At 38.0% G+C, this 72,089-nt stretch overlaps 3 long non-coding RNA genes across 3 annotated transcripts; all 3 read left to right on the top strand.

The window, feature by feature from the left end:
* Positions 1-11,969: 11,969 nt before the first annotated feature.
* On the top strand, positions 11,970-17,126 carry LOC137848277 (uncharacterized). Its single transcript, XR_011091247.1, has 4 exons — positions 11,970-12,123; positions 14,743-14,835; positions 15,807-15,878; positions 15,992-17,126. It is a non-coding gene; the product is annotated as an uncharacterized lncRNA (long non-coding RNA).
* Positions 17,127-22,223: 5,097 nt separating this feature from the next.
* LOC137848645 (uncharacterized) lies at positions 22,224-27,855 on the top strand. The gene is made up of 3 exons (XR_011091458.1): positions 22,224-22,560; positions 23,434-23,492; positions 27,781-27,855. It is a non-coding gene; the product is annotated as an uncharacterized lncRNA (long non-coding RNA).
* A 1,713-nt stretch (positions 27,856-29,568) lies between these two features.
* Positions 29,569-36,726, top strand: LOC137848368 (uncharacterized). Its single transcript, XR_011091314.1, has 3 exons — positions 29,569-29,704; positions 33,594-33,778; positions 35,591-36,726. It is a non-coding gene; the product is annotated as an uncharacterized lncRNA (long non-coding RNA).
* The last annotated feature ends 35,363 nt before the right edge of the window (positions 36,727-72,089 follow it).

The raw sequence follows: 72,089 nt of genomic DNA on the forward strand, positions 1-72,089 counted from the left end.
TAATGTGTGATGATCATTTAGCATTTGACAGGATTAGATCCTTATTTCTAAATCTGTTGGAGCTACATGACGACCAGGGTATGATATTACGACAAAACAAAACAAAACAAAACAAAACAAAACAAAACAAAACAAAACAAACAATGGACAGACTATTATGTGCAGATTCAAGATCCACATGGTTCTCTGAGGCATAATGTTTAACTTTATTCTGTGAATCATTTCCAAACTGTGAACAATTTTTTTTTTCTAAATGCAGTTACCCACACTCAGAGGAAATTATGAATCCCTTTAGGTCATGATTTTGAGAGATGAATGCACACAAGAACAAGTGAACATAACTGGTTACCTGTATTCAAACTTAAACTCCTTCATCTTCCTCTGATGATTTTAAAGATTTCAAGATATTCTGGACTCAGTTATAAAAACTTTATTTTTGTTTGTTTGTTTCTTTTTTTCCTCTCTCATTAGGGACTACAACAAATCTAGATTTCTGTTTCAAAAATGCAGTATCAGCATATGTAGTTTGCTTCTTAATCTAAAATATGGACAGGAAACTTCTCTTCTGCTGTTCTGATCATTCTGATTTTCAGAGACAGTCTCACGTGACAGAATAACAGGAGCCAGGGATAGTAATGGGCAAAAGGCCTCCTATAAAAAAAAACACAATATGTCCATCCTTACAATTATTCTAGAAAGAAAATAACATACATAATGAAGAGAGAATATGTGATCACTGTGCAGGCAAGGAAAAATGGGCTAAAGCAGGAGTTGGGATGCAAGTATAAACAAGGACTTCTGAGTACAGACCAATGTGCTAAATTAGAAGAAGGGAAGGCCACCTCCTTGCCACAGGCTGTACCAGTCATGGGAGCAGCCAGCTTGTAACTGGGGGAGGTTCATGGCAATGAGAGCTTCACACTCTTGCATGAAAAAACTGCCTTGGTGGCACAAACTACAGCCAAAATTCCAACCATTGCAAATACCTGATCTTTCTCTCTCTCTCTCTCTCTCTCTCTCTCTCTCTCTCACTCTCTTTATTTATATATTTATCACGATAAAAAGCGAAGCTCAGCAATTTGCCAGCATGGAATCAATGCAAGTAGTGTTTTTGCCACTTCAGGACAGACAGACTACAGGAATGTAGAAATCAAAATGCAGTAGAGGATATCACTCTTGGGCTGGCCATCTCTTTAACTTCTATTTGTTTTCAGTGGGATGGATATTGGTTTAAGAATCTGCTGGGATATGGGAAGGACAGGGGGAACACCAGATCTACTCCAATACCTTCTTGTCAAAGACTTAAAATTTCTTCCTTATTAAAATAAAAAAATAATAGTGCTAGGTCCACAGAACATAAGCTGAATGAGAAACAAAGAAGAAAGGAGCAACTAACAATTAGCAAGGTAGCTATATTAGATCCATTGTTCTGTAGACTGCTATACTTACAATGCCTGTGCAGGGGTATCATTGGCAGAAGGACAGTTATGAAGTACCCTGAAACTTCATATCATTTGTAAAACTGGACTAATAGTTCATCCTGATCTCACAGGAGTGAAATGAAAATATAGGTGGATAGCATTCAGGCGGTAATGAAGACTAAAGAGGAGTTCATCTGTGTTCATGTGTTCATCAGATCAGTACATGCTGTCACCTTGACCAGTTAGCCCTTTTTGCTGTTTTGCTGAGGGTGTATTACAAGAGATCTGATCTCTTGTATCAGACTTTTTTTTTTTTTTTTTTTTTTTCACTGAATTGTATACTTAGCCAGCAAAGATTGTTGTTTCTTACAACACTTAGTGCTATTGATTCCTGTTGACACTTAATTCACAGGAGGTGTCTGGCATCTGCTGGGATGGAGTCTGAAGGAATTAGAGCTCATTGCTGCAGTTTCTCTTAATTAGAGTATTTTCATTTGAAGAAGCTAGCACTGGCAGTCAGACATTACCCATTTGACAGGCATATGATCCAAGCTGACTTTTGTTCTCCCAAAGGGTCAAATGAACATCACAATTCAACAGAGCCAAGTTTAGCCTACATTGCAGCACTATAATGAAGAGGGATAAACTCTTCTCAAGCTGCTGTCTCTGTGTCAGCTGGGCAGCATGTCTTTCTTCTACCCCCTGCCTTGAAATTGGGCTAATTGAGAAAGAATGACTTAAAAAGAAACTATCCCCATGTTATGTTCCTGCTTTGTAATTTTTTAAGCCAAAATTGTCATTCTGACTGACCTTTACAATTGTTATATTTTAAGAAGCTAAAAAATGAAAGAAAAAAGAAAAAAAAAAGCCAGATGGTATGGTCAGAATGGAAGCCTCCCTCGAATATTACTTTTATTATCATTATTTTAAAATCCAGTTGGTATGGAAGTCAGTCCTGCATCACTTATCCTCTGACCAAGCATTACAGGGACAGACTGCTGCCAGGCTGCTATTGCACACATCCATTACAGCACAAACAGCAGCTGCCGTGCTGGGCCTCCAGACGGCATATGGCAGGCACCAGCCACAGGAGGCCGATCGAGCCCTTAACAGCTGCAGGCAAACGGGGCTTTTTTTTTTTTTTTTCCTTTTTTTTTCCTTTTTTTTTCCTTTTTTTTTTTTTTTTTTTTTTTTCTCCCAGATCTCACTTTTAGTGAAGGCCTCTTCAAGAAGCTACACTAAGCGATAGTTTTAATGGGTTTGGACTGAGTCTGGAATGTTGCAAATGAAGCTCATGCAAATTGTGGTGAAGAAGGAAAGAGTAATTTTTTTCTTTTAAATTATTATTATTTTGCACAAATAATTTTTAGCTATTGATTTCTTTGCAAAACATCACCGTGTCAGAAGGCACAGTGATTTTTACAGTGCCACTGGAAAAAGGGAAACCTCCTGAGACATAGCAATAGGAGGTTCCAATGAATGTTGGGGAAAGCTGTTTTATTGGAAAACAGCCATGAGCTGACTCCATGCCTGTGAACGGGGAGGCTAAAGGTACTGCTGTCCTAGAAGGAGATGAGGAAAGGGACCACCTAGGGAGCATGGATGAGATCTGCCAGGCTCCAGGGGAGATGAAGGGAGCAAGCACTGACAGGACAAGTAGACTCTCCCAGCCTCTCCCAGAAGTGGGGAATTAACTCAGTGAGATAAACATACAGGTTCTTTTAACAAAAGATTAAGGCTTATATAATACAGAAACCTGAGAGCAAACCTGTGCTCTCAGTGTTGCATGCCTGGGTGAGAAGTGCCTTTTCTGGATTCACTTGGTTAAGCTTGCAAAAGAGATAGGTTCTGCTGCACCCAGGTATGAGGTTGCAGGGACAGAGCAGTTTCAAATGGGAAGAGCTGCAAGCCAGTCCTGTCCTTACAGCAGGTTTACAGAGCTGCGTGGCAGGAGTGGGCTGCTCTGCACAGGAGGGCAGCTGGAGCTGAAGGTGACACCATACTGACCTATCCCTGGTGGCCAAGCCAGCAGAGCAGGGCAGGGCAGACACAGGGTCCTGACAAGCTGGAACTCCAATGATTTTGCAATACTTCCTTTCCTTTGATACAGATCCTCTCCTATAACCAGGGCAAAGTGGTTAAATGGAATTAACATAAATTCTCTACCAGCCTTTATAGGTCTTGCAGTAGATAAAAATGGTCAGCTGTATGTATACGATGTCAACGTTAGACAGGAGGAAAAGAAATATCCATTCTTGCAGCAAGACTAGAGAAAGAGAACTCTGTCTTGTAGGGATTCAGGCTGTCAATTTTTCCTGATAGGGAAAAGAAACCAACCGATAGAAAGATATTCCAATACAATTGCTAACTACACATTTGTAGTTCTGAATCCAATTCTGACATTTTCCTGAATTTTACACATAACGAACTGGAAAAGTATCAAAGGAGAACATAATTTTTAAATTATTTATTTAATTTTTTAATGAATCAGGAAGGGGAAAAAGAGGAAACATCTTTCCTTTATTATTGATTCAGGGAGAACACACAGTGAAAAACTGGACTGAATGGCAGGAAGACAGAGTCATACCAAAGATCTCTGTCCTCTCTAATATCCTTCTTTTCTTTCTCTTGGTATAGAATTCTTTAGTGACACTTTTCTCCATGTATCGTGAAAGTTAGTTTTATTTTTTCAGACTTTTTTTTTTTTTTTTAAATTTGTGATTATATTTCAACACAGGTATGTTTAATCCTGTCATTCTTGCCTCCTGTGAAAGACATCACATGCAGAAAGAGTGATGAAAAATGAAAAACCAGGCATTCTTGTTCTGATGAAAAGAAAGCCATTCTGTCCTATATAATGAAAGTCTGTTTACATACGTGCGTGGGTGCACATACAGACTGTGCGTGCACACACATAGGCAGGGATGGCTGTCTCACCACCTTCCTCAGGACTGGATGGTCCTGGTCCAGGATGTGAGCCATTCTTTTCCCTTATGTGGTGCATCAGAAATGATTTACTACTTCCTGCCAAAGTCCTTCAACTCAAAAATTACTTTTACATATGCTACTCTTTCTTCAAATGTGCAGGCAATTCTTTCTTCTGTGGTCAGAAACCCATCAACCCAGGTTCTAGATTATTTTCTGCTTTATGTTAGTGTAATCCCTCTGACACCAGAATACACGTTCAATCCCCGTGCATGGGTATACTTCAGTTACATCAATATAAGAGCATGTAGGGGACTAGATTTTCTTTTACACCTGGATTTTTAAGTCAGGGAGGGGGTGCAACAAGGAACAGAAGTGGAAACACATTTATTGTGTGGGCTGATTAGAATATTTGGTGGTGTAAGGTAACCAGTCGTGTCTTCTTGATTGATGAGATTTTTTTTTTATTGCATGGGGATATAGACTGTAGACAACAATTTAAGTCTTCTTTGTGCATGTGTTTCTCTGATAGTTTTCTCCAGCATCATGCTCATCTTCTACAGTTGTTGGGATGGATCCTGTTGTGTTCAGCAGGTACTGGGCTAACAGAGATGGCCCTTGCTCCTGTGGTGCCCCTTATCTCCAGCAGGTAATACAATGAGCCATTGAACAGATCATGGATAAAGCAATGTCTGACAATGGAAGTAGTACCCTGAGGTCCCATCTTCCACTTCAGAGTGACATTGTACTTGTTTTTCAGAGAGGGTGGCCATCCAAAGCAGGAGAAGGTACAGGTAAAAATACCTAATAATTTCTGAGCCTTTTAGCAAAGGGGTGATATGGGGTCATTTAAACTAAAGAAGGGGAAAAAGAAAACAAACAAACAAAACTCTTCCTTCTGTATTACAGAGAACAAAAAGAATTAATCCCTTTGGAAGCAGAGCTGTACCAACACAAGATTAATCTGCTATTTCAAATGTCAGATGCAGACTTGATTGAAAGCCAAGTAGTAATTGGTATCTGGGCTGAACATGGTGCTTGCAGTAGGACCTTAGCCTGGATGGAACCTGTAGACAGGCAGTTTTCCTCGTAAAGGAAAATCATAGCATGAATTAGTTGTTGTTTTCCTTTCACAAAGGAATTTTTAAGAAATCAGTGTGTTCATAGATATGGCTCACTAAAGAACTCTATAGTTATGATGTCAAAGAAAGATTTACAGTAACTTCAGAGACATATAGAGCAAATCTTGATTGTGGATCCAGAGACAGAGTTGGAGACCCTAAACTTTTCTGGAGTAGGATTTGCTCAATGCAAGCACTTCAGAAATTGACTGAGAGCCATGGTAATCAGGTAATACCAGTGTGTGCAAAACTCTTGGTGTAACCCTTCTGCCAGGACATGGCTGACAGGGATAGGGGCTGCCTGCAGTCACCACCACATTTAGGACCTAGTCAATAGGCCTGGTGAAAAAAAAATCAAACAATCTATATGTTGATTGAGATATACTTCCCTTCAAAGTGTAAAGGTGAGCAGATTACTCCCGAAAGAAGAATCCTTCACCTCTGTGATGATATATATACGTCTTCTCAAATTTTCAATAAGAGCACTTCTTATGCCCTGTTTACAATCTGTGTTGTCATATACAGCACAAACAGTAAAACCATAATGCCAGTTAAACTTGTTTTATTACTTCTTCTCCTCTCCTCACATTTCAGACGTCTGGAGTGATCTGGAAAGAAGTGGTGTTGTCTTCCAGGCATTAACCACCAATCTTAAATATGAAAAAGGGAAGGAACATGAGGTCAGAGAAGCATGTGAGGATCTTGGCTAACAACAAATCAAGACGAAAAACAGAGAAACCTATTCAGGTTGCTCTCTTTGCTCCATGTGGACTTGTGCTGTAGTTGTTGCCTAGTCTGTCAGAGGCCAGAGGTGGTATAAAATAAGTTTTAGAAAAGGCAAGATAACATGCACTAAATAGTGAAAAGAAATATAGTCAGTTCTGTATGCTTTTTCTCTTTGATCACAATCTCTGCCAAACTCTTTCTCCTAGAAGTGCTATGGGTTCAATGTTTTGGCTTGAAGTCAATATTTTGATGTGTTCCAGTCCTGGTCCAAGAGTTGCACACAGCAACTCACACAGTCCTTGTAGGATTTTAATGCACAGCGCCTCAGTATTACCAGTCTGTGCTGCATTTCACAAATGGAACATTTAAATTAGACAACTTCCAAGATGTTAAAGAGTTTGAAAGGGGTTCTTTGAATATAGGTTAATGCTAGGAAGCAATCTTTCCTATGGGATAAGAGGTTAAAACTTTTTTATGTATGTATATATTTATTTAAAATCATCTGCAGATATGACACCTTCTACAAAGGTAATATAGTATTTGATAAGGTTCTGTGTTGAATGACAAGTCATGTGTTGTTTCTTGGGCATTGGATGTATGTGGGAAATATTTGTTCATTTTCAAATAAACTTTGTAGAGATTTCTCTCTAGTCCATAGTGACATTGCAGAAGGCAAGAATTTAATTTAAAACTAGCAATTTGAGTGCCTTTCCTCCAAAAGTCTTTAAAGTCAGTGGAACAATTTCCACTCCCCACAAGATAAAGAACCTGATGAGTGCTCTGTTTTCACCAGGTTGTTTCAGACTTTAACATTCTACAAAGATATATTTGGAAAAAGGTAAACATAGATATTTGCAATTATCTCTGTGCATGTGTGTGTGCTAGGTTTAAATACTTAAAGAAAGTTCAGTGGGGATGAGAACAAGGAAAAAAAAAGACATTCATTTCATCTAATTATTCTTTTTCTTCCACTAACTTTATACAATAGCAGAAGAATTATTTTAATATGATAGTTATTTAAAGAACAGATACTCACAGGTCATGTTGATTACCTTAAGCTCTTCAGGCTAAGACATCTGATTACACTGCTCTGTAGAAGTCACATGTTTTTGCTACTTTGATCACACTACTCTGCAGAAGTCAAGTGTCATCACAGTTTCAAAAATATAACCTCAAATAGCAAAAGCTTGATCTCAAAAAACAGTTTAATCCAATCATGAAAATCATGAACAAAAGGCTGTTTAGAAACAGTTATTAAAATAATTTCTTTTTCACTTTGAGAAAGCAACTGTTGCAAAATTTCAGCACATCTGTGCCGTAAATAACTCTTACTCAATTCTTTAAGTCTTTGTAATTTATATATTCACAGTTAACACTAGAGAGACCATTAATTCATCCGGTTCGTCCAAAGGCCAGGGAATTCCATGCAGTTACTCTTACACTAAATCCAATAGCATGTGCTGTGGGCTTACTCTTACCTCAGGAACAGTATCCTGACTTGCCTGGACAACATTAGGAGGTGGAGAACGTGCCCCTTTCTGGACTGATTCTTTCAGTGATTAATCTTCCGCAGTGTTCAATACAAATATCTTATTTCTAATTTGAATGTGTCTACCTTTATTTGGCAGCTTTCTGTTTTCACCCTCTGGAAGGCTCGCACAACCCAAAATGCATACAGTTTTAGGAAGAGAAGATGTCCATGACCTCTGCAGAACCATCAGTAAATCATAATTCCATCTGAAAACAGGCAATATTTTTAATGAGCAACAAGGGATTAGCTGATGTATCTATACATTTATTTTTATGAGACTGACCCTTGATCTAAAATCATGGTCTGTTCCATCACTGGCTTCTTTACATTCAGGCTTCAGAGTGCTGGGAAAGAGATATGATTCAGTTATTATTACTACTGTCATTTTATATATGTTTGGATACTGGGGCACAGAGGTCTCTGCTTTGTAAATATTGATGTAAAATAAGATTTTTTTTTTCATTAAAAATGAACAACACAGAGAAAGTGAAATAATACTGTCATTGGAAGTTGCTTTTACAGAGATGGAAAAAAAAAAAAGAAAAAAGAAAGAAATGAAAAATTAGTGTCACTCCTTTAATCTTTCTTGTAGGAGAGAGAAAAGAATCCAGGGATCCTGGAGTGTCACACAAAATCAGAGTTGTGCATCTCTCAGAATTAAGATCCTTCATCGAGTAACTGGTCCTTGTTGCATCTAATTCATTGTCAGGATTAGAGCCTGTGATACATGGCCAGTGGACGTGGGTACTTGAGAAAAGTGATGGAACAAATGCAGCACGACCAGGCACAGCTAATTCAGTGCAGGCATTTATGATCCCACTAGGGAGAGCTCACGCACTGTATTCACACCACAAAAAACTTGCAATATGCTCCTGCCTTCCTTTTCTTACACCAGCCCGCAGCATTACAGCAGATGCACGAAGCCTAAAGTGTGTGTATATAATGTTTAAAAAGGCAGAATACAACAGGAAATGGTTTGGATGTTTCTGCCTATATCCTTCTTTTTGTAATCAGGTTTCCCACTTTGTTCCTGAGGTGTTAGCTATGATAACAAAACCAGAACAGAGGCATCTGTTGCATATATACATATATTTTTTTTTTCCATAGGTCTTGAAGAACAGATCACCGCCCCACTCATCTCTGTTCCTTGTATACACAACTCAGGTTGTGAACCAATTTTTCTGCACCTTGTTTCCTTATCTATAAAATAGGGATAACGATACTTCCTGCACCTGTATTCACTAGCTGGTTGGCAGAGCCTTCAAAGCAGGGGCCAGATGCGGCCTCACTTTCAATTGCAGCCCCCTGTTTTTACTGTATCCTGAGCAAGACATTATCTGAAACATATTCTGAGCATAAAAAGAAAATATTAGGTATTTTTCAGGGAAGAGGTCATCTCTTTACAGTAAAGTTGGGCGTAAGAGAAAAGAGAGGGATCATTTTCTAATCTTGGAAAGTTGGCTCACATTAAAGTACAATTTCCATCTGGAAACAGACACTGATGTTTCTAACACAAGTGCTTCTGTAGCAAGCTGCTATTCGCAATAGAACTGTAAGGGTTGCTATAAACCACCAGAGGTTGCTGTTACCAAATTAAAACAAAACAAAAACAACAAACAAAAAAACAAACACCCACACAACAACCAACTAAACACTCAGATTCATTATAGGACAAGTAGATCTTCTTCCTTCCCACACAAGTCTCCCTCCCACTTTTTTGTGCACATCTTCCAGTCCTTACTGCCAGGTCAGTTTGGAAAGAAGAATAGAAGGACTAGGAAAATCAGGAATATTTGGTCCTCTGACTTTTAACAAGTATGAAGAGAAAAGTTTCCCTTTCAGACTGAGGTCTTGTGGGGAAAAATATTGCCTGCATCCTTTGTTTCTTTTCTGTCTTCACACAGACCTTGGTCTTTCAGTATACTCTTGGCACAGTGACCATAGTCACAGGCCTGGGGAAGCAAAGCCACCAGAGCAGTGCTAAAGCAAACTCTGCCTTGGATCAGGCATTAACAACACTTCCCAAGGCACAAATCTGAAGGAGGTGTTGCCAGGATCCCAGGACTACTTCCATACAAGACCTCTGCAGCCCCAGCCCAATTCACAGCAGCTCCTGGGGTCTGCCATGCCTGAAGCAGCTGTAGCCTAGCAGTTTTGTAGTTTATAGCCTCCCTAAGCAGGTGTCAACACCTGTGAAGGTGAAGCAAGTAACCTCTGTCACCCAGAGATGAAGACGTGCATTGCCCCCCTGTGCCTGCCCTGAAGCACTGAGAGGATTTTTCAGTTACCTTGAAGAAGGGACCAGGACCTGCTAGTCTGATGTAGTGTTGGTGCCCTACTTACACTTTTATAAACCTATTCTCAGTAAAGGCTGGTCCTCGTCAAAGGTCTGTCTCTTGCCTGTTCTTCATTCATACAAATAGGAATGAAACCTCCACGTAACAGTTTTGATTTCTGATACTCAGCAAAGTCCTAGGTGGTTGTCTTTCCTTGTGAGAATGGTAATATTTGTAGCATTTATTGCTCACTGTTTCTAAAGGATTAGGTGAGGAGGTCCAAAGTGTCCTGTAGCACCTACAGGATTAAGAAACATTAGACTCAATCTTCCCCTGTACTCAATGTGTCAACCCCTCTTACTTGTAGTCAGCCATTCTTACTTGATTACACATATTCAATTGGCAGATTCAGCAACCTTCTCACTAATGAAAATAGGTTAAACTTACTTGCAGAAACCAAGGAGAAACCCATGCTTGCAAGTATGAATCAAATATGAAAAAAAAAAACAAAAACACAACAAAACACCAATAACCCCTCTGCTTTTCAGAGAGGAGGAAAGGAAAAGAGCCAGTGTAATGTGTGTCATGAGAAGTTATTCCTTCATCAAAGTAGAATATTAAGTGTTTGAAGTCCTCCTGAGTTCCTGCTGTCAAAACACAGGAGCTTCTAAGTGCTTCTTCTAACATGTCGTGGCTTCCTCATATTAGATTTTGTGGTACTGTCAGAACCCCGCTGGATAGTAAAGACTCATTTAAACTACATGTGATCAATTGCTACCAGCTCCTAAAAAGTTGCCATAGTTTCTACAGCTTGTTGTTCTTGACTAACAGTTGACAAATCCCTTTTACAATACCTCTTTCATTTCAGAGATACATGGTTCTGCATTAGATAAGGATGACAGCCTGCCCAGCACAATTAGTCAGAAGTATGCTTGCTCAGACTTACAGATGTTAGTCTGTTTATATTATTTTTACTCCTTTAAAATGTAACCACTCTTTAAAATGGAAATGCAATGAAATTACATCCATTCCTGTCCATTTGTCCTTTTCTTTTCTCCCCTTCTCTTCACTAGACTGTTTTTCTTCTGATCTTCTCATGATCAGAATTTCAAGGGAAGAAAGAGAGGAGGGAGGATGAGGAACGTTTTCTTCTTTTTCAAGGCTCATCAATTTTATATGTTGCATAAAATGTAGTTTCTTTTGATTTAAAAATCTGGTGTCTGACACCTAAAAGAGAAATTACCTCCCCAAAAGAGAAAGCAAACAAAGAAAACAGATTCCCAAAAGATTACATACCAAAGCAAAGTACCCTGTAGGCATCCAGTGGAAAGAAGAGAAAATAAGTAGAAAGGGCTAACAGACAGATCAGAACATTTTACATATGTTGTTTTATTGTGTATGGGAGGCATTTCTGTTAAAAATAAAAGGAGAAGGCATTCCACAAAGTGGAAAAAATAGTAATGGTTTACAATGGTAATGGAAATGAAAATCTGGCTTACATAACAAGGCTTAAGAGAGCCTGTTCCTGTCATATCTCAGAGAACAGCTTCCAGCCTTGTGTTGAAAAAGATAGAACTGAAGAGGTGAAAGTCTTTGCTTACAAGTTTCCTATTAATGGAAGGAGAAGACTGTTTTAATATTAAGAGTTACATGGGGGCTAAGAAATTGAAGTCTGCTTTAGAGTGATCTGCATGTATAAAAAGAAAATATATTTCTAAATATTGTTTGTTATCTGACTGTGGAGCTGATTCAACACCAAGCCCTGGGGAAGCTGTAATAGGTAGCAGAGCAGCTGAAGAGAAGCATCTTTGATCTGGGGAACTCATGGAGGGGAAGTGGCTCACATGGCCACATCAGCATTGCATTGATTTGGACTTTTCTGCTGTGCAGGATAATTGACACTACCCTGTGGCTAGATGGTCCTCAGCTGAAAGTAGTTTTCCAGGAGGAAAAAAAAAAAAGAAAAAAAGAAAGGAAAGAAGAAAGAAAAAAAGAGAAGAAGAGAAGAGAAGAGAAGAGAAGAGAAGAGAAGAGAAGAGAAGAGAAGAGAAGAGAAGAGAAGAGAAGAGAAGAGAAGAGAAGAGAAGAGGACTGTAAGATGGCTAGTTATCATCAAGTACCAGGTGTTACTGCAAATTCTTGATGACCTTACTTTTTGTTTGAGAAAACATTTCAACAATATTTTCATAATTTATTTTATTAACTAATTAATTAATTTCTGTAAGTGCAGAAAATTGCACTTCTTGAACACCTGAAAGTTGAGCTCAAATTTTCGCGGGCTTCTGACTGTGGACTCGTGGCAGCACTTTGTTAGAAACCCCTTCTGAATTTGAACAAGACCTGGTTAAGTCTGCTACACACAGGGGAAGAGAGAATGCATATTGTTGGTAAGAAAAGGAGGAGGTTGCTGAGATTTTGCCTTTGTTTTTAGAGAAAAACAACTTTAAATCATTAAAAAATTAGAATGTCTGTATTTTTCCTCCCTTCAGTTTATCTTAGGCAGTCTGTTACACAGATAAAGCTCTTCATCCCAACTTACAGAACAACGTCTGTTTTAATGTCCTGGCCATGGATTGCATAAAAGAACTTTCCAACAACACTGCTTCAGGATCAGAATGAATGTTATGAATATTAACCTAGAAGGACATTTTCAAAAGCTGCTATCAGATGAAAGCTATCAGTCAACAGAACTATGAACACAATGTCTTAAGAAACTATTTTCTCTCAGAACTTCTACCTCTAAAGTGCTTTGGAAACTCCTCTCCCAGTGCGTAAAACACATTTTCAAAATAAGTTGGCCATGTGACAGGGAGAACCACCTGGTGCTCTCTCTACTTACAGGAATAAAAAGGAGTTGCTTAAGTCTCTGGTTTTATGGAGGTGAAATGTTCTGTGGTTTTGGAGAAGAATAAGAACAAGTTTTATGACTGATAACCTTTATTATATTTTGTTTTGTTTAATATGAATCATGGAAGCCTTCGTTAACTGGAACCAATTTTCTCTATGTCAGAATGAAGCAAGCCTGATAAATGCAAATTTCCTCATACTGATCTCTCCAGATGACTCCCTTTAGTGGTGCAAAGTTAATCCATCTGCTTCTGTTTCAGTCTTGAGCACAACACAACTGTCACAATATTTTTCAAGAGGCACCTCTGACAGAAGCTGACCTCACATAATGAGTTACTTTCAAATAACCATGTAAGTCATAATGGTCGTAAACTTCCAGTTAACACTAGGAAGCATGTATAGCAGAGCCAAAGATGGGAACATCTCTAATGCTTACCACTGCTGGGCTTGAGGAGGAAATTCTTTTGTACATATCTATCTTTTAACATGCCCGGACTTGAGTGAAAATTACATGATATGTTTCCATACAGAGCTGGTATCTGATAAGCAAGGTGGAACTCAAACATGTGGGGTGAATGGCAGAATGTGCTGAAGTTCCTGTATTGGCCACACTCTGTGTTACAGGAAAAGAACTCACAAAATGTGTAATGACACATGCATTACCAGATTTTGATCTGAAAATCATCACTAGTTTATGATCTGGCATAAAGTTCCACTACAGCTTTCGGTCTCTCTGAATATTCCTTGAAATCCTCGTACTATTGCACAAGTTTGCATACTTATAGCAATTATTTTTATAGAGCTAATTTAGAGAATTCTTATTTTATGCAGTCAGTTCCAAAGAATTTTAAACCTTCCTGTGGTCAGCATAATTCTACGGAACTACAGCTAATAGATTTTTTTTTTCTCTGTTTAATTTGGACACTAACTAACAAATATGAATATTCATTTGTATTACTATAAAAAAGGTAGAATGTCTGTTCTACATATACTCAGTAGAGATAACATGTCTATCTCTAAGATTTATTTTTTTCCCCTTGATCATATCTACTGCTTCACAGTGCAAGTAAATGGAAAAAAAATAATTCATTGGGAGATGCGGACTCAGATTTTAGAGCACAGTTTGGAAGAAAGAAAAGATATTTGATCAAAATAGCAATCTCTGAATGTAAAACCAAAATTAAAGCTGGCACACTCAGCAGACCTGAGACAAATAAAGAGCTGGCAGAAGTGCACTCAGCTGCTGGTTCACACTGATAGAGTATGGTGTTCTCACCCTGTTTAAATTTCCTCACCTCTTGGACAGTCTAGTTCTCTGTCATTTCACAGGTGCTGTCTTTGCTTCCTGCAAGAACCAAAGATCCCTGTCCCTACTTGTCACACGCCAGTTGACTCCAAGTAACGTTTCGCTCTGCACATCTGTGGACATGTGTTGCATTGCTATGTGCAGTTAATGTAGGCCACGGGAACACTTTTCTGAGTAGAGTACATTTTGTTCTCGTATATGAAAAGTAGAGTTTGTCTTGATCTGGCCTGTACTTTCAAAGTATTTCAGTGCGTTGCTTTGCCGTAATCCCCATAAAATTATACAGACCAAGGTAGAACAATTTATTTTAATTGGTAGCTCAGCCCATTGACTTAAAAAGGGAATTTAGAGATTGAACTTGAATTTGGAAAAAATACAAGTGGAAATATCACTGCATCTTAGATAAAGGCAGGGCAAGCAACTAAACAGAAATTTTCCTGCCAGGTGATCTCAGAAATGTAATCTCTGCCTCTGTTTCTTCAGTCAGTAATGAGGGAATCCCCTTTTCCAGCACTGGAAGATTTGCAAGGAAAGCTTTATTAGTGTAAAATATATCAATCTGTTTTCATATAATATTTTTCATTCACAGTGTTAGACAGCAGAATGTCATTTGACGTTGTGATGGGGACTGGTTTTAAGAATCTCAGATGTCATCCTTTGCAAATTGGCAAATAAACATAAGGTACAAGTTTTTTCCAGTCATCTTCTAAATCAGATTATAGTTTACTCTGAGTGGGCATAAAGTACTAAATTACATTGTATTTCTGTTCTTTCCCAAACAGAGTATGTATTTGATAACAGGAATCTATGCAAAAGTGAGAAAACTCTAAACAGTGAAAACACCACTGGTTTTGGTAATATTTATACTAGGGAGATTTTGTGAATAAACTCCTCTGTGTCTGGTTAATCACAGTCAGAGAATATTTTATTTTATTTTATTTTATTTTATTTTATTTTATTTTATTTTATTTTATTTTATTTTATTTTATTTTATTTTATTTTATTTTATTTTATTTTATTTTATTTTATTTTATTATTTTATTTTATTTTATTTTATTTTATTTTATTTTATTTTATTTTATTTTATTTTTAACGAAGTACCTATCTGACACATCTTCTGCAAATTAAGGATTTTCTAGACTTGAGCAGCATTCCAATCTTTTTGTGATTGCCATTTCCCAGATCTTTGTGCTGTGATTATGGAATGGCATGGCTTTTTCTTGTGTTCAGTGTTGACTCTGCCAAAGAACAGAAACAGGTGATAAACTGTTTAGGGTAAGTATTTAGTGCTTTAAAGTATCATCTTTGTTACAGAAATTCACTGTCCTTTGCTCCCTGCACCTCCTTGTCTGTTATGGGGATCTGGAGAAAGTCATTTACCAAAAAAAGTAAAACAAAACAGATAAACAAAAAAAGTAAGCCAAGAGAACCCCATTGCTATGCTTGAATTTCCACTTTCTTAGTATCATGCCCTGATTCCTAGAAACAAAGTTTCCTTGCAGACTAGTATACATGTATACTGTGCATATAATTAATTGCATACAGGAATTTTACAAGCATAAATCCTAAGCACAGTTTAAATTCTGCACAACGTCAATTCCCTTTGCCTGTTCTGGCAATAAATACACATATGCTTTGCTGTTTTCCTTCAAGGCCTGAAGGCAGCCTGAATGGACTACTCAGAGATGACCAAGGGAAAAACATGTAGAAAAAAGAGGGAGAATGGTAGGTCTTTGTCTGTGGAAGGAGTAAAATTAGAAGCCAAAACGCATGTTTACAGGTCACCAATCTCCACACCTATTCACCACCTCATTTATTAACCTTTTTCTTGGTTGCAGGGATATGGTCTCAAGATGAAGACGTGGGGGATCACATGTTTCGAGAACTTGGTTACAATCTGAAGTAAGGAAATGTTGCTCCTTGGGGGCCTGGCTGACAAATAAACACACAACCTTGAAACATAATATTCAGTCAATGAACACCAGCAAATAAATTGTGACATACCAGGCACTGTAATGCCCTATAATAGGGATTATTACAGGGATTCATACATTATTATAAATAGGGATTTTTTTATTATGTAAACTTAATAGAAAATTTAATTGCAAAATATCTATCACTATGAAAATTTTCTAAAGAAACACTGGTTTGCTTCTCTTAAATGAAAGAAGAATATTTTTTTCATGTAATAATTTGTCTTCTGTTCCCCTCTTCTCTTTTTACATTTGTTTCTAGAACTGTGCATTGGCTATTTTGCATGCTTTCCTTTATTCAGGCATGAAGCCTTACATGATAGTAAATTGTTTTGCTAGATTAATATTCTGTCAAGTATATTTGGTATGATTTGAATTTTAAAGCAATTCATATTATTGCATATTTATGCTTAAGGAACTATAACAAAATAAAACTTACACTTCTGAAATTGAAAGTTGTTAAAATCAAGCTCTGCTGATTTTGGGTTTGGCTGTCCACATATTTTATTAATTTCTACACATTAAATGCAGTTTTTTTTTTTTTTTTTTTTTTTTCTCAGTATTTATACCTGGCTTTGAATAATTACCCTGACTAGCGTTTAATAAACATGAGTGAAAAACAACCTCTTGATGACAAAAAAAAAAAAAAAACACTTTCATGAAGAATTTTTCATATGGGCAATAGTTCGCAGTACCAAGACTCTAAGCCTTGGCTTTGGCTAAATGTATTATCACACCTTGAGTGAATTTCAGTGGAATAAACCATAAATAAAGAGAACTGATATTTCACATAAGATAGATTTCTGGTATTGCTGTTTTGGGGAGACAGGTACCATTCCTGAAAGAATCTGTATGCTAAACTGCATTTAAAATTTCTTAAAGAGAAAATTCATAGGTAAACATATATTTGATGAACATTGTAAGTTAAAGCTTAGCACTTTCATAATTGCTTTCCACTGCTACTCTACAATTACTCTTCCAGGAAGAAAATTGTGTAGAAGAGGAAATACACAACCAGTTTTATGTAATTATAAGTAAAATTTATTTACAGTTATTGTGAAAATAAGCCAAATGATTACCAACTCCTGATCAACCCACCCTCTTTCTACTGAAACCAAGCATGTGTAATAAGACAGTGTGCAAAATAAAAGAAAAATATAAGCATGTATCCTTGACTTTTTATTTTTTATGTTAAGATCAACTGTGAAGCTTAGATAATATCATGAGGAGCCTGGAGCAGCTCAAAAGAAAGATGTAGAAGAAAATGCACAGGCAGATTTTTGTTAGCTCTGACATGATCTGGAATAAGAAGCAGTATGTAATTTCATTGCCTTGAAGAGAAAAATGGCTGTTGCCTTCTCTGCTTTTGCTCAGATGAGTTCTGCTAGCAGGCTAGGATAGGAAGGGTGAGGGACTAAAGCTACTTCTTGGTCTCTTCTGTCTAGTTTTCTCCACTGTCAAGGGAAGCCATATTACCCATGGAAGAGAAGAAATGTTGGCCACTTACAATGTAGAGTGCTCATACTTGAAGTAATGCCTGCAAATTAATTAAACAAGATGACTTCATTAGCTTTTACTACAGAAGTATTTTTGTTAAATGAAGACACTTGCTTTATTGTGACGGCTTTTTACTTGTGATCTTACAGATCACGAGGTTGAAACTCAAAGTCCTGTCTTACCTGTTTGGTTTCATTCTTCAAACTTCAACCTTCTGGAGACTGGTGCATGTATGACAGTCACAGTTTTTATAGTATGTAAAAATAAAGGTTAGTTAGTTGTGAGACGAAATAAAAAAGAAGCATGACTGCATCTTGCAGCTTCAGAAATCATGACAAACACAAAGAATTCAAATGGCCTTTTTGAAGCAATGCTTGTTTTCTAGGTATCTCAGGAAACAACATTCCTGATTCACGATATCTTAACACTTGGAGGGTTGCAATGTTTTTTGATTACTCCACCTTGGTAAACTCAGAAGAATGCTCATCTGGAATCTGGAATCTGTAGACATTAGCATCATGACTGTGATAATAAAAAACTCCCAGCCAAACCTGAACTTGTGTTCAATTTGCTGCTCCAGCTGAATACAAGTCTATTGGGCTTGATGGCATTCATCCCAAAGTACTTACAGAGTTGGCTGATGTCATTGCAAGACCTCTCTCAATTATTTTTGAATTAACAACAACAACAAACAAAAAAAAAAAAGCAAAAAACAAACCCCAACATTTCTGGGGATGTGAAGAATTCTCCATTGACTGGAAGCTGGCAAATATTGTTCCAGATTTTAAGAAGGGTAAGAAAGAAGACCCTGGCCTGTCAGTCTCACTTCAGTGCCTAGCAAAATCATGGAGAAAATTATTCAGGGAGTTATTGAAAAACACTTGAAAGACAATGAGGTCATTGGTCACAGCCAAGACAGGTTCATGAGGGGAAGTGCTGCTTAACAAACTTTATTTCATTTTATGACAAGGTTACTCGTCTAGTTGGCCAAGTGAAGCCTATTGATGTAATCTTCTTTGATTTCAGAAAAACTTTTGATACTGTTTCTCATAGGATCCTTCTGGACAAAATGTCCAGCATACAGCTAGATAAAAACATAATACAATGAATGAATAACTGACTGACAGGTCAAGCTCAAAGGGTTATAGTAAATGGGGTTGCATGAGGCTGGTGGCCAGTCACTAGTGGGGTTCCCCAGGGCTCCCTTTTAGGGCTAGTTCTCTTCAATGTTTTCATAAATTACTTGGACATAGGACTAAAATGTGTTTTGAGTAAGTTTGCTGGTTTGCTGATGGTACTAAATTGGGAGGAGCTGTTGACTCTGTCAAGGGTGGAGAGGCTGTACAGAGAGATCTTGACAAATTGGAGGGCTGGGCAATCTGCAACCACATGAAGCTTAACAAGAGCAAGCACTGGATTCTGAACCTGGTATGAGACAACCCTGCCTGTACATACAGACTGGCAGATGAGAGGCTGGAGAGCAGCCCAGCAGAAAGCTGTTTGGGGGCTCTGATGGCAAGTTGAACATGAGCCAGCAGTGTGCCCTGGCAGACAGAAAGGCCAACCATATCCTGGGGAGCATCAGGCACAGCACTGCCAGCTGGTTGAGGGAAGAGATTGTCCAGCTCTGCTCTGCACTGGTGCAGCCTCACATTGAACACTGTGTGCAGCTTTGGATACCACAATATAAAGAGGACATAAAACTATCAGAGACAATAGGAGGTCAACAAAGATGGTCAAGGGTGTACAGGGCAAGACATACGAAGAGTGGCTGGGGTGCCTTGGTTTGCTCAGCCCCGAGCAGAGCAGGCTGAGGGGAGGCCTCACGGCGGCCTGCAGCTCCCTCACCAGGGGAGCGGAGGGGCAGGCGCTGAGCTCTGCTCTCTGGGGACAGCGACAGGACCCGAGGGAATGGCATGGAGCTGGGACAGGGGAGGGTTAGGCTGGGGATTAGGGAAAGGTTCTGCACCCAGAGGGTGGTCGGGCACCGGGACAGGCTGCCCAGGGCAGTGGTCATGGCACCGAGCCTGCCAGAGTTCAAGAAGCATTTGGACAATGCTCTCAGACATATGATCTGATTTTCAGGTGGTCCTGTGTGGAGACAGGAGTTGGACTCAGTGATCCTTGTGAGTCCCTTCTGACTTGGGTCGGGATATTCTATGATTCTATTTGGACCACACCAGAGAGCGTTGAAAGTCTTCCAACTTCTCTGTAACTCCTGACATTCATACCAAGATTACCACAAGCTCACAACAGTTATTTCTCAAAGCTGAAAAGTTGGTTTTCTCTCTGGTTACGAATATTTTCCAGAGGAGGGAGGGAAATTCAGATATCATGCCACTATGTGGTTTTGTGTGCTCAAATCCAAAGTTACCATGTGTCACAGGATGTTGCTGAGTCTCCCCTGAACTGGGAAGTGAGTTCCAGTCACTGCTGTGTTTTCTGTGGAACCTGTAAATGAACCTAGTTGTATCTGAACTGGGACCTGAGCTTAGGGCACCAGAAAAGCAGTGTGACTGCCACAACCTATTTTCTTCACTCTTCATATTTTTTGCCAGTACCCAACTTTCTTTTCTATGTGTTCCTTTTTTCTTATACAATGTCTCAAAGCCTTAACTGGTGTAGTTGTGCCATGTTAATGTATGCATTTTTGATATATATATATATATATTTTTTTTTTCTAAAGCAAGGTAGACTTTATTTAGCTTTAAGTGTCCTTCTAATGTAACTACATTAGGATTCCTACAGCTTTTCAATGCTCTGAAATCTTTGCTTCTTGCTCCAGAGCATAAGGTAAATGGCTTTGGTAAACTCATTGTCACTCATAAACATCATCTTCCTCCTCCAAAACCACAACTTTCCGGATGGTTTTTACTCAGATCACAAACACACAAATTGTTCAGCAGCAGTCAATTAAATACCATGGTAACCTGCTGATTTTAATTATTCTTCCCTGTGCCCTAGCAGCTGTGAAACACATAGTGACAAGCCAAATGTAATTTAAATACTCTGTGGTGCCCCAGATGTGGCAGTACTTTGCCAGGTGTTTATTTTTAATGTATAGCTCAACATATTACCCTATTAACTCATTTTTTTTTTTTCCCCAGAAACAAACAAACAAACAAACAAACAAAAACAAACACACAAACAAACACTGAAAATTTAGATTTTCTTCCATAAATGCTTTAATACCGCGTTATAAATATGATCCTTCAATTTCGGTAATGGAGGACAGCTTTCTACTTCTGCTGCAGTGCTAAATATTTATTATGGACATTATTGCTACTACTTTGAACCAAGGCCACACCACACATAAGTTCATCCAAAAGTAACTGAAGTGTAGGGAAGATTTTATGGGTGTTGTCCTTGATTTCTGTGAGAACAGATATGTCCTTAAGTTAGCTGTACATCATGTTACACCTATGTACCACACTTACACACACTTTCCCTGGTCATCTGCAGATACAAACAATGCTGAGCTTTGTCTTTTTGTCTTTTTCTATAGTGAGCCACTTAGAAGAATTCCACATTTTATCATTTTATTTTATATATATATTTTTTAACTGGGATTTAGAGATCCTTTTTCTAAAAACAATGAAAATGAGTTGCCAGCTTTGCTATGTTTTTAAGTGGTTTCCTACACCTTATCCTACTGCATACAAAGATCTGGCAGTCCAGTATCTTACACCAAAACAAAAAACAAACAAAACTAAAGAAAAAAAAAATACAAAGAAACATCTGTACTTTAAAATATTCTGTAAAAAAGGAAACACATTGACTTAGATGTCAGAACAGTAAAAAATAAAGGGCAGTTATTATGTTGAATTATGTTGATCTTTGCTATTCTTGCATGAAATACTAGACTTTTCATGACATTGGCAGAAAATGGCCTTCTTGTGAACACATGTTTAAAATAGGAAGAGTGAGCATTCACAGGATTTATTGATAGGGCCAAACAACTTATGCAAAGATTTCTGTTCCAGCATGGCTAAAAGAGCCTTTATTTGCAATGTATGCATCTATGAAACAAAGTGGTGTTGTCTTTTTTTTTTTTTTTTATTATATTTATTTATTTATTTTTTGACAATTAGCATGCATATATAAAGCTTCTTTGCCCTGTTGCCACTTTATCTTCTAAAGGAACAAAATCCTGAGTGTAAGGGACATCTAACACTGAAGATTTGCTGTAGCCACTTGAGGGCTCCCAACAATAATTGGATGGAATCAAATGTGTCATAGATGATTTGTAGCTACGTTTCCTACGGAAAGGATATCTCCTGAACTCTTCTTTTAAGACAGATCCTGTGAAGCCAGCTATTCCCAAAGAAAAGGTACTCTGTGTCCCAGAACAGGTGACTCAGGACCAGAGCTTATTATTCCAATCAAATGGGAACAAAGCGCTAAATCTCTCTCTCTCTCTCTCTTTTTTTTTTTTTCTTCTTCTCCTTATTGGAGCTGAGCTTTAGATGGTCTTCACTTTCCTATCTTTGCTTTTGGTCTTCCAGATGGAAAGCTTTAGAATTTAATATTTTTCTTTCAGGCCTGGAAAACATTAACTGTTGGGTCTTCAGTTTATCAGGTTTTTGTTTCATGGCGCATCACTGCAACACTGAGAAATAAACATATTTGGCTGAAAATGGCTGAAAGGATGACCCAGAAGAACCTGTGCTCACAGCTGTCACTGGAGAGCAAATAGCAGGAGAAGTTTGGCAGAAATTGAGATCAAACAAGCTCCAAGATAAACAAGCTCTGTAAAATACTGAAGTACCACAAAGCTTCCTCACATTGCACTTGAGATAATTTCCAACAAGCCACAGCAGGTCTAATCTGACCCTTTCCTGTACTCTTCCATGGACTGAATGACCACCCTGGATTACAAGCAACCTCCAAACCTGTTGAAGTTTCTCAGCATGGAGCAGAAGCTGATTGAGGATAAGGTAAGTCCTGAGAAATGGTCTTTGCAACGTGTCTTCAGTTTGAAAGCCATTCCCACTTGCTATTGAACCTACTTTCCCCTCAAAATTTGCTTTGACAATATTTATTCCTATTTAGAGCTTCATATTTTTCCCTTTATTTTGTTATTTTAAGGTGGAGATCTAAGTTTAGGCAATGTAATTGTTAGTTTTAAAATTAGAGGGGCCATATAATCTAGTTTCCTGTAGAGATCAAAGACTGGTAATTTAGCTGGTCTCAGCCATGCCTAGCTACATTGAGCAGTTCTCTTTGGTTTTCACAGTGGCAGTATGACACGAAGAGTCTTTCTGAAGCAAACAAATAAACAGTATGCCCTGGACCTTCAGTTTAATCTATTACTTTAAAATCTGAAGTTAATTCAATATAAAGGAGTAATATAATTGTTTTCGACACCTTCCAAACTATCCTTTTAATTTTAAAATATATTTATTTTGGAACTAAAAATGAAGAGTAAATAAAGAGTAAAACAGATACCTTCCCACTTAACTACCAGTACTCCAAGAATATGAAAATTTGGAAGCCTCTGCTCTATGTGCAGAAACCACAACAAAACATTATAGATTAAATTTCTGATTATAAAATAACAACATCTGCATGAGTCTTGCCCAAGGTGCAGATGTTCTGATCACCTATGTTTTGCGTAATTTTAATTGAAGTTGTGTTTTCTGTTAATGCATTTTTACTGTATTTTTTTTTTTTAACAAAAGCAATCCACTCAGACAGAGAAACAAACAAAAACAAATAGACAGAAAAGCTTTCTAAGGAGTTTGAAAAGCCTAAATTGAAAACAAGGCCAGAAGAAAAAGAAAATTGTTTCATCTTTATTTCTTGTTCAGAAAGCTCAACTGCATTCCAATGAAATCAAAGGATTATGAACTCCATGAGTCTCTGTAAGGTGAGTGAGAACACAAAATAACTCTGCCTACTCAGCTAGCTATCTGCTGTGAGTATGTGTGTCAAAATACCACTGTCATCCTTCAGAAGTAGCATATTCATCCCTGCCAAATTCCAGTTGCAGAGACTGTGAACCAATGATTACAGTGGAATCTTCCTCATATTTTTGTGTTATATCCCTAGTCAAAATCCTAAAAATTTGTCATAATTAATGCAAAATTCTTGGGATTATTCACATATTTCTGTGGTGTTTCTGTGACAGACACTGGAGAAAAAAGGATCATTTTCTGAGTGGTCATACAATTAGGGTAGTTCTGCCATGTGAAGGAATTGATTATTACCTCTGAGGAACTGGTGCTTGCTTATCAACTTGAATTGTCTGAAGGTCTTTCACCAATGCTTGTCATTTTACCATGGGAGTGATGTTAGCATGCTATCAGATTGCAATCACACAAGCAGAATGGAAGGATGTATTAGTTGGGGTTAAACCAACTATATTGTTCTTTAGCCTGAACTGCATCATATGCTACTTACACAGATTGTTTCTGTGCCATAGCCTCCAGGACTCTTGGTTCCAGGATACCTATGGGCAAAGGTAGCCAGAGGATTGCTAAGCCTATTTACGTTTGATCAATAAGCAGTAAAACCTACCTCCATGCATGCACATGAGTTACTTCTGAAAGACGCTGCTGAAGGGGCTTGCTGACCCTTTCTGTCATACACTTAACCTTGGACTTTCCTTTTATAGGCCTAGACAAACAAGTGTGTGGTTAAACATTTGAAGGCATGACTGACTTGTCATCATCCCAGCCAACGATGTCTTCTTATGGGTTACTGCTTCAACAAAATAAATGGGTAGTACTCTAATTACAGCACACTAAGAAGCATCTAGTTATGCAAAATGTAAAGAACTTATGAGACTAGGAAGATGGAGGGGTAATGGAAATTATACCAGGTTCATAGCTATGTTCTTACTAAGCTTCCATCTTTAATGAACATTTAATTATTTTAGGATTAAAATTACTGTATGAAAAAACACTGAATCATTATATTTCCTTGACATTAGTTACATGTAGTGTTCAAGCAGTTTTATCACAGGAAAGAGCAGTAGACATGCACCAGAAGTCTTGGTTTCTGGAACATCACGGAATTTGTCACAGAATGAAAACAAGGATAATCAGGGATTTGCCACAGATTCTCACACAAAAGATGATGGCTAATTTTATTGAAATTGTGATTTGAAAACTGCATTCATCCACTCAAACAGTTGTCATATCTGACTACTACCAAAAGCACTAAAGACCCACAGTACTGGAGTATGCATACAGTGCAGATTCCCTACTTCACAGGCTCAAGCCATCCACATACCTGATTCAATCTGCCTGTAAAAACAGAAGCCATGCTAACACATAATGTGTGAGTTTCTTTATTAACTTTGATACTGGCATCCAGTATGTACTTGCATGCAGGGGTGCACCCCATGAATTTCAGCAGTGCCATTGCTTGTACTCCTTTGTCAGGGCTTTCTGAAGAAGCTGTGGGAGGACTTAGTCCTTCCAGGATACATATGCACTCAGAGCAAAGGTACTTACAGAAAAGCACCATTAAAATTATCACTTGGCCCATGACCAAAAACATCACATTAACAGCTTTTGAATTAAGGCCAGCCAAGTTTTGTCAAATAATCCCTCTTAGGCCACAGTTAGTGTGTATAGCTGAGAGGTAACTCTGGTTAACTCCAGCTATAAAATGTCTCTGTGGGCAATAAGGTTGTATGTCAGGCACACCAGACCATCACACAAATGCAGTCTCTGCTCTAGAGGTCTCTAAGGTGTATGCATGAGCACTCTCTATTACAAGGAATCTAAGCTCTTCCACTGCTCATTTTACAGAATATTTTCAGTGCAAAGACTTGTGTATTTAGCATCATCACCTCAGATGACCAAAAGTTCAGAGTAACGCCCCAGGGTGGCTGAATACATTTAAAAGGGAGAATGCCTTGATATTGCACTCTTTCCTTGATATTGCATCCTCTCTCCCTCTCTCCCTCCTCCCCTCCTTCTCTCTTTCTCTGTCAAAAATATTGGAAGCAGAGGTTTCTGTTTCATCCGTAGTCTCCAAGGCTATCACCATTTCCTGTTGAATGTACAAAGATTCAGCTTAAAGACCTGACCTGCCAATACTAATTCAAACTAGCCCAGGAAATAGTTATTTAGGAAAATTAGCTCAAGAATTATGACATTATTCTTCCATTTTGTGGTGGTTTTACTTGGGTGGGCAGCTGAACTCCACCTCAGCTGTTCTTTCACTCGCCGTCCTCAAAGGGAAAGGGGGAGAAAATATGAAGAAAAGGGGCAAGGGTTGAGATAAGGACAGGGAGAGATTACTCAACAATTATTGTAACAAACAAAAAAAGACCCAGAGTAGGGAGATAGTAAGATTTATTGCTTATTACTAACAAGCTAGAGAAGTGAGAAACAAAGGAAAGAAACCAAAAACACCTTCCTCTATTCACCCTCTTCCCACCTCTTCCCCCAGGCAGCACAGGGGAATGGAGAATGGGGGCTGCGGTCAGTCTATAGCACTTTGTCTCCACCGCTCCTTCACGGTCCCTCTCTGCCCCTGCTCCCCATGGGGTCCCTCCCATGGATGCCGGCCTTCCTGAACTGAGCCTGCGGGGGCTGCCCACAGGCAGCAGCTCCTCAAGCACTGCTCCCACACGGCTCCGTCCCACGGGGTCCATCCATCCATCCCCCAGGAGCAAACTGCTCCAGCACGGGTCCCCCACGGGTGGGGGCAGCTCCCCCCAGACCCCCTGCTCCTGCGGGGGCTCCTCTCCACGGGCTGCAGCTGCGGCCCGGGGCCTGCTCCTGCGGGGGCTCTCCATGGGCCGCAGCCTCCTCCAGGCCACATCCACCTGCTCCAGCGGGGGCTCCTCCACCCATGGGGGGGCTGCAGCGTGGAGATCTGCTCCATGGGGGACCCATGGGCTGCAGGGGGACAGCCTGCTCCACCAGGGGCCTCTCCCTGCACAGCCCGCAGGGGAACTGCTGCTGCCTGCCTGCAGCACCTCCTGCCCTCCTGCGGCACTCACCTGGGGGCTGCAGGGGTGCCTTGCACCCCTCTCTTTTTCCCAGCTGCTGTTCCCCCCCCTCCCCCCCCCCTTTTTTTTTTCCCTTTCTTAAATCATCTCTTACAGAGGTGCAAACAATATCGCTTATTAGATTATTGGATTGTCTCTGGCCAGTGGCAGGGCCGTTATCTAACATGGGGCAGCCACCCCTATGGCCCCCTGCTACCAAAGCCTTGCCACGTAAACCCACTACACGTTTTAGAGACGCCTTTTGAGTGTTTGCGGTTGCCCCACCTGGAAACCACTGACATGAGATTGCCCTTTTCTGGAGACATCAGCTAAGTTAGGGTTAGCAAGTACAGTGCTTTGTGTTATTATTATTATTGGGTGTGCAGAAAAAGAAATCCTGTAGGAGAAAAAAAATACTAAGTAGATTACTTTTTACTTAATTTAAAGTTTTGTAAAAATGCAAAAATAATTATTCAGACAATTTTTGCAAAAGTAGAAAAACAGCATGTGGGGTGTTTTCAAGTTGTTTTCATTTACTGCAGTGCCATTGCTTTTTTTGTTTTGAGAAAACTTGAAATACTCAAATGTAGTGGCTGTCAATACTATTACCTGTACTTCTGCAGCCAAAGGCCATCCTCTTTCCTGTTCAAAACCTCTCTCAAGGAGAGGAATTGCGCAAGCACAGTGTAATAAAACATGTCTAATTACATTTTTTTTTTTTTTTGGGTAGGGCTTCCCCTATTTTCCGACAGTGAATTATTTTGCAAGTGATCTATTTGTAGTTTCAATGTCAGTACAGTCACAAGTCCCTCCTTACAATATTGCTCACTGTAGTTTACTGCCACATTTATAATCTTTAAATGATTTATTAGTAGTTGAAGGAATGAAGTACAATACTACAAACAATATCCTGTAGTAGCTATGATTTAATACTAGATGACAGCATATCAAGATTTCAGCAAGTTTTGTATGTTTCTCTCTTAAAGCAGGCTTTTTTTCATTCCCACAGTTTTCTTCTGAAATCTTTGCAATCCAGAAGGTGGCTTAGGGTATGCACTTACCAAAGCCAAGTCCAGTTTTGTTTAGATAATTCTCTGGAAAGATATCCTGCAAAAGCCACTAGCAGGTACACTTACTGAAGTAATATACAGCTGACTTTGTTATGATTAACTTTCAGTCTTAGTGAAACTTCTTTTGAATTCTACAGGAGCTGCATCTTGTCCACAAAATTCTGCACAGAGGAATGTTACAGGTATGCTTCTCTGAGAGAGGAGATGACCATCAGAGCAAGCATGAATCTGAGGAAGGATAGTGAAATCAGAGGAGGCTTGCAAAATGTGGCATTTGTTTGCCAAAATCACAAACTAAAACATATGTTGGCTGATACTTGATGTTTCTGCCTGCTAACAGAACCAAATGTCCAACCGAGTGGCCAACCCTCAGATTTGTTAGGGATGAACATACAGCAGGACATTGATCTCAATATTGTTAACTGTTAAGAACAGTGAAGTGTAGTCATTTCCAAAGGAGGTAACTTCTCAAGAAATAAGCAGATGTTTTTTATTGCACGGTCCTGCTAGCCACACTAGGGTTTTTCAGATTGGATTCTGCAATGGGCCCTGCTCCCATTTGGGTCCCAGAGCTGTATGGTCAGGCCTTCAACAGAGCTTAGACACTAAGTTGTTTTAGAAATCTGTCCAAAAATGTGTTATAATGCTAGGGGTGGAACCAAGAACAGAAGAAAAAAAGAGAAACCATTAAACTTTTTAAGTGCTTTAGTCACATGTGCACTTGCTAAAAATGAGGTTGGTGCAGAGTACTTTAAGGTCTGCCCACAGGGCTTATTTAAAATAGTAATTGAAAGTAGCAAGGATTTATGTGGAACTGAGGCAGTTGACTATTTGAGATTTTGACTAAGACACTGACATTGAAAAATATTAATGTTAGCTGAAGAACAAGAAGCCAAGGACATATTGGCAAAGAAAGGGACAGAAAGAAATTCAGTTTTGCCTTGTCAGGGTATTATTTGTTTAATTTCAGATTAGTTAATACTTTTCAGTTTTGCTTTTCTCTTCTTTTCATCAAATATTGAATCAGCTTGCATGCATCTGACTATCCCAAGAGTATTTATGCTTAGATTTACAATGTATTACACAGAAAAACCCCAGCTATTATCAAAGGAACCTATAAGCTCTGCTGAGCATAATTTTTCCTTTTTACTCTAGGATGAAATTAGCATAGAAATGACTGAAATCCATGCAGTGAATGTTTGTTTGAACATGTAATTTAGTAGAGCAGAATATACTACATAATTAGAGATTTGTTTTAAAGAACTTCGGAGATTTAGTTTCTATGCTGTGTAGTAAATATTTATGCACTATTCTGCTAAGATACAAAAGGAAAAAAGTCTACCTTTTTATAGCAGTAACCATAGTGATGCACAGAATAATGATACAACAAGGGACATAATAAGCATATATTCTTTGAACAGTGCCCATATATTTTCCAGATTCTGTTACCATATTAAACTATCAAATATTTAAGTGGCCATCAGAGAGAAGGAATAAAAACCAAAAATCAAAAACTCAAACCAAACCGAAACAAAAAAAGCTGTTTCTCATTCAGGCTAAAGTCCACATTACTTTACTTGTTTATCCATCATTTTACTGGGTAAGTTCCTCTGAAAGAAACTGTCAAACGAATTTGCAACCAGAATGATTTTTCTCTTAGCGGATGTCTCTTTTCCTTCGTTATTAGTCATTCAGAAATTAAGTAATAGTGGGAATAATGGAAGAAGCATCTCTGCTTACCTTAGCTTTATGCTGTACTGTTGTGCTGTCATTACCACTTGACAGGGGAGCAGAAACCTCAGTGGTAATTCTGACATATTACCACAGAACACATTTCTATACCTACTGTCTTACCTTCCAAGATAATGCCCAGGTTCCCTTGATAGCGTGGATCCTTTGAATGTGATCATCTGCGTTGGAAATTTCTTAAGGTGGCCAAGAAGAAACAATGAAGACAAGAATACTATTTGAATTCTTACCAGCTAACCTTACAATCCCATTCCTCTAGCATTCGTAGGGGAAGCTCTTCCCTTCTATTGAAAATCTGAAGATTTTCTTGAGGTAAGCACATCTTTTTCCCTTCAGATGTAGAACTTTTTAGCTTTTTTTTTTTTTTTTTTTTTTTTTATTTTTTTTTTTTTTAACACATCATGAGGTGAAATTTTAGTACCTTTTAGCTGTGATAAGACTAGGGTTCAATACCATGCTGTATGTGGTGGTAGTACTAGACCCTAATGCTTCCACTTGGCATTTGACTGACCAACCATCATCACTACAGCTGCCAGATGGATGTTCTAGTCCCACCTGTCCGTAACCATTCTCAGTGCAGTAAATACTGAAAAAGATAAGCCATGAAATGAAACAAGGCTTGGAAACAGATTTGCAGATGAATGCTGCCTCTTTAATCATTGGTACATATGGGTGTAGAGAAACAGTCTACATCTCTAACAGGTACATGAACAGCTGAGTGTTTTTTGTATGAAAAAGATAATCTTCCTTAGCCCCCCAAAATGCTTTGAGCAGAGGATGGTTGGGCAGGAATGTGCTGAACATACTCACTTGTCAAGATCTAGAAGTTAGATGGAAAGTGAAATACATGTACCTAACTAGCTCAATGTTTTCAAGTCTGAGGCAGTTTTGGGCACACCAAGCAGACCTTTAGGATCCAGAAGAACATTTGTGGATATTAATCAACTCCAGGATGAGACCACAGTTGAACAAAGGTCTTAAGAAACTCAGGGTTGGAGTAGTGGCACTAAATTGGTCCATTATAGACCTGAAATGTCTAAGTTCACCATAGGCACCTAGTACAGAAAAAGCAATGGTTTGCTTACATGGACAAGTGTGGACAGACTCAAGCTCCTCTGAGACACTTTGGACAGGAGCCATGTTGCTCTGATGGTATGACATTATGTTTAAGCTAATAAACCCAGCCTGTATGTACAAGGCTTCCCAAGTCAAGCATAGCACACTGCTAGCACTGCTCTCAATCTTTCAAGCTTCCTTCAAGCAGAAATTGAGGATCCACTTTTTCATGTCCATGGAGACGGGTTTAAATGATTTCCCGGAAAGCACACAGCAGTTGTCAGTAGAACAACGATTTATTCTTGTTTTTGAGACTAAGAAAGAGTTTTGCATAGGACAAAATGGAAAGGACTGTTTAAAATGTATTGGTCTTAATCTAATAATTTAATCACTTGATTCCTTTTCTCTTTACTTTCCTTCCTAGGTTAGGATTTACTCAATGTACATAAGTTACAGGGAGCCGAGGAGATCACAGTTTCTCTTAATTTCAATTTAAAATTTGTTTATTTTTAAGGCACATAATCAGGCACCTAGAAGGCAATAGAAAACACACTTCATATTAAGATGACATTATGTTGAAATGGTATTGGTTGTGTAGACAAACCTTCAGCAAGATTCTTTGACCCATGCTTAAGATCAGACAGGACAGGCCATGTCAGGTGAGAACAACATTCAGACACATCAAAAGGCTCCAGTCACAGTCAATTTTATTCACAAAAATAAGTGCAGTGGTTTGTGTCTTGCAATGCAGAAAACTTACTCACATTTCTGCTTCCTCTGCCTTTAACAATGCTTAGGCCAAATAAGCACATGTAGCACTTTTTCATTCGTGTTTTATTTCCTAGTATGCATAATCTTTTTTATCATGCATTTCTCAAAGGTCAATAACTTAAGCATTTACCTCATAGCATTTTCCCAGTTTGACATCAGTACACCATAATAATGATGTGCAAACACTCTTTTACAAGCCTTTCACAGGATACCACATATTATATCATGGAATGAATGAAGCAAGTGATGACAATTAGTTAAGTAATGCAAGAATATCTGCCGTAACTTGCACTTCAAGCATAATCAGAGGTGGAAAAGGCCAGTAGTATGAGGTCACCTCACAGGATAAGAATGCTCGTAGTATGCTAATTGCAACGTATTTCCTATAGATGCAACACGAATTCAGCTGAATAGTGTCTGATTGCATGGCAAACATTGCTGTCTTTGTAAATTCTCACAACTTTGCCTCACATTGAACCATCTATTCACACGTGATGTAATAGGTGTTCTCAGAAATTAGATACCTATTCTTTCCTTGAGGTAGAAAGATGAGTAACTTTCCATGAATCAAACTGATGAGAACATTCACTTAAGGAAAAGCATTGTCTGTATACCACAGGTTTATTAAAAAAAAAATAAAAAAATATATCCATTTTACACTTACCCATAGCAATTCAACAGACAGTACTCCTTCTTTGTTGGCAGTGGTCCAAAATGTCAAAAAGGACAGGGAAATGTGCTGAAAAAAATCTCAAGGTTATGAACAGTTCTTATCACTGAGGACACAATTGCTTGTAGTTGTAAATGACTCAAAGCGGATGTTGGGCAAGGACTTTTTATGAAATCTGGAGAACAGCACCCCTTTCTATAACACTCAGTCCCAGGGATCATTCTTAAAACAACAACAAAAATACCTTTTGCATATATATTTTAAAACAAAAACCACCACCAACAAAAAACTATCTCAACACCCAATAGATGTAGTAGAAGTAGAAGAACCAAACCAAATGTCTCAAGGGAAGAAAGATGGTTAGAACCCTTGACAGGTTAACCTCCAAGCCCAGGCTCTAGTGTTATGATGACAACTTCATTTCATGGTCCTTCTGGGATGTACTGGGATAACTCAATGAGAAGTGCCACACAAAACCCTATGCATAAAAAGTATAGCTGACAAAGAATATAAGGGATGATTGGGACACGTCCCACTCTGAGTGTTCTAACATTTCTCTGGCTAGTACCAAGAGTATGTCTAGTACATACTAGTATGGCTAGTACAAGAGTAACTGACTTTGCATCTCAAGGTACACCTCCACAGTGAATGTGTAAAACAAAGTCTTACAGCTTAATTCTCACTGCCTGGGCCTGTAGATGATATTTTCAAGGAAAATATTGAGAATATTTCCCACAAAGAAAAACAAAATCATAGTGTCTTCTGACATTGTTTTGTCATTGCTTTAAATATTTTCTATTCCATCTTTTTCCAAATTTAAATTAGATTATCAGCAAGTCACTTACTGTTTCTGACATCATTTAAAAGAAAATAACTTCATCAACTTTTTTTTTTTTTTTTTTTTTTTTTTTATTTCTGAGGCAACTGTACCATCACATTATAGATGAAAATAGATGAAAATATTTTAGGTAAAGTTACATACACTGGTTAAAATTGATTGAAGACCTATCTGTCTTGCTAGTCTCATAAATAGAATGTTCAAAGTTCTTAATATAAATGGTTCACACAATTAAATGTTTCACACCATGTAACTTAGAAGTGTATGTCTAAGTACTATATATATGTATATATATATGGTGCGCATATATACCTGTATATATGTAATATACCTGTATATACATACTGTATACATACCCTATTTATATACACACGCCTGTAGGGTACACCCATACATATATAGGCTATAGTTTTCTTCTCCTTTATTTTGATTTTCAATTACAGATTTCCTAACAGAAAAAATGTGATAATGTGAAACTCAAGCTTGCAATCTGTTTGAACTCCAAAATATGAAAGTTGTTACGTGTTATGCTACTTAAATGGATATCACTAAATTAAATGGATATCACTAACTTAAGAGACATAGAGGTATAATGGCAAAAAGAAATGAATTCTCTCAAACAGCCATTGAAAATCACAGGTTCAGGGAAAATTACACTTAAAAAAGATACATACATTATTTCAGTGGTCACAAACACATACACATACACACACACACATACACAAACACAAGAACATACGTGATAGAAGCTATATGTATACCAACCACTATTAACATGTAAGTATTATCAGGCCCTCATTAAATCATTTCAAAAATACTTAGCTGGTATTTTAATGAAGACTTTTTTTCTTTTTACTCTTCTTCAGTATAAGTGGATGTCCTTGAGGAGGCTGCTGGTATCAGCTCTCTGTGAGTGACATACAGAGAAAAAGAGAGAGAAATGCGTCTTCAGAAATGAGGCAGCAGAATTTTCAGCTTCTACCTGGAGGTGAGAGAGCTAACCAGCCATGGCACAGTGGTGGCTCAGAGCCTTTTCTCCAGTGGAGGAGAGGTAAGGCAAGAAAGGTGTGGGTGAACAGTAGCAGCAGCATCCTGAAGTGTCAATTCCAAAATGTATGTCTAATGGAGGCATTTCTGTTGACGGGGATGGGGTTACACACTGCTGTCCTCTGAGCATGCATGTTCTGCCAGAAGGACAATAGTAGCACTGTTCCTCTGCAGACTGGAAATCTTTCTGTACAAATAGGGAATAATACTTTCATTATATTCCCTGCCAGTGCTTCTGAGAAAACCATGGCATCCCACTTTACTCAGTAATATCACATGGACAGCAGCCTCCTCAAAATTAGATTCGCTCAGCATGCTGCTGTTTGCCCATATGTGGTGAATGCATGAACCAGATATGGAGACAACTTGCAAAAATCTTGATTTTTTTTTTCCTAATTTTAAAGAACAGATTTGATGCTGAAAGCCAACCTGTCCTAGCCTAACAAGAAAATTCCTTTCAAAGTGAACAAACTGTCGTTACTGAAAGCAAATTCTGTGCTGATGTCCATCACGGAGGTCTGTGTATCCCATTTGCTTTATTTTGAAGAAAACCCTTTCAACAGTGTCTAACACTAGCAAATCTACCAAAATTCAGGTTATCTTCTCTCTGAAATTATCCTCTCATTGTCTCTCTATTCTTTTGTGAAATTCTTCATGCTCTAGATGAGCCTTAGATGTTTTTGGGAGAAGAAATCAGCAAAGTCTGGATGACTCTCAATTTTATGAATCAGCCTGGCAAATTAATGGGAACAGCATTTTGTTTTTGATTGAATTAGAAATAACCATGGCAACAAGATGTCTCAAAATGTTTTTGTTTTTCTTAATGAAGAAAGAAGCAAAACACTACAAGTCAATCCAGTTAATTTGCTTGACCTGAAAAAAAATGATTCATTTTAGGTTTGATCTCATAAAACTTTTTATCCATTTATTCCTCTTCAAAATTTACAATATGAAAAAAAAATATAGAAAAGGAAACTTACAGTATCTCAAGATATTAATTGTATACATTACATTGTTTTCAAAATGAAAAAAAGAGGAATTTTGATGTACGATATTTGACCCAAATTTAAAAGCACATTTTGTCTTATTAAAATTAGTCTACTCAGCCTATATAGAAATGAAATGAAATAGTACTTCAACTCCTAAATTCTTTGGGTGATTTAAGAAAATGAGCTCAAGAGGCAATGAGAACATTTTTCTGGCTGTATTTTAGGATCTAACCTTTAGCAAACTTTTACTGAAATGCCAGTGCTCTTGTCTCGACAATACTCCATTTGAATGAAGTTATTCCAGCTTTATACCACTACACTTTGAAGAGAGTAAGGCCTCAGAAACTGAAATCTGTACTGTGGATTTCTGTGACTAGTTTAGAGTTGGCAAACTGCAATCCGTTTTTATAATATAAACAAAACATGGGTGCTTGGGATTAAAACTGGATTATATTCTCTATTCTGTCTGCATTTGTAAACAGCAGGCATTTTGAAAATGGTTATCAGGAAAAAAGATTATGTTTCTTTCTTGGGGGAAAAATACAAAGATGCAAAGACATTCAGGGCAAGACAACAGGTTGTCCTGTGGATTACAAATGTAAAAATAAATAAATAAATAAATAAGCTATTTTACAAAGAAAAACATGCTTTACAGAATGTCTTTTCCAGAACATAAGGTTTATGTGTGAAAATGTGGCCCATGCATCCAAATGTACTTGTGGTATCCTGTCTGGTATCACCAGCAACAATGGCGAGATGCTCTACTAATGAAACGAGCAGAGCTTTTGAACAGTGCTGTATTTCCTCTATCTCCTGACTGTTTCTAGGCGGGATTGAGCCCATCTGCCTGTATATCCTGGATGCCCTGCAGCATGCTGGCGCTGGTGACAGCAGCAACATCCACCACACCAACCTGGTGGCAGAGGGACATGACCCCAGACCTCCTTCCTCCTTGTTGAACCTGGTGCCAGCCAGGTCCTCCGCAGTTGCTGTAGCTGATTTCACCAAGCCATTAATGCTGCAGGCAGGTGCTCAAGACATGCCTCTTGTGGAAGGAGTGGGAATATGATATGTCCAGATCAGCAATATTAGCTCATCAAGGGAAATGAGGGCCTATTGACAGAAAGCTTGGTGATGACACTTGCTGTAAAACCCATGTGCACTTGTTCATGTTATGAGATGTGTCTCATCAGATCAAATAAATCAAACAGATCTATGTGTCAATTCACTTCTACCCTTTGTGTCACAAAGTGAACTGTAGCCATTTCCAACACAAGACAGAGGGAAAAAAAGATTTCCTGTTTACTCTATGCTGTGTGTGTTTGGATAGGTAAAGAGGAAAATACAATTTTTCATTATTTATTTAATTAATTATTTATTTTCATGGATAGTTACACCACAAAGCATTACAGAAGACTTGTACTTTCCAGCAAACAAAATTTTAAAACACAAACCCACTGAAACCCAGGCTTTCAATGGAGTTATTGTTTATTGACAGAACCATTTGAATGTCTGGACTGCTGGTCATTTAAGTGTGACCTTCCATGATTAATTCACTAAGAACAATGCTTGTACAGGCATTTCTATTCAGCTAGCTTAAATGCCTCTTTCAATACATTCCTACAGACTTGGTCAAATAGCTGCTGTTATCAGTATGTATTTGCTAAGTTTTAATAAAAACTGGAATGATCCATTACATTTCTTACCAAATACACTAGACGTAAGCATGGCGGGTTTTCTTTCACTGTTTAACCATCACAGTGTGGTTGCTATGGATTAGAAATCTTCCCATTTATAGGATGGGAGCTTAATAGCAACCTACACTGTGGATTTACTGGCTCTAGTGAGGTTAATTTTTTAAATTACTTTAATCTGTTGGATTTTTGAATCTTTTCTGGATGATATTGTTAAGTCTATAACAGCTGGTGCTAAAAATAAATAAATAAATCTACTGTTTCCAGATGACCAGAAGGCAAAAAATGTTGGTGGTCCTTTCCTTTCAGTCCTACAAGGAAATAAAAAGAATTTTTATTTCTATTTAAATGGTTAGGAGGGGGTTTTCATCCATGAAATACACTCATTATGCATTTTTGGACAAGGTTGTAAGGGAGTGATGTTTCTATTAGCATTTGGGGGCTATTTAAAAATCTGGTTCATTACAACTATCTTTAAAATACGTGCTTGAGAACTTTTAAATGTTTATTATTGACCAAAATGACTGCACCATAATAACAGAGAACACTTTTCCTCATGCAAATTTGCACCCTGTGGACAGTGTAGCATGAAACTAAACTATCCAGATTCTGTGTAATAGGAAGATATTTAAGAGCATGGTTTCCAGACCACCAGACTACCTCAGTCTTAGAGCTATTGCTGTTCAGGCTCAAATATTACTGGGGAGGAAGAGGAAAGAAAGGAAGGAAAGAAGAAAGGGAGGGAGGGAAGGAGAGAGGGAGGGAGGGAGGGAGGGAGGGAAGGAGGGAGAGAGGGAGGGAGGGAGGGAGGGAGGGAGGAAGGAAGGAAGGAAGGAAGGAAGGAAGGAAGGAAGGAAGGAAGGAAGGAAGGAAGGAAGGAAGGAAGGAAGGAAGGAAGGAAGGAAGGAAGGAAGGAAGGAAGGAAGGAAGGAAGGAAGGAAGAGAGGGAGGGAGTGAGGGAGGGAGGGAGATGCCAGATGTGCATGGTTGCTTGTAACACCAAGGAGTTCTATGACACTGTTCACTGGGAACAAACGATGATAAATACAGCTACCTGGAATTCTCCAGAGCTGTAGATATGGGCTGGGAAAAGTTTCCAAAAAAGTTGTGAATTGACTCAGTCCTGAATACATTCTCTGAATACATGAGTAGAGAAAACTCAGTTTATGTACTTTGAAATCAGTTTATTTCAGATGGCGATGAATTTCTCCTCCTCGCTACAGAAGTGTGACTTAATTTTATAGAAATGTGTGAATTCGTGGTGAGGGATCCTGTCATCCAAATCAAAGCCTAACAGCTTATCTTTGTCCTGATTTTTATGGTATTTAGATTGGTTTAGAACCCATATTTGCAACACATATGCTCTCACCCTTAAGTTGCAACCACTGCTTTTTGTTTTAATGTCATCTTAATTCCCAGTCACTGAATAAATTTGTGGATACAGATGTGTGCTGTGCACACAAAAAATGTTTTTCATATTTTTTTTTGAAGCACACTGGGAAGACCAGTGTGAAGATCACTTCGTTCCTGGGCAGTGGGGTCAGGCTGTTTCAGAAACAAAACCTCCTGCTAGAAGTATACGGGTCTTTTGAAGCAGCAATGAAAAAAAAAAAGATGCAAAGATGCATTCTGGAAGGCTTAGTCGCTATCTGCACTTCTGTTTGGGCTGATGGAATCTAAGCTACAATGTAGTCAGAGTAACTAGAGAAGACAGACGACAAGCACACTGAAATGTCTTGAAATAAATGGTGAGATGCTATGGCCACTGTGGCTGGCCTTAAAATTATAACACTTAACAAAAGGCTTTGAAATACAGGGAAGGTATTCTATTCTTTTGTGAGAAGGTAGTGTACCTTTTTCATTCTCTAATTGCTTTCCATATAATATGTCTGGTTGTCTCTCTTAATCATGCCCAATTTTGGTTCATTTTTGCATCCTGCACTGAAAGCAGAACAAACAAAAAATCCATTGGAGTTTTTCATTTATCCTATGGGGTCACATATTTACAGCTCATTGCTGAAGATGTAGAGTGCTGATCAGCCTAGATGTATTACAAAGAAGTTTTAAAACCTTCTAAAGGGTGAAAGTATCAAATTAGATAATTTTATTTTAACATGAGGCATTTTTTTCTGCTGCCACTAGACCTTCTTCATACTTTCATACAACAAGACTACTCTCTGAATTCTGAAGTAAAATTGTGTTTTTGCTGTGGCAAGCTTTTTTTTTTTTTTTTCTTTTCTTTTTCTTTTTTTTATATGTGCCAAGAGAAACATTGCATTAGACCAAATAACTCGACAATGTTTGGAAAAAGATATAACCACTAAGACCTCTTGTTATGAAAATTCATTTCATTAAAAGTGGTTAGGAAGCAAAACTCAAGATAAAAGGAGGATTTTATGAACCCTTCTCTGAAAGCATGTTAATCCCTAATAAGATAAAGTATGGTACAGAGTATGCCACTGGTTTGACCTGTGGTAACTCCTTTGAAATTATACAAGGAATTTCTCATCTTTAACCTGTAATCCCTCCTTTTATTTATAGGTTGAGTTCAGACTCTTTATTGTGTTCCTCCTCACTCTATATTCTCCAGAAGTCCATGGGGCATAGAGTAAGACTAATCAGCAAACTAACATAGTATTAGTGGGATTTTTCATGAGGAACTGATACAGGGACTATGACTCAGTTTGCAGAAACAGGTGTGTTTGTTGAACGGCTGACTCACCGCTAATAAATCCACCAGAACCTGCTTTATAGAAAAGGATAAATCAAGAAGAGCCCAGTATACTTTGCACTGGTGCTGTCTTATTTGAATATTGTGTGCAGTTCTGGGCTTTACAATATAAAAAAGATGTTGAGATACTTGAAAGCATCCAGAAGAGGGCAACACAGATTGGTAAAAGGGCTGGAAGGCATGTCCTGTTAAGGAGAGGCTGAGGATACTCAGTTTGTCCAATCTGAAGAAGAACAGGCCAAGAGGCGAATTTATGGTTTCTAGAAACTCCTTGAGGAGGGGAAGGGCAGAAGGAGGAGCTGGTGGGGCATGACAGGACACATGGGAATGGCAAAGAGCTGCAGCAGGGTAGGTTCTGACTGAATATTTGGAAACATTTCTTTACCATGAGGGTGGTCAAACACTGGAACAGGCTTCCTGGTGAGGTGGTTGGTGCCCCATGCCTGTCAGTGTTCAAGAGGCATTTGGGTAATGCCCTCAAAAACATGCCTTAACTTTTGGTTAGCCCTGAAGTGGGCAGGCAGATGGAGTTGATGATCTCTATAGGGCCCTTCCAACTATTCTATTCTATTCTATTCTATTCTATTCTATTCTATTCTATTCTATTCTATTCTATTCTATTCTATTCTATTCTATTCTATTCTATTCTATTCTATTCTATTCTATTCTATTCTATTCTATTCTATTCTATTCTATTCTATTCTATTCTATTCTATTCTATTCTATTCTACTCCATGCCATGCCACGTTATGCCATTCCCATTCCCATTCCCATTCCCATTCCCATTCCCATTCCCATTCCCATTCCCATTCCCTTTCCATTCCAGTGGCAAGAGACACAGCCTTCCCCAGTAGAGTATGATAGGATTTCCTATGCATCCAAATTTCCACAGCACTTCAGTATTCCTATTTCTGACCACAACTGTGTCATGAGATCCTGCTCCCAAGTACACAAAGACAATGATGAAAGTATGAACTGTATTTGAACTGGACCTAAATAAACATTTCACCTCTGGAGAATGAGTGAATGAAAATTAATATACATACACACCCATCTAAGGCAAGACTAGCAGAAGGATTATCTGTGGGAATCCTCAGGTGTCATGACAGGGGCCTGGCTGGCTACTCTGATGATTTTCATGTCTATTAAATGTGCACAAAAGGATATGTCCTCCCTCTTCCTACTGTGTGGGGAAGGGGTAATCTCTGATTGCTCCCTGCAAACTACTATCAGAGCAGTTTGAAGCATGTAGGCTTTCCTTCTCTTGCAGCATCTGTTTCATCTGTAGCTAAGATCTAACAGATTCCACGCTGAAGTGGTTTCACCTCCTTTGCAGGTCACGACTCAGTCCTCAATCCTTAGTAAGCTAGTGACAGTACCGCTACAGTACTACTATAGCACTAATGGTGAAAATTGATGATTCCAAAATGAATCTTTCCTTATAATAAAGGCAGTAATAGTCAGTAATTTGTCCCAGACACCTACCAGTTGATCTAGATTGTTCCTTTTCATTTTAGCCATGCATAGATGAGTAGATATCTCATTCCACTTCATTAGCTGTATTTCTCTTTATTTCCTCTTTTTCTGTATTCCATATATGTTTCTGTGTATTTCTGCCTGTATTGATGGTGTAGTTGTAAATATGGATTTGAATTGTTCCTCTTTGCCTAGTCAAGACAGTTTTTCTCTAGGCAAAATCTGATGAGAAGCTCACATAATGGGCTTGCTTCTTTCTTGCATCAGTCTTCTAGATGACAGTCAGTGGTTACCAAAGAGTAAGAACAGAATCACAATATTGTAGCCTTGCTTATACATGATTTTTACCATAATTAGCACATATAAGGCTTAAGACGTAACCCTCCTGAGGTAAATTTGAGACACAGAAGATATGGAACCAGTTGCTATTGAAGGAGAAGAAGCTTTGTGTTTTTATATATCAAGTATTCTTTTGTATGTTCATTTATTGACCCTGCCCATAAGCTAAAAAGTGAAAGAAGTTGGAACTGGGTTAATCATCTGTATTGTGCTAAAGGTCATAGCACAATATATACAGTTCCATGATATCTAAATAAACTCCATATCTGATGTTCTTCCTCTGCAGCCAGATTTTCAAAGACCTGACACATCTTTGGGGATAATACTAAATACTAAATAGCTCATCCTCCTCCCAAATGGAGAAAATTCCAGCTGGCTTGCTGCTGATCAGAGTTTTGCATATATATTTGGATGATTTATTTGCTACTGGGATCTACCCCTTCTAGGTCACCTTCTCTATGCTCCATATTTTCATCCTTTCAGCAATATGTCATATCTCACTGACACTTCTTATACCTTGGAATTAACATACTATGATGTCTTCCATCCTTAAACATATCAGGATGTCTGATTTTGATCCAGAGCCTGTAGAGATTAATGTCTTCCTTTGCAGCTGCCTTGCTTTTTTTTTTTTTTTTTCCCCACTTCTCTCACCACCAACTTCTCTTCAGTATGAATTTATTCCAGCTTTGCCTTCTAAGACAAGGCTTTACTCTTCCTCACCCATGAATCATCTTCCTTCACTTCACCTTTACTTCCAAAAACTTATGTAAACACATCCTCCACAGGTTGTCCACCTAAGGTTAAAAAAAACCTTGCAGAACATTACAGATCTTCTTAAGAATAAGACTTAGACTGATAATAAATTTCTTGAACTAGTGATAAAAACAAAACAAAACAAAAAAAAAACAACACAAAAACAAACAAACAAAAAAAAAACACCACCACCACAACAACAACCCAACCTTCCATCTGCTGTCTGAAATATTTGATCATGATGTTTCAGAACTGCAAAATAAGACCATGTGAATATAGAAAAAAAAAAAATTGGATTTTCTCCCACTCTTACATACTGATTACATTATTAAACCTAAATCTCCAAATCTTTATTTCCCACCAGTGAATTGTAGAGTCTTCTGATCTCGTATTAGGAAGGAAAAAGTCATGGAGTGAAATATGATAAACATTAAAACTCTATATGTAAAGACAGATTGAGGATGCTACATTTGAAAGTACACCAGATGGCCACTATGAACACAACTGGTTTATTATACAAATCCAAAGTTCCTTCATTGTAGTTTAAGAATTTATACTAAAGTGTAAATTCCAGGAAAATTCCATATATATAGGCAACTCTGTCCACAGAATCTGGCTGGGTTGCATCTTTCTAGACATTTGATTTTTTCTTTGTAAGTGTCTTGATGGAATGTGTGCAATGGCTTGGGTTTTGGAAATCTGAATGCAAACATTCAAGACTTTCTTTTTCTTGAGATCCATTTTAATACTGTATTTCTCTATATATTGTATACAGAAAGTTTTCCTTTTATTTAGACCTAGGCTGAAAAGTAATGCTTAGTTGTATTTAAATTTAGCCTGCAGAGGAGAGTTAAGATGAAGGTTTGGGTATTCATTTGACAGTGCAGATTTCTCACAGTCTTACAAGCTGTTGTGAGGACTTATATCCCCAGCTTTTGTGCCTTCACAAGTCTGGTTTGCTTTGTAAGAACCCATCGTTTTCCTAAGGACATCTAGATTAAAATCCTTCATTCCACAGGACCTTTAAGAATGCTGTTGATGTTCATTTGTGGCAGATTTCCTTTTCCCTTAGATATTTTGGGTTTATTTGCATAGCTTAGTGGATGCATATTTTAGTTAGATGTTTCAAAGATGGAACTATTATACATATAAGGGTAGATAGACACTTCACCCTTTTATTCTTTCTGAGAAAAAATGTTCAATACAATCTATTTTTAAGAATGACAGTGTTTAAATTGGATTTACGTTTGATGTCTTAAATTCAGAGTTTCATTGGAAAAAGATTAAATTGTTGAATAGCTGATTAAGAAAATCTAACTTTGAAATTCATAGAATCATGGACTAATAGAATGGTTTGTGTTGAAAGGAACCTTCAAAATCACATTGTTCCAATACCTCTCTCATGGGCAGGGACACCTCCCATTAGACCAGTTTGTTCAAAGGCCCATCCAACCCGGCCTTGAACAGTTCCAGGGATGGGGCATCCACAGTTTCTCTGGGAAACTCATTCCAGTGCCTTACCACCCTCAGAGTAAAGATTTTCTTCCTTATATTTAATCTAAATCTACCCTAATGGCTAAAGCCATTACCCATTGTCCTATCACTACACCCTCTGACAAAGAGTCACTCCCCACTTTTCCTGCAGGCCCCATTTAGGCACTGGAAGGCCCCTGTAAGGTTTGCCCGGAGCTGTCTCTTCTCCAGGCTGAAAAACCCCAACCTCAGCCTGTCTTCATAGGAAAGGTGGTCCAGACCCTTCATCATCTCTGTGGCCTCCTACGGACTTGTTCTAACAGGTCCATGTCCTTCTTGTGCTGGGGGCCCCAGAGCTGAACGCAGCGCTCCAGGTAGGGTCTCATGAGAGCAGAGCAGAGGGGGACAATCACCTCCACAGCCCTGCTGGCCACTCTGCTTTTGATGCAGCCAGGATACGGTTGGCTTTCTTGGCTGCAAGCGCACAGTGCTGCCTCATGTTTAGTTTCTCATCAACCAACACCCCCAGGTCCTTCTCCTCAGGGCTGCTCTGCTCTCAGTCCATTCTCAATTCATTCTAGCTCTCAGTCCATTCCATCTGTCAGTCAATTCCATGAGATATGTATATATTTATTTTACTCATTTCATGGTATTTCTTCTGCCTGATTTTTCTAAAATTTTTCTGTAATTTATAAGGCTTTATGAATGCTTCAATCTTCAGAGAACTCTGCTCTGAAACAAAGCTGAATGTGTAGCCTGAAACTCCCTAACTTGGATAACATCATTTGGACACTATCAGTCTTTTGGCTATCATTCCTTGTAACATAACAATCTCCATCCTCCCCAAATCCCCCCAACATTTATCTTGTTTTAGCTCAGCTGTATATGTGCACATACTTGATGCAATAGCTTCTTGAGCATCTTTCTGTTGCTTACTGTGGTGTCATGTCTTGCCAAGAGGTAGGGAGGGGGAAGAAACATATTCCTGTTTTGTGACCAGTTTCCTTTTCTGCAATAGCCTTCCTTAATTGTATACTACATTTGGAATTCTACATCTTCTGTGATTAACGAGAGTAAGTCCTGGTTTGAGCTTGTGCCTGTAGGGCCCCTTCCAATTATCTTCTGGCACCCACTAGTCTTGCCAAATTTACAGAAATGTATGTTTCACTAAATATCTCAGGACCAATAGAATAGTTTGCTTTCTTTCTTTCTTTTTCCTTTTATTTTTGTTGCCAATTTAGATACTACTGTCTATTTCTCCAAAGAACCTCATTTTCACTATCCTGCATTGTACTATTCTACAAAGTGAGCGTTACTATGGCAGAAGGCACAACAAGTCCTACAAAAGACGTTGCAGAATGATGTCAAGTCTTTTATCAACACTCTTTTTTCAAGTTGACTTTTTTCCAAACATTATATTTTCCCGAAGGCTTCTGCGTTGTTAACTGCTTGTTTAATCTACTTCAGGAGATAAAACCATTTTTTTTTTTTTTTTTTCTGGTGCTGGAAGTCAGAAGCAGAATCTCACTTATATATTTCACATTCACTGAAAATAAATTGTTTAGGAATCAAAGAAATTTCAGGTGAATTAACCATGATTTGACTTGAGGCATGGATCTGTGAAGCTCTCTTTGTACAAGTAAATCAACTATCAAAGTTTTAATTGGTTTCTTGCTCAGATCACAGAATCACACAGAATCACAGAATTTCTAGGTTGGAAGAGACCTCAAGATCATCGAGTCCAACCTCTAACCTAACACTAACAGTCCCCACTAAACCATATCCCTAAACTCTACATCTAAACGTCTTTTGAAGACTTCCAGGGATGGTGACTCCACCACTTCCCTGGGCAGCCTGTTCCAGTGCCTAACAACCCTTTCGGTAAAGAAGTTCTTCCTAACATCTAACCTAAACCTCCCCTGGCGCAACTTTAGCCCATTCCCCCTCGTCCTGTCACCAGGCATGTGGGAGAACAGGCCAACCCCCACCTCACTACAGCCTCCTTTAAGGTACCTGTAGAGAGTGATAAGGTCGCCCCTGAGCCTCCTCTTCTCCAGGCTGAACAAGCCCAGCTCCTTCAGCCGCTCCTCAAGTGTAATATTCAGTAAAACAATACCTTTTTTCATACAGATATGGCTATTAGACATACTAGCTTGATGCACAACTGTATGTACATATACTGGTGATCATAGTTTAAAAATGTTTATTCTAAAAGATTTAATGATCATAAACTTTGGTACTAAAGTACCTAATCTGTGGTGCATTTCCTTCAAGACAGGAGACTATCTTGTGTAAAGTGTCCAGTCTTCCTATAAAAAGTTTGTGAGGAGATAGTGACTTTAAATGGATTCTGTCTGAGAGAAAAGAGCAAACATACACAGAATATAAGTTTATAGTCTAGTGGTTAGAACAATCTTCATCTTTTCATTTTTTGTTCATTCAGAATGAAAAACAAGACAGTGTGAGGCTGATGAAGACACCTTTCTAAATTGCAGCATTAAACAGGAGTTTGTGGAATTTAGGTTCTCAGAGTCTAGGGGGCTCTTGCATTACCATTGCAGATGGCAGTACTGCATGTCAATGTTAGATCCAGTCCTGATCTCACGGAATCCACCAGCCCATGGATTTCTAAATGTGAATGCTTTCCTTATATATCTATCCCACAAAATATTACGCAGATCAGATTAACTGCATAAGTTCATGCAATAAATACTGCTACACTAAATGTATATTATTTTCAATAAGGAAGAGCAGAGCTGCAGGCTGCTGTTCATTTGCCATCACCTTGACTCTGGGAGTCAGATGTAACCACAGAACCTTCCTCCTCCTAGCTTACATACTGTGCTGTTTTGGCAAAACAACAGCCTGAAGTCTAATTGGTGCAGTGCACTCATTTTTTTTGGTGTGTGCACATACTTCCTAGATGACCTTAAAGAGGGGTTATTGACCTGATGCACCTCATGATGCTCTTGTCAGGAGGTTTCCTAGTTATTTTCAGGGTAATCAGAATGAGCCTAGTAATAACATGTCGAGCATAAAATAAGAGGAAAGAGCTATCATATACTCTAGCCCTTAGCGATGTGGTCCTCCCACTTAATCTCTTTAAAAAAAGAGATTTTAGTGAAAGTAAACTAGGTATATTCAAAAACTCTGTCCCGGCCATCTTTTTTTTTTTTTTTTTCTTTTGAATCTCTGTACAGGAATAATCAGTATTTAACAGTATTTAGCAGTACACCTTTTATTTACTTATCCTTATTCAAATTATCAATATGTTCCATTAACTTAAACCTCTTTGAAAACCTAAGCTGGTCAGTGAGAAGGTTGTCCTTGTCAGCTCAGGGTATTGTACAACTGTAGCCTGGAATATAACAGTTGTCTTGAGGAATTCTGTTTCTGTGAATCCTCTTGCACAGGATTTATTCCACTCTAATCTGATCACCATCAGAACTAAAGGAAGTTAGATAACAGCAGAAGTTAGTGGACCAAGATCTGTTATATACGTCCTATGCAATTCTGTTGAACTCACCTGGTTGCACAAAGCTCAATAAAGGCAGAATTTATTCTGACAGCCCTCTACTCTAACACAGCCTTCAGAGTCTGATGCCTAGATCAAGTGTTTTCTTACTTTTTGTTTATTTATTTATTTATTTATTTTATTCATCATTCTCTATTCACTTCTGGGAGAAACAGTTTTGGGGAAGGGTGTTCAGACATGGTTGAAAGGAATGCAGCATTCAGTATTCAAAAAAAAAATAAAAATAAAAGAATACCAAAAGTTTATATTTATTATAGATATGTAGCTTGAAAGAGGTAGATTTTCTAGTCCTGGATTTCTTCCAGTGCAACTTGTCAAACCAGGTTACATTTGAAATGTGCCTGCAGCCAAGAATGTGGGAGCTCAGCGTGACGATGTGCAGAGGCTTGTTTGATTTGGGGTGATTTTCACTTTTCATCAAAGAAGCTACCTGATCCTCTTTGATGGGTAATATTTCCGAGGCTCATTATTATTCTTCTGTTTGCTTTGGTTACTGGGACTCTCTGGAGGAAACATCTCATTTAATTTAGTTTTTCATTATGAGACACTTCTTGTAAAGATGCAATGTTCTGCTTTGTTCTTTCGACTTCTAATCCGTAAAACCCTCCCTGCCTTTGCCATGTTTATTGACACCCAAGGGAGTCTACATTGCATAACACGTCAGACTTGATTTGTTTGTTTTTCCTTCCCAATTGTCACTGCTTTTCTAGGAAGAAATACTCAAGAATTCATCCTTTTCAAATACAAATCACAAGAGCTTATGCTTGAAGCATTACTGACTCTACAGAACTATGAAATTAATTTCATATGGCAATATTCACACAGGAGATAAATAATCAGTTTATTCTTTCTCAGCTTAGAGGTGATAACATACAGACCAAGGACAGCAATTTCTTTAAAAGTGATAACTCAACTGGTGGTGATTCTCCTAGCGCACTTCTAAGTAATTTTAAAACAGAAGGAAAGTTCACTTTTTTTTTTTTCTTTTCTTTTCTATTTTCTAATTTCTTTTTCTTTCATATGATTATGCATACAGCTTACCATTTGAATTAGCTGTAGCAACTTAGGCCCATTTTAGTGATCATCACTGATGTTAATGCAGAATACTGCATTTTTAGCTTATACTAATTTGTAGCTATGAAGAGGCAGAGACAAAAGAAATGCACATCACAGCTTGCTGAATTTTCTAAATGTGAAACAACAGTAAGTCTAGATTGTTTTATGTTTTTGTTTCAGTCCTTGCTTTCCAGTTAATGGAAAGGTGTTATGACTTGCCAGGTAAGAAACTCATGAATAAATATTTAGTGCTAATTAAATAAATGTTATGTTTTAGTAATAAGTCCCTTCTGCCTGTTTTGGATTCTCCTTGTTCTTCCTCCATTGCCCGAAAACATCTTCCCTGCCCTATCACACAATACTTTTTATTCTACTGGCTTCAGCTTTCAGTCCTCATTCACACAAGATCATTTTTTTTTTTTTTTTTTCACATGAGAGTGTTTCCAGTCATGCCCTACCTTCCGATGATTATGACAAAAACTTCTTTCATTTTCCCTCTGGAGGCTGGAATCCTGTCTCATTTGTGGTTTAAAACTTTCCTTTTTATAGCCTCTCTTACTCAGTGTCTCAGTGTCTTGCAGACACTCGTATTGAAAATACCCATAAGCATCTTTTTTTTTTTTCTTTTTTCTTTTTTCCTGTTTCATTAATGGAATCCAAATTCCTCTTCCTTTATATATCATCAATCCAAGTTTCTCCTGCTTCAAATACACTGTTTGTACTACTTGTGATTTAAGAGCTGCATATCTTTCTAACTTTTTTTTTTTTTTTCCTGGTTAGGGGCTAATTGTCTTTCTGCAAGATTTTTTTTTAATTTTTTTTTTTTTTTTTTTTTTTTTTTTTTTTTTTTTCTGGAAGGTTTACCACTCCCAATATTTATTGCTTCTCTTGCAAACAGTCCCCAATTTAGCACTACCACAACCATTTGACAGCATCCCTGTGATGAATTTACCCTGCTACTTGCAATACCACACGGAGATATAGCTAAACTGACAGATTCTGGAGTCCTTATTTTGCAGAACACCCATCTTGTGTAAAATACAAAAAAAAAAAAAAAAAAACACACAAAAAACTAAGATCCTTTGGGAACAATAAAGATAACTGAAGGGGAAAAGGCAATTATTTTTAGCTGAGAGGAGGGAGAGAGAACATCTTCTTAACATCTGTAAAGTGGGGAAGAAAACTTCGCAAAACAGGTTAGAGATCAGAGCTACTCTGCACCCAGCAACAGCTGATTATAAAGCACTGATTGGCTGCAACATTAACAGTGGATGAAGCAAATTTCTGTCAGACTCCTTGACTCTTAGTGGTTTCCAAACATAGATACTGTGGTGATGGACCAAAGGGAGAAAGATAGGATCTTCTTCATGATTCTGCTTGGAGCTGTTTAGACCTAATTTTTTAATTAACAAAATTTCAGCTAGACTCTGGGTACCCCTGGCTGTTTTCTATGCAGGGAGCTTATTTAAATTGTCAACCACTTTTACTCACATTGAAATTGTTTGTGTTGCCTCAGGTCAATGCAAATGAAGAAAGGACACAACAAAGGAGAAGTTAAATCATGAAGCACTTTCAGGGTGAGAAGAGGAGCGAAGCAGCAAATAAGGAGAGGAAAATCCTATTGAATATAGCTTAGGAAGTCCATGCTACTTTCAAGAAGACCATTAATCTAAACACTCAAAGGATAAAAATTTCTTTTGACGCAAATATCTCCTATGATCAGTAGATACCCAAATTTGCTTTTATTTGAGAACAGTGAAAGTACTAGAAAACCAAAACATGCCTTTCAGCCAGAGGCAGATGGCTCTTAGAAGCCTGTGGACACAGACCACTTTACACAATGTCCTGGAGACCTGCTGCAGACTGTCCAACCATGAAAATTGAGTGGAAATCCTTTCTAATGAAGGCTCCTGGGCTCAGTCCAAGTCCCACCCATTATCCTCTGTAAAGTGAGTCAGAGCTTCCCAAAAATCCATGATGTTATGCCAACACTTTCTTCTATGATGGGTGAAGTGTCCTCTACCCTAGAATCTTGTAATACCCATATTGAAATCATAACAAAAAGGTGTACAGATGGAGTTTTGAAAACACAAATACACAAGCAAAAATGTATTTGTAAGGCAGATTCCTAGAGCAATCATGGATACAATAGATGAACAGAGCTATTAAGTGCCTTTTTATTTTTATTTTATTTTATTTTATTTTATTTTATTTTATTTTATTTTATTTTATTTTATTTTATTTTATTTTATTTTATTTTATTTTATTTTATTTTATTTTATTTTATTTTATTTTATTTTATTTTATTTATTTTATTTTATTTTACTGAAAATATGTTAGAAAAAATAGAAAACGAGTCTGGTTTCCTTAGCTCTATTTCTCCTCCCTCCCTTCTCTTCCCTCTAGCAGCACTGGGAAATGTGTTCCAATATTATTTCAATATATGATTAATGTAGTTAATTTAATGTTTCATTCTTTCCTGATATAAACTTGACAGTACATTATAACTCCACTCTGAGTAAACAAACAATAGCTTGTAGGGCCTCTCTTGTAGAATGCTTGTGCAAAAGAAAACCCAGAATATTGTGGAGGTAGCAGAAGCAGTAACAACGGTTCAATATGCTTCTTCTACTTCCATTCATTTCCAGCAAATATATACAAGTCCTCTGAAAAGATGTGGATTTTTCCAAGTCAAAATGTGCATCTACTCCTAAAATTCAGAGTAGTGATTTGATTTGGGGCAATAATACTGGCCTTAGTGGCCATCCATGAGCATGCTAAGCCATGGATTTGAGAAAATGTAGGTTATGGCAGTATAAATGCACTCAGCTATTTCCTGTGCAAAGAGGGGCAAAGGGTGAAGACAGAGATAGGGAGAGAATTTACAGGAGACAAGCAGCTTCTTGGACATGTTAGCTGTCAGTTATTTCTACACAGTACAATGCACGACCCTGTGGAGAAAGCCATGGCAACTCCAAAGAGCTCCAGGTAAAATATCAAGTCACAGCCTTCCCATATGTGTAACGTACTGTGGGCTTACCCATGGATGGTATCCCAGGTTTTCTCCAATTGTAAGGTCTGCAGATTACTTCCAGTACCAAACTTCCCTTTCCCAAACAAGCTTGGCTTTTCACAGTGCCAGGTAGGTGCAATACAGCATCCCTACACGGGCACAGCTGTGCAGAGTGAGCTGAGACCCTATTCATGTAGTATGTCTCTGTGCATCTGCATATGTATGTGAGCGTATTTGTGTATGCAGCATACAGATTTAAAGGTTATCCTTCATGTGGTTGGACTTTCTGTTTCACCTCTGTTGAAATGCCATTAAATTACACAGAAGATAATGTGATGAAGCTGGCTGAGCTTAGAGGGTAGTGGTCAGTGGTGCAAAGTCTCATTCAAGGCCACTAATGAGCGTCATGCCTCAGGGGTCAATACTGGGTCCAGTCATGTTTAACATCTTCATTAAAAGTCTGGACAACGTGGTAGGGTGCACCCGCAGCAAGTTTGCTGATGACACACAATTGAGAAGAGTGGCTAATAGACTAATACACCAGAGGGGTCATGCTGCCACACAGAGAGACGACAGGCTGAAGAAACGGGCTGTTAAGGACCTCATGAAGCTCAACAAGGAGAAGTCCTGCATCTGGGAAAGAACAACCCATTGCAGTAGTACATGCTGGAGGCTATCCAGGTAGAAGAAAACATAAAAAAGAAAGATGTAGGGGTCCTGATGGACACCAGGCTGAACACGAGTCAGACCTGTGCCCTTGCCGCAAAGAAGACCAATGGTATCCTGGGTTACATTAGGCAAATACTGGCAACAGCTTGAAAGAAGTGATCCTTCTCTCCTCAGCACTGCTGAGGCCACACCTGGAGGGCTATGTTCACTTCTTGTCTCCCCGGTACAGTAGAGACATGGGCATATATCAGAGAGTGCAATGTAGGGCCATGAAGATGATAAAGAAACTGAAGCATCTCTCCTATGAAGAAAGGCTTAGAGTACTGTGATTCTTCAGCCTGGAGAACAGAAGGCTCAGTGGGGATCTCATTAATAAATAATTTGAGAGAGTGTGCAACTAATGCATTGCCAGATTCTTTTCTATTGTGCCCAGAGACATGACAAGAAGCAGTGGGCACAAACTGTAAGACAGGAGTTTCCCTCTGAACATCAGAGAACACTTTTTTACTGTGTGGGTAACTGAGCACTGGCACAGGCTGCCCAGTGAGGTTGTGGTGTCTCCTTGATCTTCAAAAGCCATCTGGACATGGTTCTTCAAGAATCTCTGGGTATCCCTACTTGAGAAGAGGGGGTTGACAAGATGGCCTCCAGAGGTTACCTGCAAAATAACCTATTCCTTGATACTGACATTCTTGAAGTTGAACACACTTCTTATGAGGAGCAGCTAAGGGAACTGGGGTTGTTTAGTCTGGGAAAGAGGAGGCTCAGGGGAGAGAGCCTCCAAATCTCAGGGGAGATTGCTCTCCAAAACTCCCTGAAAGGAAGGTGTGGGGAGCTTGGGATCAGCCTCTTCTCTCAAGTAACTAATGATAGGACTACAGGAAATGGGCTCAAGTTGTGGCAGGGGAGGTTTAGATTGGAAATTAGGAGATATTTCTTCTCAGAAAGAGCAGTCAGGAATTGGAGCAGGTTGTCCAGGTGGAGTCACCATCCCTGGGGGTGTTTAAGGAAAGGTTGGAAGTAGCACTTAGGGACATGGTTTAGTGGGTGACATTGGTAGCAGGGGGATGGTTGGACCAGATAATCTTGGAGGTCTTTTCCAGCCTTAATGATTCTATGATTCTATGAAGTTGTGGCTCTTGAACTGTAGAAAATTCAGAAAGGCAGAAATAATACAATCTAATTTACAAACTTAAGCTTTACTAACTTTACTTCATTACTTGTATTCACACATTTGTTTGAATTAATATAAATTAAACTTTAAGGTTAACAAATCAACAGAAAATATTTCTAATATAATTGCTTGGTTGACCAGAGAACACTACCACAATATTATAATAAATATTAAGACAAAAGTTGAATTATATTAAAGAGATGTACTGTCTGGAAAAAAAAAAAAAAACAAAAACATTTCAGAATCACTTTCTTATTTCAGGAAGAATGGCTTCTATGAAGCATCTATGCTGCTTGTTTTCTTTAGCATCTTATTTTAAAGGAAAACTTTTTTTTTTTTTCCTTTTTCTTAAAGGAAATGGACGTCTTTTCTAAGTAGTATCTTTTACCCTTCTGATCAACATAAAAAGTGAAGGACTATTTCTGGAATTACTTTTATATCTCCCTGCAGCTCTAATTATTATTATTATTATTATTATTATTATTATTATTATTATTATTATTATTATTATTATTATTATTATTATTATTATTATTATTATTATTATTATTATTATTATTATTATTATTTATCAACACATCCCTATGTCCCACATTGAGCAATTTACTTGTTGTAACACTATAAAGGTGGACAAAGTACAGTCATATCTAATAATCTATCCATAATGAACTGACTCATTCTTCAAATCTATACCACAATTTAGATAACTGAAGATCTCCATATCAGATATGATGGTATTTCATCATTTTACAGTAACCATTGCAGAGATGCAGCCAGTCAAAAATGAGATGATGATACTAATGTTACCAAGCATATATCTACATGTATATACATACATATATAGATATATATACGTATCTCATAATTTAAACAGTTTTTATTGTTTGCTGGGTCTTTTAAAAGACATAAAATATGCATCAATTGCGAGCCAAATATTTTCCCAATTTTTAGAACTAAAGAGCACATGCATTTTCCTCCTTTATGGTGAAGGATATTTACTGTCAGGTTTTCCATAAAACAGACTCCAATTAATCTTTTTATATGTATCCTGCAGGTTTTTTTCCATGCCCATTTTAACTGACTAGACCAGCATTTTCTACCCTGTTCTGAAAAGATAGGTCCAGTCTTCAGAAGAACTGAACGTGGGGTCTAGTCTGGATCTGTGCAATACTCTCTGAAGTCACACCACTTCCACAAAGACAGATCAACTTACAGTAGCTACACTTGACAAACATTGGCTAAACGAAGCCAAGAGGATGTAACTCCTAGTGAGCTGAACTTAGGAAAACTGTCACGTAGAAGACATGAGTCAGGGTGTTTAATCCCAAAGTACGTGGAATACAGTGAGATCATCTGGCACCTTCCTATGTAAGTACGTCAAAAGCAAGCATTCAACAGGTTTGATCAGATAAATCCATTGCATAATGATAACATTTGCTGGAGCTGAAAAAGGAAGAATTGCAGCGCTCATATGAAAGACTGGATTGCAGATGGATTCAAATCACGATAGTTGGATTTCCATACTTACTTCAGGAACTGTATGAGGACTGGTGAAGTCTGGAGCATATAATTGGTGCTCACAATTAGCTTCAGCTGAAGCCACTAGTAGAATTCAAATTGTGGTATCAAATTTCTAACAGCCTCAGGATTTTGCTGTATGTTTCCAGCTTGCCATTACTCCACAGTATCCCAGCATAAGGTCTGATGAATTATTTGAATTCTCTTCAAAGCTCTTATAATTAGCTCAGTTTCTTTTGTCTCTGTAAATGTTGGCAAGTAATATCTTGTAAATCAATCCCTTCATCTCCCCAAGCAAAGCACAGGGCAAGAACTATAGAACATACAAAAAGTTGGTGAGAACAAAGCATTCTCTTTCCAACACATGATATAGAAAGCAACTATTGCTATTAATTTCATTCAAGTATGCCCCAATGCCATTTCACTCTAAATTCCAGCCATCATAAATGTTAGTAGCAATTATTCTCATTGTATTTAACCCTTATTTGCACAACTTTAAACAAGATTGCTTGCAATGATTGATATTTTCTTTTCCTTATGACAATTTTTTTTTTTTTGTCTCCCCCTTGAATTTTTATCTCCAACAGTTGGCAAGTGAATCTTGAATGACAGAAAGAGCTTTGTTGTGGTCCATGATTCATTTCACTTATTCCCCAGCCACTCCCTGGGTGTGTTTTTATACGAGTGGGCTCTTTTGCAATTTGAAGGTGTACACCTCTTTAACAATATGGCATCGTCTGCCTGCCAAGGGAAGGGACTAAAATGATTAACAGCTTCAAGAGGAAAATGCCACATCCATTCACAAGGCTTCTACTGCTTAAGCTCTGATGCAACAATTTTGTCAAACTAAAATGTTCTCAATACATCCATCCAGAGGTTCTGATGGGTGCCATTCATACACGCTGAAGATGTTTGTGCTCCACCTAACTCCCATATCTGGTCACTGTTTATTGTTGGAAAACATCTCCATCAAAAAGACTCAGGGAAGATGCACTCTGAAGAACATTATGGGCACAAAAGTTGGCAAGGCTGCAGTTTTTGCAGGGTCAGCTTAAGTTGCTACAAAAGAAGCCATAAATTATGGGATATCACTCCATATTTCTGTGGAGCTGGCAAACCCCTAGCCTTTATGTTCATGTATACACTTTCTGCAGTGACCACCACATTCTGATACTCTTTTGAAACTTAGCACATGTGGATTCAGTTCTTTGTTTGAAACTATACACCTTATCAACGAGAACAACCTAATAAATAATTATGTGATTCTGCATTGTTACTGTTCTCAGGATGAGTATTTCCTCTTCATTGTATCTGACATTTGACTCCTGGCTGGAATACATGTTTCATAAAGTCTTCAGGTGTTTCAGATAACAGCTCTGGTCCAAAATGGAATCATAGTGTGTTCCCACAGAGCTGAAAAGTCCACTCTACTTCTGGGGATACACCTAGTTTCTGAAAAACTAACTGTAAGGTTGATAAAGGACAGAAAAGAGGGACATACATACTCCAGAGAAGTCACAAAATGACAAATGGAATCACACAGTGGTTGAGGATGGAAGGGATCTCTGGAGGTCACCTGGTCCAACACCCCTTCTCAGCCAGGGTCACCTAGAGCTGATTGCCCAGGCTACTTTTGAAGGGAAGGGAAACTCCCCAGCCACTCCACATGAGAGCAAAGAAGAAGTGGTAAACTCAGAGTGTGTTTGCTATAATATTCTAAATACTTAGTTCTTAGATTCTAAGTAGAATCTAAATAGTTAGATTCTACTTCTACTTAGAAGTTCTACTTCCTACCTGTAGAAGAAGGTATTCATTGCAGTGAAGGCTAGCAGGTTCAGAACGGAGCTTTGCTAAGTACATGAGTCCTTGTGGTGGTTTTACCTTGCTGGGCAGCAGAACTCTACCACAACTGCTTTCTCACTCCCCTGCTTCGAAGAAGAAAGTGCTGGAAAGAAAAAACAAAACAACTCACAGGTTGAGATGGGGATAATTTAATTAAAGAGAAAAGGAAGAGGAAAGAGAAAAAAAAAAAACAAAAACAAAACACAAAAACAAAAACACAAGCAAATGCCATGCGAAAACATGGAGAGAGAGAAAATAAATAACTCTCTGCTTCCCATCAATGAGCGATGCTTGGCCTCATATCAGGAAGCAGGGCCTCAGTAGGTGCAGTGGTTGTTTGGGAGGACAGACATTTTCATAGCGAGAGCCCCCCCCTCCTTCCCATTTCCCACCTTTTATTGCTGAGTGTGACACCATATGGTATGGAATAACGCTTTGGTTGGTTTAGGTCAGCTGCCGTGGTGATGTCCCCTCCCCACATCTTGCCCACCCACAACCTGCTGGTCTGGGGGTTGGAGGGAATCCTGATATTTTGCCAGTGCAGTGCAGCAATAGACAGAATATTGGTGTGATACCAGTGCAGTTCTAACTACAAGTGCAGAGCACAGCACTGCATGGGCTGCTGCAAGGAAAGTTAACTCCATCCAGACAGACCTGGTACTGTCCTATAAATTGGTCTGCTTATGAATAAGTAAAAAGGAAAAAAGCACCCTAAGATCAATATAAACACTCTCTTAAACCCAAAGTTCAGGCGTTCAGGCTTTTTTTTTTTTTTTTTTTTTTTTTTTTTTTTTTTTTTTCTTCTATGATTGCATTGTCATTAATTTTCAAAACTATCTCAAACAATTGAAAATGGAAGCAGAAGTCAGACAGACTTTTTTTTTTTTTTTATGATCTCCATAGATTGAAAAATCTGTTTTAAAATCTCCATAGATTGAAAATGGTAAGTTGTATATCACCTATAATATGGTCATTAACAAAAATCACCTATGTTTCAACAGAGGAATGTGAATGCTTAATAAATAATCAGTGTTTACTTTTGGAGGAAGTATTGCAAAGTATTTATGAAGACTCCATTCTTTAGCACTAACTACAAAATTCAGGTGAATGACCCTAATACAAGTTCTTGTGGAATGAACAGTCAGGCACAGGCACATGCTTACCCACTCTTACTGTTAGTATATTTAATATTTTAGTCTTCAGTGATATTTACACAGGAATATTCTTATGTCAACCACTAGAAGACCAGCTTGAAAGAGGAACAGACTTTCAATGCACTGCTTGTGTATCATTCAACAGCATCTTCAGTATCTTAACATGAAGCAATCAAGATGTCTCAATCTTAAACATACATCTTTCTTGATACACCAATTGATTTGCAAGCTAATTTATTCCTCGCTGTAAAGCTTTGACTCAGAAAAGTACGTAAGCACATGTATAATCTTGAGCAAGTGTGCTGTCCCATTGATTTCAATAGGTGATTCATAAATCTATTGAATCATCACCTTAGTCTTTCTCTGTTAATTTCTTTGTCTGTGAATGATTTCTTACAGTTTAAATTCCATTACAGTCTCTATTAGTTTGCTTTGAGTATTTTATGTTTTTAAAATAATTAACAATTAAATCCCAGGGAAGCATGCATTTACAGCTATAGGACTTTGGGCAAGGGGGAGAATATTACACTGAAAAATCAGCCACTTCATGTTAATCACAATTCAACAGTTCTTTATGTGGTTTTGAACATCCAATATTGCCCCCTTTCCTAATTCAACCAGTCATCTTCAATTGCTTTTTTTTTTTTTTTTTTGGTGAAGATAGAAAACAATGTTAGTATTGGTTTTCTGTCTGCAGTTATATCTGGGCTGTTGCCTTTGCTCCTTCTCTTTGAAAATTCCTTTCCATACACTTGCCTCTGTATTTGCAGGATCAGGATCCTTTCCTGCTCTAAAGCATCTTCTTATAGGCTTTGGCAGATGAGCTAAGCGTAGTCTGCTCATGGACTCAGGTAGATATTTGGCAGGATCATAACTCAACATCATTAATTATTTCTGCCTAGGAACAGGATACTCCCTCTGGCATTTCTCTTTCCCACAAGCTGTAGTACGGACGACCACGAGATGGCAGTACTGCATGAGCAATTGAACCAAGAGACAATTTACAGAAATTTCTTGGGAAACACATTTTCTGCAGTCAGCTTCAGTTCTTTTTGTAAATTCAATCTGGCCCAAACTTGCTTTGCAACAGCAAAGAGATAATGCTAGTGAAATCTGTACTGTCCACTTTATGAAATGTGATGGTTAACTGCTAGCATTCTTGTGCTAATAAAAATGTAGTTTGATACAATACAGTGGGTACCAACAGTGGCAACATTTTATGGATTGCAAGATACTGCAGTGCACCATAAAAAGCCTGCAACTGGGTGATAAGATCGCCACTAAATCAAAACTCGTCTTCCTTCTACAGAATGGACGTGTTCAGAATTGAAGAAAATCCACACTGAAGTACTGTATTTCAAGGCAGAGCTGAAAGGAACAAGTTCTTTGCAAACAGAAATGTTGACTTCCTTTAAAATGACTGATCTTTAGTGTCTGCTTGATAGAGTTAATTATACAGGGCAAAGTAATATGCTAATGTATCTAAATTGTTTCCACTTTCCAGGGGCTGAAATACTTAGTCATTTCTACATAATAGTCAATTCTGCATAAAAATATACCTGTTCTGTAAGGCTGACCAGTAAGAATATGAGAATGGCTGAATAAATACTGATCTAAAGATCTGAAAAATTGTGTCTTTCCTCTACCCCTTCATTTTATAGTAGCAAATAGTCTCTGGGAGCTGTAGACTATGAAATCTGTGTAGGAATTCCACCTTTTGCCTTACCCTGGCCCTCTGAATTATTTTCTCCAAGTTTGCAGAGACGAGATTGATTCAGGCCTTGCCCGGGAACTGTTAGCCTCTTTTCTCTACAGTAGGGTGCACAGAGTCTGGGGAGAGCAGACTTGTTTGGGAAATGCTGGTACAATGAATCTTCAGGGAGTGGGTATCAGCTACCTGTGACACAGCAAAGGACACTGTCAAGGAGGTGCTCACAACTGTAGGGGGAACTGGCACTTTCTGATCACTGCTTCTCACATGAAACTGGCCTTCCTGTTGTGTCCATGTGAAGAAACGCTACTTGGGCTTCATGTGGTGCTGTCTGAGGCCTCCTGTAAAAATTTTCAAACAATAAATGGAATGTGAATAGGTTCCCTGGTGCCTGCTGGCATTTTCTGAAGGCAGAACTGGGAACTCTAATTTCTACATAGTGTCCAAATGGCACTGAACAAACCTCAGCTTTGTTGCTCTGAATTGTGACAGCAGTCTAACAAGGGGGTAGCCTCAGTATTTTTCATTTCTGGTAGTCAAAGATTTCTCTCTCTGAAGGCAGGGTCAAAAACACTCCTTCCTTCAGATGTAAAGAAATGTGTGACATGGGAAAAAAATATTAAAAGGCAATACATGAGAAATTATCCGTATGGGCAGAAGCCACTGCCTAACCCTGAAACAAACCCTGCTATTAAAGCTTTGAGATTAATACCGAAGAACCCAACACAATATGACCTAGTGACTGGAAGACTGAAGGACCCAGTGAAGGTGGGTTTCCTTTGCTCAATTAGAGTGGAGTTGGGAGGAGAAAAAAGAAAACAGAAATGGTGGTTTCTGGCTGCTTGCTATTTAACAAGTAACAGACACCTTCCCTCCACTCTTTTCTTAAGGAGGATACAAAGCAATCATTTCACTGGCAGTGTTTACTCTGGAGATATTCCAAAACAAGAGGAACAGTCAGCACAAAAGCATGCACAACAGACTCCTGTCAGATCCATCACTTCATCCACAGCATATTTAAAGGCTAATTGAGAGAAATGCATTCCTACACAATGGCTAATATGAACAGATTTATGCATGTGTGTATTTGTTTATAGAAATATACTCACATTCATTTTGTTATTATGTTTTGGCTGGAGAAATTAGCTGAAGTAATCAAACCGGTGCTGGGAAAAGTAATGCTAGCTGCTTAAGGCCACAGACATTTTTACCTTGTCAGATAAATACTTTTTAGTCTTACTGTTGTTTAGGAAATGCCATGAGGGGAAAAAAAAATAAGTCTCCAGATAAGTTTAACCCTTGTAGATTCCTCCACTTGCACTGTGAATCTCTAACATGCAAAGATCTGTTTCAGGCTACCTAGGCAGTGGTTTTCCATTTTGTGCTGAAAATGTTAATAGTCAGCAAGGTGGCTTAACAGTGGTTAGTATATACAGACAAAGGAGGGAAATGTCCTAACACAGCTACCTGAGGAATTTCTCTGCCACTAAGACTTTGGCTGTTCTTCAGCTGAGGGAATATGAATGACAAACTGATTTAATTTTTACTGTCATAGCCACAGAAGTGTATTGTGCTATGTGCTGTGTTACAAGTGTCACACCCTTAACACCATGTGGAGGATAGAAGGATTCTATATGATTCCAAATCATCCATTTTTTGCTAAATCCCTTACCTTATCCCTGGCAAAGGTGACTGGCATTTGATGTCTTTGCTTACCCTGGTCATTTGTTCAGCTAACATCTCAGAAGATGCATTTTACATCAAAGCCAAGGTCAGTTTCCAAGTGCACAATAAAGAATTATGCTGTGGCTCAGAAAGTCGCAATGCATACTGCAATGTTATCTTGCAGGAGATTAGATATTCAACAAGTATACAGTCTTCCTCTATAACCACAAAGGATTACTTCTCCCTGGGTATTATAATTGGACTTCTGTAAAAAAAATCATTTCATGGTCATGAAAAATGTTGCATGTTTTAAGAGAAGGTTTCCATTCTATTGCTTTCTGATTCTGCATTATCAAATACAAAATTATTTAATCTGAAAACACAAGGCCAGGCCCAATTACTACTCCTAAACCCTTTGAACATAGCATACAGCTGATGTTTAACTGTGTTTCCTTGCTCTGGAGAAAAGGCAATCAGCAGGTGATGATAGGCTAAGGTTATTCTTTGGGTGTTGTCTAAGGCTCTTAAGTGTTACTATTGCCATAAATAATAAAAGAAACACACAACAAAATGAAGTGCGTGGAAACACTTGAATATTAGCTCTGTGGGTCCACATGAGAAGACTCAAGACCTCAGAACTAAAGGCATCCATTATTTTCCTTATTGCTTTTATGCACAGGATACAGGATGCAATTAGTCAATAACCAGAGAAGAAGAACCATTCAAAAGCCATTTTTTAAATAAATATGCTTGGAACTGGAAATTAAAGTCTGCCAAATACTGGTTAATAATTATTATGAAAGTTTTATTTTCAAATTTTTCTCTTTGCTTCCACCCCCCAATCAAACTCCTGCATGGGATTATGTCTTGATTATCATCAGCCATGTCAAAAGATGACACAATAGATGTATAAATCTTTGCAATGCATTTTGCTTCTAGGAAAAGCTTTCAGGAAAGCACACATGCTCACCCCATGCATATTCAAAACTCAGCAGATGTATCATGATGAGTTGCCTTGATTTGGCTCCAGAGTTACAAATTATAGCCATCAGCACACATCCTGCCAAGAACAGAGAATGAAACTCTGTTTAGTCCAATGATCCTCTTTCAGTTGCAGGCAGGGTTTTGTGTCCACCATGAAATATTTCCTTCTAAAATTATTCCACTAACATTTGTTAATGTAACTATTTTGAAAATATAAGTAGATCTTTTGTTCCCTCGCAGTCATTCTATCTCTCCCCAAATCTGATCACGTTGTTTATTGCAGCAGATTGGAACTGAACCGATGAAACAACATTTCATTGTAAAAAGCAGGTTGCTGAGCCGAAAGGGTTTCACTGGAAATATTTGGGCTTGAAAAGCCTCCACCAAATCCAAGGAATGTCTCCAATGTGACAGAGCAGGGATTCCTGGCAAGTCCAGTTCTAGAACTGGAGATGCAGGGAGCACAGCAGTTTGCAGTCCAGGGTGATCCTGCCTTCTGCTTCCCCCCCCCCCCCCCCTCCCCCGACCCCCTGCTAATTCTGAAATCATTAACCTTTTCCAACTTGTAATTCAATCAAACTTTTCTTAAAGGCACAGAGTGAAGGAACACAAGTGAGCTGGATGTGTTGAATTTAAGTGAGTGTTTCAGTGTTTACTGGAATAATTTCTGTAAAGAAAGTTTACTGCTAGAACTCTTTTGAGAAGAAAAGACTAGGAAACTAATCTCCAGTTCATACTTATTTGTTCTTTTGTTTTCTTCCTGAAATATTGCTAGGTCAGTTTTAGAGAGACGCCATAATGTAAGAATATATATCTATATCTTAGGGATATGGTTTAGTGGGGACTGTCAGCGTTAGGTCAGAGGTTGGACTCGATGATCTTGAGGTCTCTTCCAACCTAGAAATTCTGTGATTCTGTGGTTCTGTGAATACATTCTTGCTGTCTCTATGTGGCAAAAACTTCTGAAAGATACTGGTTTCTTAAGGTTGTTCTCTATCTGGACTAAAATCTGCAAAGAAAGATTTACAAGGTAATTTCAAAACAAAACTTCACAGACTTTGATACACCAACTATTGGAGATGATACAAAGACAATGCTCTATTGTGGACCATCCCTCCCTTGTTTTGTTGCCTCACAGCAAATAATGTCTTTCAAACATTTACTTTAGTACATGTAACCCAAAATGTCCTGTCAGTTTGGAATTTTCCAATTCATATGACCACAGTATGCCAGGGACAAATCAGCATGGTTTCCCTTGGAGGATTGTCACTCCCTTTCCATCCTTTAGTGTTCTCCTACAGCCGAAAGAAAGACTCAACAGCATCAGAATCAATCCAGCCCTCAGCACTGTTCCCTTCAAGAGAATAATGAGAAAACAGAGTAATAGAAAGATAAAACACAAGACAATTCTGTAATTAAAAAACCATTCAAGAAGCAGAAAAATAGGACAGAAAGCTGCAGTCAGTGTCAAATCATAGACAAAGAGCAATGAGTGTCTGTAAAATTGTGCACTTGTCTCATGGGCCTGGAAGAAAGCTCGTGTCACAGTCACACCTCCTTGCAGCAAAGCAAACTTCAATTTGTATAGGCAATGGAAAATACAAAGCTGCCCAAATGATCTTGCCCAGTGTCAGGCCTCTCAGAACACGAAACAGTGCACACCAGGCTCAGCAGAGCATCCATATGTTTTAGGATTTGCTGGTATCACATGATCACAATTGAATCTTACTTTTTCCTGCCCAGATACTCAGATGTTCAGCATCCCTTGTTGCTAGAACTTCAGAAAGGTATCTGCCAAGGCATCTGGATGCAACATACCTATTGCACAGACACCGTTAACAAATTTATGATCACACGCAGCTCTGAAATTTTTGACAAGGTCCTGCCTCCTTTTGAACTTGTACTTATTTTAGTCATCTACCATTTTCTGTGCTTTCTGTTTGATGACCCTTCAGATATACTTGCAAAAGCCTTTTATTTAATGATGCCTTTTATACACTGATCCACTGATCAACATTTTCAGTGTGAGGGATTATCAACTGTCTTCTTTCTGTGCTTACAAGCTTAGAGCTTGTTCACAGGTAATAAATAGTGTTCCATGGAAAGGATGCTTTGCACTTCTCTGTAGGCTTTTCAAGAGAAATGTTAATATATGAGCAAAGAAGATTCTTCCTGTCTTTCACTGGAAAAAGGGGGGTGGGGATGGGGATAATCAAAAGAGATAATTACCATATATGATCCTTCTATTTTATAATTAGAAAAGCCAACAGAATTAACTCAGTATAATATTTTGGAATTTTCATGTTCTGGTTGAATGCAAGAAACAGAAGGACAGGCAGGCAAGTACTTGTACAAGGTGGAAATCATGCTCCTACCATACAACTGATTAGAAATACAATGCTGTATGTTTACTATTGCTACAACATACTTTTCAATGAATTGTCTAGCCAGCATCCTACCATTGAGCAAACGACTGCAGTTTCATTTTGTGTGGCAATCGAAACCATTCAGTTTCAAAGAACGATTGAAGTTTAATAAAGCGTTCCACTGCTAACCACCAAACAGTGTCAGATTTCCACCGGCAGGTTTAGGCAAAGAAAACTCTTGCTTTTTCAAGACCAACTGAATCAGGGATGTGTCATCAAGAAGCCTTTTTGTTTTAGCTTTGCAGTCACTATATAACTGACTTGGAATGGCAGGTTGCATGTTAGTAAAGCAAACAGATATTCAAATTCTGCCTTCCCTGGAAGGATCAGGCAGATCTTCCTGGAGAACAGCATGAAAAGTGAACTTTTTTTTTTTTTTTTTTTTTTTGGTGAGATGTTAGGACTTCAATACATACATTTGCACCATGAAACAAAAGATACAAAGTTATGGAAGTTAAGAACATATACAGAGCTAAATGCCACAGGATGGATTTGACTCACCACGAGACACTAGGTACAGCTCTGAGTGTCACAATCAAATCTGCTATACCTGACACTGAGACACTCACAGGTGGAAAAGAGTGGTAATGTACTGTTCATGGCCAGACAATTCTTTGGATCATTTCACATACAGAGCACTAATAGGGTAAGCATAGAGATTATTTTAGAACATAAAATCTCTCTTTCCTGTGCCAAACGTACAATGGAGCATGTACCATACTTCTTCCAATTGTGCTCCATCCATAGAGCATAGGAGTTCACTACAACGCACAGACTTTTTCTTTCCTAAATTCAATTCAACATTGCAATCCATGCGTTTGGAGCTGGGGAGGACAGATCTTCAAACTCATTCCCTAATGGGCTGACATTACACAATAGCAGCTTTATTGCACTTAAGAATATGTGCCCCAAGTTCTCAGCCGAGGAACAAAGCAGTGTTTGGTGGATGGAGCTGTTTACATATAATTCAAACACAGCTTAAATAGCTGATGACTAACTTACAAAGCACAAAGATTCCAGTTTTGTCTTGCTGAAAAATGTAAAAACAAAACCAATTTTTCCGCTTTAAGAATATGTCACTGCCAGAAGCCCATTCAGACATTGGGAAAACTAGGGTCCACTTCAAAGTTAATTCTGGGATTGCCCACTGTTAAACTTACGAAACATACTGGAAAAAATCAAGATATGAGTCATTCACACCAATCCATCAAGACATTGTGGGAATCAACTGCTATTACCCTTTGGGCTAAATGACTTTCTGGAGAAATTCCATTGAAAGCAAAACACAAGAAGCTAATTTGGCCCTCTATAGTTGGTTCGTTCATTTTCTCTTGCTTGCTTGCTTGCTTTCTTATGTTTTCTTGCTTGCTCTCCTACTTTTCTCTTGCTTACTCTCATACTCTTTCTCTCAATCTTCCTTCCTTCCTCCCTCCCTTCCTTCCTCCCTTCCTTCCCAGTAATATTTGAGCCTGAGCAACAGCTCTAAGACTGAGGTAGTCTAGTGGTTTGGAAACCGTGTTCTTAAATATCTATATATCTATCTAAATATCTATCTATATATCTAAATATCTATAATAAGAACTTTCATTTATTGATCTTTTCTAGAAAACCAAACCAAAACCAAAACAAAAAAAACACATCACCTGGATGATAGAGAAAAATGTTTATGTGCATCAGCATATCATACTTAATATGTGAATTCCTGAAAAGAAATGGAGGCTGAAATCTCTGTGATTCTTCTCTGTACTCCAAAACACAACAGGAAGACTTCATTTGGTTTGTTACTCTTGTAAACAAACAAACATTACATCATCAGCTTTGTATATTCAATTACATTTTCACTGTATATAGGTAAAGATTGCTAAACACTAGATCTAAATTAATTATGAACAGTAATTAATTTATGTGGGAACTAAGCTCCTACCTTCCTGCCACCCTACAGTTTCTGACATTATCAGTGACTCTTCCACAGGTGAAATCTTTGTTCAAAGATCTATTGCAAGTTGTACTAGCAGAATTGGACTCCATCAACATGGAAAAGTCAGAGGTGCTACTCCTGTAACACTTCACAGCACTTTTAGCTTATAACAATTTGGATTAGGGCAAGAAAATAAGATCTTGGTTTTCTGAAAAGCTTTTACATTATTCAGTTCAAAAGAGTTATCTGTGAAATTACTGGACCTTCTATTTCTTTATGTCAATGTTCAGAATTTAAATTTTGCACTCCAATAGATGTTCAGTTTTAAAATGTGGACAGAGAGATAGCATCATTCTCCTCAGAAATTAAATCACATCAGAGCTCACCTGTAGATCCACTTTCAAACAAAAATGGTCACCACTTATTAGTGGGCAAATCTGAAACTGTGTCTGACTTTCTAAATTCCAGGTGCAATGCTCTCTGAACTACTTCTTTTCTTAAGAAGACAATAAAAAAAAAAATCAGCATTTTATCTCTTAACATTGTTATCAAAGAGATTTTTGTCACTTTATTGTTACTCTGAAAGACTCTTCACCATTAGAAATCTAATATGTTTTAACAATTTACATTCATATTCACCTGCCAGAAAGACAATGTGCCTAATATATTTTTAATGTTCCATTATTAAGTGCACACAAACTTTGGGCTTTCTTTGCTAACATCAACCTTCTGTCCTAATAATTGTAACAGATCAGGCATGTTAGTGCATAAGATGAGCTCACGATGCCAAAACACACTTCCCCACTTCCAGGCCCATATTTGCAACACAGAAACTACTTGTTTCTGGACAAACTTCAGATCTGGTCTACCTTTGACTGTCTTTAGTGCCAAAAACTTATGTGATTTCTAATCCCCAGAAAAAGAAGTGTGGCATGTTACAAAGTCTTAAATAATCCTACTACACATGGGAGTTACAAAAAATATCTACTCAATTATTACAGATTTTCAGAGACATTCATTAGAATTCATTTTGGTCATGTTATTCTGTGATCAGTCAGGAAGGACTTCATACTTTGAGTAGCTTTGGTACATATTCCTTCATTTTTATACATTCCAGTGATTACAAAAAAACTTTACAAACACCGATTGAGTTTACAGTGTTAAGACAACAGCTGAGCATCATGATTACTACAGCATGGTGTCAAACACTATCATCTGATGAGAGACATTTCAGAAAGGAACTGGGGAAACTCACTAAAGATAAGGCACGTCTGGTTATTAAATATGATCAGCAAGATGAGACATTCAGCTTAGGAAATTCCTATTCCACTGACCTTAAAAAAAATGGAAGAACAGAGTGTTTGTAGAATTTTTGAGTGCTTCTTCTCATTCTGATATCCTTAGCTACCACATTTTTTAGTGGTTAGTACAAGAAGGATGTTATCTTGACAGTTTCAGCTATTCCTCTTTTGTGGCTCACTGAAACACATCACTTTCTCTAGGGAATTGCATTCGTACTTCTGATTCTGGAGAAGTTAAAGTTATGACTTTGCCATAAAACCAAACCAAAATCAAAATTAAACAAAAACACAGCAAAACAAACAACAACACCACCAACAAAAAAAAACAACACCAACAAAACAAAAACAAAAACAAAAGCAAACCAACATAGTAGCTTTGGCTTTCATGATTTTCTTATGAAAAATTCACTTCACCAGAAATAATGTAGTTGAAGTGAGATTCCTGAGTGAGTCATAACCAATGAGTCTATCTTGAGGTCTGTGTGTTACAAGAGTGTTTTTTTTTTTTTTTTTTTTTTTTTTTTAGGTGACTGAGAACAGCATGTAACCCAAAGAGCACAGTAAGCTTCATCTTGTCAGTTGCTACAGACAGTGCAAAGAAAACATTGACTGTAAGACACCATATCTCATTATCTTAAGGCAACATAGAATTGTAGTTCATTGTTCTAAGACATGAATTCTCTTATATGAAAAAGTTGAAGTTTAATGATTCCCATGAACACAGTATCTAGTAACAATTTCAAAAACTAGAAGCATGACAGGTGACATGTGTCCTTTGCTGCACCAGGTGTGGAAATACTATTTGCCATGCAGAGGACAAACCAGAAATTGTGCAAGAGCAATTAACTTAATCTTCCCCACAGAAGAATCTGTAGACACACCTCGCCTTCTGTAATGAGATCAAAGAACTCTAGAAATATGTTTGCCAAGGCCTTTACAGAGCATTATCCCCAAATCACCTGGAATGTGAGTGACATGGTGAATGCTGATGTCCTTGCTGGCATTTCTAAGCTCTTATTTCAGATGGCACGCAACTCACATTTGTACCTTTAGAGGAATTAATTAAGTAGCATTAGAAAGAAACATGAACAACCTGTTACTCAATGGGTTCAGGACTAAGCAGAACTACAATGGTTTACATCAGCTGAGAAGTCCTGCTTGTTATTCAACTGCACTTTTTACTGTTTAAAATACAATTTAAATTTCTTTATCTGCAATTTTTGTTTTGAAATACAAAGGCCTTTAAAACCCTTAACTAGGCAGACATCCTCTGCGTCCCAAGACGGAATTGGCCTTTCAAAGTTTACAAACAATTAATCAAAAAGATAGAACTGTATTCTGTAGTCTACGCCTCATGATTAAAATAGAAGATTTGGATGTGTAACAGCTGCAAAATAAACTACATCTTTAGCAGAACAGTATGAATATGAGTTTTAGTAAAATGATAGAAGAGTAACTTAAATATACATTTTATTCATCCACATGTTTTATTAACATTACCCTTTAAAAAAGCTAAGCACTTTACCAGAAGGCCATAAGGATACTAGTGGGGTTTTGTAATCATTCTAAAGAAAAAAAAAAAAAAAGTAATTTTAGATGTTGGCATCTATAATCAGACTTATATGCTACAGCTGAAGCACAGTGATGACTTGGTTTTATGGTACCTTTTACTTGTACTTAACAGAGACTGCATGGAGGCATAGATACTTAGGCAAAAAAAAAAAAAAGCTACAAATTCAATGTTTAAGTTGGGCTCAAGAGTATGCCTAAAAATAAGGATAAAGAAAAAAATTAAAAAGAGATTAAGACTATTGTTATTAGCACTGAAGTGGATGGAGTTACAATGCAAGAGGATGAGTGAAGAGTTTGATTAGAAGGACTTTCAACTCAGTTGGGGATTTCCTCTCCTATACAGTTCCAGCTGCAGCCCACTCTAAATACCATCACACATGCAGGGCACACAGTACCCCATGCATGGTTTAGTGTTTTCCCTTCTCATCAGGGGCATACAGCTTTATTTGCCCTTTGTGTGATATAAGCTCAAGAATTAAAAACAAACAAACAAACAAACAAACAAACAAAAACACAACTTTTTGAAAAAAAAAACAAAAAGAAAAATATATTTTAATGAAGCAAAAATGCAAACCTGTTTGTGTCCCCCTAATCTCATTTCCAAAGCAAGTAATGTTCAGACTTGCCATTTTTTGAAGCTTGTTTCCTTTTCACTTTGGATCCATCTGCAGCCTCCTCTTCTTACATATCATGTTAATTCCTTTTTATTGCACCTTGTCCACAGATTAATTCAGATTGTCCTAGTCTGAAACTTTTCCCTCCTCTCCCTATGTATAATGACCTAATCCTGGTAGATGCTAGTTCCTTTTCAGAATGGGAATATATGACAGTATTGCCAACCCTAGACGGGGTAAAAAAGTTTCACTTGTAAGGTGATTCTCTAAGCTCTCCTCACTTTGACAAAACCTATAGAATTTTAGAATATAGAATTTCCCCAAAAGAGAAAATTTTATCCTGTTTCCTCTTTTCTGTCTGTGTTTCACTCCAAGAAGGAGATCTTGAACCTCTAAAAATATTTTTGCACAGTGTCAGCAAATCAAACATTTATCTGAAATTTATCTGCTACTTGCCATTTAATAGAAGCAGTTGCCCATGAGGAGCTAAGTACAGGTATTAACGTAGATAATTGTCTAATCAAAGTGTAAACTAACCAAAGTCAAATTACAGTAGCCATTATTACTAATGCATATAGCTCTGTCTTACCATTAGAAAGCCTGACAGGGAAGATGTCAGTGACAGAAACATGCTCTAAAAGGAACTTAAGTGACTTTGGACTGTGGTATTCTGAATAGAAATGGCTCTGGATTCTTCAGGTCAGACTTTTAAAGGGAACTGGACATATAAAGATAACATATAAAGACATGTAAATACTTTAGCTTTTGCACAGACGAGGCACTTTTGAATATTCCTTGAGATTTCTATACTTTGAAAAATGTTCTACAGACATTTCTGAAAAATTGAACTAGTGAGTCAGTTATGGGAAACCCCAGAAAAGGATGAGATCCCTTAGTACCCCCATTTTCATTACTGGTTTCAAAGGTTGGGCCCAAAAAACACTGGTCTAAAGATCAGGACCCACTGGACAAGTGTAGATTTCTGGTTTCAATTCTCTCTACAATGAAGGTTAACACCTTTTATATGAAACACTTCAATACATTATCAATCTTTGTATCAAGAACCAAACAACAAAGCTTTGCATTCTTCCAAGTGAAAGCTGACTTTAATTTTATTCTCTTATTCACTGAAGATTTTACTGTAAAGACTTAAAGTGCTCATGACTTAAACTTACTCACAGTGTCATGAAAGAGGGGGGGTTATTGTTGTAAGATGTAATAGATACAGAACAGAATACAACAGTATATGATCAGTTAAAAATAGTTTGCAAAAATGTTTATTAACATAGCTTTGAGTAAAGTTAAGCAGAGAAATAGGATCAAACAATTGTTCTTCTAGTCATTTTTTCCATTCATATTGTTCCCTTCATGGTATTCATTCTTTGATGTACACACAAACATTCCAGCAGATTAGGTAAGATCTGGCTTAAAATCAATGCAATTTAACAGGAGGAGAAAACTGAATTAAGGTGAATCAACATTAAAGTCTTTGATGCAGTTTAAATATTAAGTGAGTCCCTCAAACATTGATTGATCAAACCTTTTGGTGGAAAATTTTACATATATTAAAGAAGCACAGGCTGCTCAGGGAGCACAACAAAACGTAGTGGAAAAGATAAAGAATCTTTCCTGAGACCAAACCACACTTGGGTTAATGGGGTCAAATTTTCCAGCCCTTATATGTGAAAGATACTGTGCCTATGTGGTGCAAATCACTTCCTACAGGTACTACCTGCCCTACGTTAGCTTTAATCTTCACCTTAATTAGTTCAGATTATTTGTGAAAGGTATAATTTGCTATTTGGTTTTCAAAAGAATCCATACAGATCAGGCTTTTTTTTTTTTTTTTTTTTTTTTAGCAAAGAAGGCAGATTTCTGCCTTACTTGGTTCCTCTTATTTTTTTCTCAATGTCTTTTTAATTCTTCCAAGGTCAAAGAACTCACTACTCACTTAAGTGGCCAGATACTCACAGTACAGCAGAACACATATTCCTCTCAGTGAAAAGCAAACTAGATGGCTGTAAAGAGTGCCAGACAGCTTAGATATGTCCTTTCTTACATATCCAGTAACTGGAGATGTAGGCAGGGAAGATGCTCAAAACATGGTAATTTGCTGTAGACTTTTTGCTGTCATTAATGGTAGGATTTCCAAGCATTCTTGTAGGCAACATGGCCTTCATAGGAGCCAATTAAACTGAAGACCACTCAGCTTTGGGTAGGCAAATGCTATGGTCACAACCATGGAGTAATTTTGCAGGACAATGTCCTTCCTTCCCTTTGGAGTCATGTGAGGGTGGACCATGTCCTACTTCACAAGAAATTCGTTAGAGCTCAAACAGGCAAATATTTACTCCTCAGAATTTCTCTCCAGTCTGCTAATGGTTCCTTACTCTTGCTCTCATTTTGCTAATGTTTGGCAGTCTGGTGCAGCAGGGTAGGCCGAAAGCAGAATGGAAACTGAGCTGTAATTTTCCCTCCTTCCTCAAGAACATACTGTCAGGTTTTGTGTTGTTTTTGGAAAGACAGATAAATTGTAGTCTTTCCCCCACCCCATTTTTTTTTTTCAACAATTACAGCTCTGACCTATTCCTGTCAGTTTGACATATTTGTGTTTCTCTCATATACCTGCTGAATGATTAATACCCTAGATATAATATTTTAATTCAAACAGAATAGGAATGTGATTTTTTCAAGGTCTTTGTATC

The sequence above is a fragment of the Anas acuta genome, chromosome Z (genome assembly GCF_963932015.1).
Source record: "Anas acuta chromosome Z, bAnaAcu1.1, whole genome shotgun sequence".
NCBI lineage: Eukaryota > Metazoa > Chordata > Aves > Anseriformes > Anatidae > Anas > Anas acuta.